At 36.8% G+C, this 72,089-nt stretch overlaps 1 protein-coding gene across 4 annotated transcripts; it reads right to left on the minus strand.

Moving 5' to 3' along the window:
* Window positions 1–378: 378 nt before the first annotated feature.
* Window positions 379–44,577, minus strand: cfap20dc (CFAP20 domain containing). Of its 4 annotated transcripts, XM_028447382.1 has the most exons (16): window positions 44,444–44,577; window positions 44,265–44,354; window positions 42,589–42,682; window positions 42,401–42,473; window positions 40,510–40,624; window positions 40,216–40,372; window positions 39,895–40,038; window positions 37,659–37,804; window positions 37,399–37,495; window positions 27,831–27,934; window positions 27,612–27,743; window positions 19,235–19,504; window positions 17,298–17,534; window positions 9,959–10,020; window positions 2,406–2,500; window positions 379–714 (listed from the first exon to the last, which is right to left on the minus strand). In XM_028447382.1, the coding sequence occupies exons 1-16, from the start codon at window positions 44,462–44,464 to the stop codon at window positions 590–592; spliced, it is 1,962 nt and encodes a 653-aa protein (XP_028303183.1). In that variant the 5' UTR covers window positions 44,465–44,577; the 3' UTR covers window positions 379–589. The 4 variants fall into 4 exon arrangements, with proteins under 4 accessions (XP_028303183.1, XP_028303182.1, XP_028303180.1 ...); XM_028447381.1 differs by having other exon boundaries at window positions 27,612–27,934; window positions 42,589–42,640; XM_028447379.1 differs by having other exon boundaries at window positions 380–714; window positions 27,612–27,934.
* Window positions 44,578–72,089: the final 27,512 nt, after the last annotated feature.

The following is a 72,089-nucleotide window of genomic DNA, read 5'->3' on the forward strand; positions in this document are numbered from 1 at the left end:
TAGTAAGTGATGTAGACCCCAGTATGAATAGCTACTGCTTTTGCAGTATAGCTAATGGGCATCTGAATAAAATAAAGTGCATGCAACATACAGAAAACTGGAAAGTAGTATTGGTGTTAAATCCATTTATTTCAAGCACAAAAACCTAAATGTATTCCTCTTGTGTAAGCATACAGTATAACTATAAAGGAAATTATAATACAAAATGAATAAGAACTCTAAAGGCTGCAGAGTTTTAAAATCAAAAGTGCTTCATAAGGAGCACCAGGATGTTCCCTCAGAAAGCTTATGAATAATTTTTTGTAACTAAGGCTGTTTGAAAAGTCTTTCACCATCAAGTGTGACTGAATGAACAGCCAGAACTTGAAAGATATCAAGAATTTTATAGTCTTTTACACTCCAACAAAATACTGCAAAATGTAACACAAAGCTGCCTTCAGTAATAAAAAAACCCAACAAAACAAAAAGCAGTTCAACTTAATTGTTGTGATAAATGGCGGTGACACTGCTGATCAATAGGTTTGGTCTGAAAAAGAAATCTGAAGGTTTTTTTTGGTTCCCATGAATGATTCATTACTTTCATTTATAATCAGGCTCGTAGATAGTACTTTCCTGTCTTGGGATCAAAATAGCGGTTCAAGCTAGGATCATAAAGCAGACTGAGATACTCGTCCTCATCGTCTCTCTCGTCGTCATCCGTCCCATGTTCTCGTCCTGTAATAAAGCAGCAAAATCACTGTCAGCTGTTCAAAAGCATTCAGAAGCAAAAGGAATTTAAATCAAATTAAATAAATGCATTATTTCATTGTTCCTACGCGTGCGTGCACAGCCCTGCATCATGCCAGATATGAACAAAAGCTCACTCACTCACTCAGCTGTATCTGAAATTCAATGAGATACTGCTATGCTAAGGTGACCTTCAGACTCAGGTGGATTTAAAAAATCTTCTGCTACAGCCACTTTTTTTTTTTTCTTTCATCAATCAAGCCTTAAGATACCCAGAGCTGCACTTTATTATGGAAGCTGTAAAGATATGTCCTGTAATCCCCACTACATTAAAGCACAAGAATTAAGCTGTTAAACTGACAGGTAGGGTTTAATGTGGGAAAGGTTACGGGAGGTTCTGGAGTGAATATTTTATCTTATCAGAACCTGGGCAACAATAATGAAAACTGATTTAAAAAATACTGTACAAGGTCTGAAAATTATGTATACAATGGAAAGCTTACAGGAATTAACCTTTGTGGCTGTATCTAAGAGGCAATGTTAAATATTTGGACTAAAAATGTTCGGAATAGCTTTTGTCAACTACACTTATTAAAGTGACAATAACTAGACTATGACTGATTAAATAAATAAAAGTACACCCTAAAACCACTTTTTCTGCTGAATACATGTATGATTAGGTATGAAGTAATTTAGTTTATTGATCCTAGTCCCATTCTTCACATTTTAGTATTTAAATTTAGCGTTTCTCGTAGAACATTTAGTGACTGTCCTCTCTGGGTTGAACGCTGGCTATTGCAATTGGATTTTGCTATTGGCTGAGATTAGATCAGTGACCTGTTGGCCCCGCCCCTTATATAAAAGATGGGAGGAGGGACTAGGTTTCCTCCTCTCCCAGCCCTCAGTGAGCATTGATTGACAGCTCCATGTGGAACGGTGCAGCGCTGTGGGGGCGGGGCTGCTGTGACTGGGCGTGTCTTAACTACTCTAGGAGCCACACCCATAATCAAGGCATTTTTTTTAGATTACCCCCTAGTGGCAAGTTGGCACAATCCTGGGGGTGTCATCTCGTGGTTACCTTGTTATGCTTCCTAATAAATGAAAATATTGGTATTAATATTTGGTGTGGGCACTTGAGCCTTTTTTCTGTCAGTATACCCCTCAATTTCAAATTATTAAAAAAATAAAATGACACTCAAGAGAATTGAAATGTAGTGGGAAAACTTGATCTGAAACATATTTATATATAGAACTCCAACATGGTTCCCTAGTTTTACATTTTAATTAAATTGAAGTTTTTATAGAATTTCCATGCCGATTATAATTACAAAGTCAATTATCTGAACTCAATTACAATCTAATCTGATTACAACAGCAACATATATTTTAAATTGCAGTTACCAAAATCATTACACCATAATTGCAATTATAATTGACTCCAACTCTGGCATAGATAGTATAGTATAGATAGTATAGTTAGACTTGCATCCCGCTAGCTTGTGTGGTCTTTGGTGCAACGCTGACACTTGTGTATGCTCTGGCAGCAGTAGACGTTCCCATTAGTTATATGTATAGTATTTGCATAATCAGTGTTATTGCTAAAACACCAGATTGTTCGTCTTCTTGACATAAAATGCTAGTCTAGAGGGCGAAAAGGAATAAAATGAAGGTTATTGTACCTCTCACTTGGTCTCCCCAATTGATCAGCGTGTTGCCTGACCTTCTCTGCTGGCTAGGAGGCATAACAGGCGGGCTGAGCACGTCCATCCACTCCCTGTGGAAACGGCCATAAAGGCATAGAGTCATGACAACAGACGCCGTTAACCTCACCATCCTGCTACATGTCGTTTATACAATGAGCTTCCATCATCATATACGCTTACACAAACCCATCTTCGCTTCCATTGTCCTTTAGCCACTCTTGGTGCAGCCCTCTTACCTGAAGGATCACTTATTAGATTCTGAATCAAGCTGTGACTTCCAAGTATCTGCAATCTGGCACAGAGCATGGGGTCCTGCCCTTGCCTGTCTCTGAACCGGCAAAACTTAATTTTGTTCGAAATGAGTTTGTCTTCTTTGCCTCTGATGTGTGTAGGCTGAGCTATACATCAGTCATTTCCCAGTAAATGAAAACACCATAATTTTTTTTTTGTACAGTCTAAGAAAGTATAGCAAGACAAGAAAAAAAAAAACAAAAACAAACACAAGATGAATTGCTACTTGTCAGCGAAGCACAAGTCATTTGTTAAACAGCATTCCTAATCATTTTTGGCTATATATCAGCAGATAAATTAACCGTGAACATCTTTTGCCTCTGGATAAAACATCACATAAAAGAGCAGCATCTTTAATGTAAAAAATCAATCTGACAGCTTTCAGGATTCACATGTTGGAGTCTGCTTGGCTTGGTGAATCCCAATAATAACGTCTAACGGCTGATTATAGCATTAGCTTTGAAAGCAAAATGCACCCAAGGGGCAACATTTCTACATTTATGTACCACAATAATGAAATTAAAAAAAATGAGCGTAATGTCAGTTTACATCATTGCCATTAATAATCTTTATAATTTGACATTGTTCCTCAACTAATAAAGAAAATAATGAATGTATATGTTAATATTTACAGTTAAGGTGTATGATAAAATGGGTAGTATAGATGTCAGAAATGTATTTAAATGTAAACAAGATCACTCAAAACCGCAAACCTCCAACAAGCAGCAAATATCATCTTTGTCAGATATTCACAGTTACTGGATCACTGATTCTGATCATGGTTCAACGATTATTCACACTTGAAAGGCTTGTAAGAATTGTCTGTATCCATTAGTAATGATACAATAGGTTGAAACGTGAGGCCACCCCCTTTTAAAAAAAAAAAAAAAAAAAATTGTGATAAAATGCGCAATATGGATCTAATTCGGATTAAACTCAACTGATTCCTGCGTGGCGTAAGGCAGGGGTGCCAAACCTTCTATTTCTATCACAGACCGCTCTTCACAATCTACTTTTTTTTCTTTTTTTTTTGGGGGGGGGTTATAATTGACTATATTGACGACAACTATTACAATTGTTATTAAATATTTGTATATTATTAAAATACAATAATACGATTTAAGCAGTAACACTTAAAAACTGAGTTAGAGTGAAATCTTATTTAAATTCAATCAATATAAATATTTTAATGATAAAATTTGTAATTTATACATAGAAAAATGTAGCATTCCATTTCATCATGTCAGAACCAAAACTCTGTGAAAGTGTGATGGTTAATAGTCAAAGTATTTCTGACGTAATCCTGCTAAGAGACACAAAAAAGTAACGCTGGTCATAACATTACCTCCTTGGAGGAGGTAATAATGCTAATATATACACAATATACTGATGATACAGACCCACATTTTACACAACAAAGTCACATTAAAACCTGAATGAAAAATGTCATGGTGCTTGTTTGTAACTTGGATGTTTCAAGTTTTTTTTTCTTTTTAACACAATTCATTCATTCATTGTCTGGAGAAAACCAACGCAAGCCACGAGAACGGAACAGACCTCAGTGTACGACTCGGACTTGAACCCATAAAAATTGGCCTCAAAAGGCTTTACGATCATGTCAGAAGGGTTCATAATGAATTTTATTTTTTTTCAAAAGAGATACTTCAACAGCAAAAGCTTTGTATTTGAAACTGAACAATGAAATTATTTTAATAACAGGCTGGTTGATTCTTGTGTGATCCCTTTCGAGAGGCAAACCATGAACTCATTCCCCTCTACTTTCATTTCAAACCTTGAGCCTTTAAAGTGCTAAAGGACAAAAAGCTCTCGTTATTATTCTTGCTAGCAAAAGCATTTACCTCAGTCTAACACTCCTTTGACTGTGTGATAGGCGAGAACGAAAAAGTTAATGGAAGCAATTTTTAAGGACAAGGGTCTATGCAGCTGAACTGTAAATTGGATTTCAAATTAGCTAACTGGGACTTGGCATGAATGATTAAATCATTTGATGTTTAAGTCATTATATTCTAAACCTAGACCTGTGACAATAAAACATCACTGTATTTATTTTTTTTTCAATTAAGCCTTTGCACAGCATTAAATTATATTGAAAAAAAAAAATCTGCATATCAATCAGTGAAACAGGAGTGATATGCCTGAAACATAATGTCAATGAATACCTTCGTGATTGTAAAAAAGCTATATTGTAACAGATAATCTCTCTGACAGCCTTATTTGCGGTTTCACATTGGCATCGCTTGCCAAAGGCAGACACAATTATCACGCACTGAGGAACATGTTAAAATGCACAAAAAAAAGCCCTGGAAATATTAATGCACGCGAACAGAATCATTTTAGCTGTCATGAAAGCTGTAGCTCTCCAGAGTAAGGCAGCCTACAGCAGTGCTCAGTTAACGAAAAAATAAAAAAATAGTTATAGCTCTAAGGGTGTCTCTGGATGCAACGCCTCAAAGAAAAAAAAAGAAACCTACAACAAAAACCTCGTGCCGCTGCTGTTCAACATGTAAATGGAGGCATTGCTTCATAATTGAATCTCAGTGATACAGTTGTGGGTCTGTGACTCCACGCTGAGGAGTCTGTTTGACGTGTGTTTCAATAGTAATGTTCACTTCAGTAGACCTTGAATCAAACGGCATCACTTTACTTGACGTCTGAACTGCCAAGTTGTATAAGACGTACAAAGAAATTGTAAATCTGTCCTATTCTTTAACGGCTCTACATCGAATGTAGCACATGTTCAATCACTTAAATCGACACCGTGAATGCAAATACCTGAAATCACCAGTGTCTACACATGACCGCACCCAGGTGTGCAGATTTCCATCAATAAATTCACACACTGGGAAAGAAGGAAGGTTGCATAATTTGTGTAGTGGAGCTGTGATGCAATCCTTTTGTCTTCTCTTGTAACGCACTGCACAGTGTACACCCACAAAAGAGATGAAAAATGCAGAAACACAGCAGTGAATTGGCAGGCCACGGGGCAAAATATTGTATCCACAACCCTGCAAGGAGAACAGCTTATTCTTAAGGATGATATATAACATTTCAAAGACAACCACTGTTAAATTCATGGGGTTCTATTTCATAATATTTTGTGAGATGTCTCACTATGGGATGCATCCTCTATCTGCAGCCATCAGAAGCATTTATATCAATCTGCCAATCCTGATTGGCTGGTGAAACAGACACCCTCCATTCAAACACCTCTTCTCTCTCTCAGCATATCTCGCATTTAGGTTCTATCAGCTCAACTGTCCGCAGGTGGATCTTTGGCTTCCAGTCGACCACTGCTGGTAGGACTGCCACCTTTTTGCTTTAAGACCACACCTTGCCTCCGCTCGATCTAGTTCTGTCCTTGGTTCCTCACCACTCCAAGGTGTCGAACTGTCGAGCCCCAGCTCCGGCTGACGACCCCATGCCAAAAACGCTGTCCTCGACGTCCTTCAGCACTCCAGCACACGATGTCTCGCATCCCTGCTAGCCGCCACGTGGTAGCTTCAAAGCTAATCCACCTTCTCTCCCTGCTTGCGTCAGGGCAGAAATGGAGGCCAAGGCTCTTCCCACAGAGGAAACGGGATGCGCTGGGACTTGCCTCTTTCAATGCGGGAACAAAATCTCCAGCAAAGACAAGCACGAGGTCTGCTCGAACTGTCTGGGGCTGGAACATGCCCGTTTCGCTGTCGACTCCCCTGGCTCATGTCGGCACTGCATGGTGTTTAACACAAAAAGGCAAGCTATCAGGCAAGCTTCTATGGACAAGACTCCTTCCTTCCTCCCCGCCGCAGTGGTGGAAGAGGAAATAGCCCACATGGTCACTAGGGCTGCTTATGGTTCCAGCTGGGGTTCCCAGCTCGACCTGGCTGACATCTCCCCACACGAGGAGGATGTCCTCATGATAGACTGCGGAGAGGAGGACGGAGACTCCTCTGACCCTCTCCTATCCGGTGAGGATGAGAAAGATGAAGCTTTCATCAACCCAGCTCTTTTCCACTGTGAAAGTTTATTTGGAGGCGATCATAGCCTGTCATATAGGCTTGGGGAGAAACCAACGAGCAAGCACCCGCTGATCTGCCAGTTCATGAAGGGAGGGCGCAAGCTCCTCCCCGTATCCAGACCACTTGGTTCTGGAAGGACTTAAACGTTCTTCGTTTGAAACACTAAAGGAGGTGAACATGAAGTTTGCCCCCCTGAAAGCTGTTTTGTAAATGGCACTGGCATCAGCTAAGTGGCATCTATGCGCTCTTGGTGCACCCGTCATGCGCTCAGCTTTTTCCAGGCGATGTGAAGATCATTTTAAAGCTCAACCCGGCCTTTGTGCCAAAGGTGGTGGGCTCATGTTCTCCCATTGACCTTTTGGCCTTTTCTGCCTCACAAGATGAGCAGCGGCCTCATGTGTTGTGTCCAGTTTGTGCGGTGCAGACTTATATGGACATGACAAGGAGGCTCAGGAGGAGCGATCAGTTGTTCGTCTCCTGGGCTAATCCCTGTAAGGGAAATCCTGTTACTAAGCAACGCCTGTCACACTGGGTTCTGGAGGCTATTGCTTTAGCTTATACAATTCAGGGTCTGCGGTTGAGTGAGGGTCTGCGTGCACACTCGACTCATGGTCTTGCCACATCCTGGGCTTTGTTCAGGGGAGTGTCTGTACAGGACAATTGTGGGGCGGTGAGTGGGACCTCGCCCCTCATGTTTCTCTGCTTTTACATGCTGAACGTTTCCGCCCTGTGTGTGGCACGGGCGGTTTTACTGTCTTGATGCGTACAGATTTCTGCTGGTCTCCGCTCAATAAGCATGTCTGCAATAATGGGAGCTACCATATCTCATAGCTAGACATCTCATGAAATATTATGAAATAGAACTTATTTATTTATTATGTATTTATATAACCCTGGTTCTATGTGATTGTGAGTGAGATGTCTCACCAGACAACACTCCATGCTCGAACGAGTGAGAAGAGGTGCTTCTTTTGAATCTGTCCACCTCTTCCTTTCATAGGAGGTGGGAGTGTCCCTAGTGGACGGACACTTTTCACCAGCCATTTAGGATTGGCAGATTGATTCAAATGCTTCTGAGGGCTGCAGGTGGAGGATGCATCCCATAGTGAGACATCTCACTCATATTACTCGTACAACCGGGGTTATGTAAATAAAGTTTTTGTGTGCTTTTCAGAATTGACCAAAGTTAGACTTTTAAAGCTTTATGGACTGGTGGATGGTCTTTAAACCAATGTATGAAATATTTTTAAAGAACTGTTTACTCGTAGTGAGTGTCTCTTTTTTAATGCTGGCAAGTTAACGCGGTATTGCGATAACACAGCAATTAATTAACGCCAACAATTATTTTATCACGCATTAATGCAGTTTTTTAATTATTATTTTATTTTGAAAGTTTGTTGCTCAACAGAAAAGAACTTGCGGGACAGAAGCAAGGAGAAAGGTCCCGAGCTCTTACATTTGAATTTTAAATCACTTTGAAACGGCAAATTGGATGAAACCATTGTTATTTGTTGTCACCGGAGTACGTCAAGTCCTAAGTATCACTTAAACGCAATACACACCGTTGACTCTACCAAATCACCCACTCAAACAAACACCGAACGGAGGCTTCGGCAGTCTTTATTAGATACATCGTGTGAACAAAGCCTTGATAAGCCAAAGCAAGACAAGCTAACAAATGCTATGGCGAAGTGGATAGCTACAAACTGGAGGCCAATAATTATCATTGAAGATGTTAGTCTGAGGAACGTTCTTAGGATTGCAACGAATGACGGCAGGTATGAGCCTCCCTCAAGGCACACCATCAGAAGAAGAATACACTAGTTGTATGAAAAAGAGTCGACTATAAAAGCAACGGTGTTACAACGTGCACCAACGGTTGCTCTCACTGGAGACTACTGGTGCAGAAGAGTAAGAAAATGTAACGTTGGAGAAATGGATGAATGCAGTTAATTCTGTCAGAGAATAATGCACATAATCGCGATTAAAAAATGTCAATCGTTGCCCAGCAATACTCTCTTTCAAAATAATGCACCTCACCAGGAAGGTATTATTCACCGCAACTGTCTGTAATGTTTAACACAGGGGTGTCAAACTCATTTTAGTTCAGGGGTCAAATAAAGACCAGTTTGATCTCAAGAGGGCCACAGATTTTAGCAGGAAATAGAGCAATTTCAACATTAATGTGCCGTTTGCACTTCCAGGTATGAATTACATTGAAAGTACCGGTATATGGCTGACATTATCCAAGCATTAAATTACCTTAAACTTAAATTTCCTTGATATTATGAACAATTACTATTTAATTTAGTAGAATCATTTGAGGATATTTGGAGGATTTTGAAAAAAACTAGATTTTTTCATCAATTTGAGATTTAAAAATGAGTGTCATCATGTTGATATAAGCTTTGGAAATTTGTACAGTTGTATCCATGTGTATTTGGAGGGGCTGAGATAATTACAACTGAATTGTTTTGTAATTTACACAATGATACATGTTTTTTTTTTGTCATTTTTAGTTTCTCCTGAAGGCCGAATTAGATGCTCAAAAGGGCCAAATTTGGCCCCCGGGCCTTGAGTTTGACACGTGGTTTAACAGATGAAGCGTTATAATAAAGAAATTTTCATGTTTGATCAAATCTTTAGTATGTCAACCTCTTAATCATTTTGGGAATTGCTGCATAAGATGTGGTGTGTGCAGCGAAGCCTATTTCTGAAGTCGGATGCAACACTTTAATTTATTATTTTACCTCCAGCAATGTGAGCCCAGTTGCCAATATATCTCCTCTCTGAGCTGAAAAGTCACCCGCAGGTAAGCAAACCAAAACCCAAGTGAACGCACCCGGTGGTGATTTTGAATTATGAACTAATAAAGTTGTCCTTGTGCTGAAATATTAAAGCTCAAACATGTAATGTTGAAATCAAATTACATGGCACGATGGCAAACACAAACTTTTTGGTTTTTTGTGGAGAAAGTGAGGGGTAAGATTATGAAAAACTATAAATTATGTAGAAATTGAAGCAACCCAAGTCAGTTGGCTTTGTCAACAAACATGAGATCTAATAATGTATGTAAGCAAGACAACAATGTCTGTGATAACTACTATAACTATAGGTGCGATATTCTTAGTATGGTAAAAGGCTTCACTTCTCACACTAGAGCTAAGTTAAATTATTGCTTTCCATTGAAATAAATCAATACTACAACCCTGTCCGTACCTGGGATTTGATTGGTGAAGGGGGCTCATCTCCTTCTGGTAGTGTTCTCCCTGATTAGCTGGCTGCCAAAAAAAAAAACATATACTTTTGCTTTATTTCAAACATGCACAAGTAAAACAAGGAAGTAAACTGCAAAAAACCAAACAAACAAAAAAAAACACACACACAAAAAAAACCTGAAACCAATGAGAATAGTGAAAACAACGATAATATCAACCCAACATGTCCGAAAAGGAGTAGGATGAGCTAATTCAGACCAACCCCTTCTCCACTACTCAATTATCAGTCTCCTCAAACATACATATTTTAAAAATATAGAAAATAAATAGAATAAATAAACACATTTTCATTCAGGGGCCAAATACAGAGGAGTTTGATTTTAGTTGTTATTGTTCCACGTATATATGATACATGCAGTTTATTACACCTACAATATCTAAGCAACAAACGACACATCAGTCCTTGTATAGGATCTTCAATTCAAAAGTCTTGGATTTGGCAACCAAGTTTTGTGTAAATTACAGGATTTCCGAAGTTCTTCAACATTCTTTCCACAATTTGTGATAAAATATGACTGCAGTCGTGGGATGTAGGCACAGGAACAAGGCCAGCCCCTGCAAATATTGTGATCATTAAATGTGTGAATTTGGAGAGTCTGACATATCTACAACTGAACTAGAGGGTAATTTACACACTGATTCATGTTTTCTCTGTCATTTCTACTTTCCCCTGCCTGGTAAAATAGATGCTCTAAAGCAGTGGTTCTATAACTTTTTTTGGCTTAAGTACCTTCTTTCTCTTATTTGTGAATCCAAGTACCCCCTTTGTTCGACTATAACATTTTGCTTAATAAACTATAAAAATTTTGATATCAATCATTTCTGGCGACCCCTAATACTTTTTTGTAGAATTAGTTTTTTTTTTATCATGTTTGAGCTCAGATTTTTTAAATATTTTTTCTAACCGCATTTTAGTTGCACTAGAAATACGAGTGTAGCAATAAATTTGTTTAAAATTGTGTGTTGGTTTAAATTAAAAAAAAGGAATGATTTCAAAAATTTCAGACAATCTCATTTAAACTCCAGGTGACCACACATGCGTTCACAACCCCAAGATTGAAAAACCCTGATTTAGGGGCTCCTGAATAGATTAATTTCTATAGTTTTTATCATTTCCGGGACCAAGACTGACAGTTTATTTGTTAATTTCCCGTTGTCTCTCTCTCAAGAAAGTGAGAGAGAAAAATAGAAATAGAAAATTAACAAATGAAAGCATTAAAAAAATGGGGTTTTATTTTGTTTATTTTTAGTTAAAATTGATATTCATAATAATAATGATGGGAAAAATCTTGATTAAAACATGAACTGAAAATAAAAGAGTCAGACTTGGTATAAAAACTGTAGAAATAAATCTATTCAGGAAGCAGTAAATCAGAGTTTTTTCAACTTCAAGGTCGTGACACCATGCCTGAAATGGTTGGATATAAAAATGTGGTCGATAATCCAAAAAACACTGGGAACCACTGCATTAAACACTGTTTCATTCGACTTATTATTGACAATGTGACTTATCACTTACTCATTCCATCATAATGCTCTATAGTTGTTTTTTTCCCAGTATTCTGGGCAAAATGTTGTAGTCGGACAAAGGCGGGACTTAGATTCAGGAATAAGAGAAAGGGGGTAATTGAGTCAAAAAAGTTTGAAAACCAAGGGCCGGATTTGGCCCTCGAGCCTTGAGTTTGACATGTGGTCTAGAGCTACAAATAGCTGAACCAACCTTAGCATGTACCGGTAGTCTCTGACTATTTATAGCATCTATAGCTATGTATAACCAAAGCCAAAGATATACATTATACAAAGGTCGGTCAGACAGCTATTTACCGAAAGGAACAGATTCCATACAGTCAATTTATAATTCAATTATGCAAGAACAACTTTTGTATTTACAAAACAATACACTAACTATTTAGTAGCTACAGTATCAGGTGACTTATAAATTCTGAGTCACTTTGTTCCGTGGCAATAGAGAGCTACTTTCTGTATATTATTATGAGGAAAGATCAAGTTATGGTAATTGATTTCAAGATTAAATCTTAAATATCATTAAAATATAATACTGCACCTGAAAGAAATGCATGTACAATGAATGATAATTGACTCTCACCAAAGGCAAACAAAGAAGGGAGGGAGTGCACATTCACTGATGTATGAAGAACATTTTTGTGGTATATATACAATGCTAAATAACAAATTAAGAATGGAAGATGTGGTTTGGGGGGAAACCACAAAAATGCAGCAGATGAACAATGAAAGAAGAAAAACAGTGCAGGGATAAACAAAACAAGATAAAAGGGTGAAGATAATCTAATTTTCTATTTTAAGACTATCAATGTGCCCTAACCACTTTAATAAAATAACTGACTAGAACTGTGTGAGATCACTGTAGCCTTTTAAAGTGGTAACAATACATCCTCTTAGAGAAAGGTACATGTTTAACTTTAGACACTATACATTCCATTTCCCATGTAAGAATCACTAGTTTATTACCCACTCCATCTTGTCAATGTTAAAGACCATATCATTGCCTGGGGAGGCTTCATATACACAGTGCATTTTAAAGAATGCATTACTTGACTGTAAAAGAAAAAAGCCAATGTGTTTAAGCTGTTTATTGCTTAAATTTATACTAGCCATCCAAATACCCTAGAGACAACCCCATGTGCTTTATGTTTTCTCCTTCAATAAGACAATAACTAATATTCCACATTAATGTTGAGCAGTGGTAAAACCGTACCTGCTCAGCAATGTTCATTTCAAGGACTTAACATCAAATGCAAAAACTAGACTATAGCATTAAATGCTCGCGAAGGCATCCTGACACTATGATGTAATTGATTTACATGTTTGTAATAATCAGGAAAAACTATTGAAAAGACAAAAAAAAAAAATCATCAAATTATTATTATTATTATTTTTCTTGTGGACATGTAGTGATGAAAGCTAATGTGATTTTAATGACAAGCAGCTGTGTTTCTGCTGTTATGGCGCAAAGGAAGCTGCCAACGCCTTGTAAAAAATTAGTCCTGACTGACACCTTTAAACTGGAAGGATGGTGCTTCATCGTCTGTAACAGCTTGTAACTCATCAAATTAAACCTAAATACATTTTTTTAAAAACTAGACTAAAACTGTACATGTCCAAAAAATCTGCTACAAAAGGTTTGGGGACCGTCAGTTAGCTACTCAGCTTGTTTAAGTGACTAAATCCATTCAAAACGGCCATTACCAACTCGCTCTTGGAGCTGCCACTTAAAACGCAAAGCACTACATCTCTCAAGGAGTGTGTGAGATTACTGTGTACAGATGGTATGCTCACACTCAGCTAAGCATAACTATGCACGGTCAGACTAAGATTTAAGCTCCACCCATTTTTTTAATCCTCCGCTATCCCTCTGTATACAGTCTATTCTGTTTCTTTTCTCAGTGTGTGAAAAACCCAAGCAAGCAGAGCTACAGTATATTAGTAAAACCTCAGCTGCAGAAAGAATGGTTTCATTTACTTCCCCATGTTTTCTAGAAACACCCGGTACACCCAAATACCACAAGATTTGCTCTAAAACTGCATGAGTAAGTAGAGAAACTAATTTTATATCAGTCACTGGTAGACTCACTTAGACATGACGGGAAAAATAGAAGTAGAAGTGATTCAAAATCAAATTAATCTGAAGCTAATGAGAGTGTCATCTGCATAAATATTAATAATTCAGCCTTCTTTTTCATTGTAGCAAGGAATTGTTTGTATGTTTTCCTTTGGTAATGTCTATTTTCCAATATTGATATCAGTCCGACATCAGCCAGAAAACAAAGATCAGATTTTATCGGACTGCATCTAAGATCACCGATAAAATTTTCCGCCCCAGCACCTCTATCCACCTAACCTACTGTTACTGACTATTGATCTGTGTTTGAGTAACAACACGTGATCAAGCCTTTTCCAACATTCCACATCCAAAATAAGTCATACAAGTATGTATGATTCGTGCTCATATCTTATCGGATCAATATCGGTCTCAGCCGATACGAAAGGCTGCAATATCGGTATCATATTAGAAGTGAAAAAGTTGTATCGGGACATCCCTAGATTTTACTTTAAAAATGAAGAGATAGCGACAATAGACATAAGTATTCCTTAAATACAATTGCTTGACCAGGGATATCTAAACCCTGTCCCAGTGGGCACCATTTCTATTTCTGCTCCAACTGAGCTAAAATGTTTGTTACCAGGCTTTCTGCAGAGCTGCATGATGATAGATAGATAGATAGATAGATAGATAGATAGATAGATAGATACTTTATTGATCCCGAAGGAATCAATAAAGATTCATGTCTTCTTTACAAAGGAGACATCAGTAATCTGCTGGATTTGCAGCCTTTCAGGGAAGGCTTTAGACACCCCTGTACTTAAAAAAAAATCTAGTTTATCCCGTTCCAAATGGTTAACACAAGCAATGTATTTGAGGCAGATTCATTCGATAAGTAGGACCAAAAACCATCTCAAAATGTCACAGCCTGGACGCTCCCTTCATGTAGAAGGACTTGTGTTTGAATGTTAATTTCAGCGCTGAGCAGTTGATGATAGAGAACAAGCTTGATTTTAATTGTTTTTGCAGACACAAAAGTTGTTTAGGATCCCTGGGGACCTCTGTCTGAACACGCGTGCTCTGTAGAGCGCGACAATTCCAAAGTACTATAGGCACTTCAAAGCTATTTTTAAAAAAAAAGAAATCCTCCACTTCCCCCCCAAAAAAAATACCATATAGCATACACAATAAACCAAAAGTTAATAATTGTCTACTACTTTTACTTTTAAGATTGAACACATTGTATCTTAAAGAAAAAATGTATAGTCTTTAACTCAACTTTTATGATTAAATAAATTAGAAAATGTGCTTGTTTTAAATGTAAATAAGGTATTCTGATTAGCATTTTGACACACCACAAGTTTATATATATATATATATATATATATATATATTATAGTTACGTTCCTCATTACGTTAAAACAACTTATTGCCTTAAAACTCACTGTAATCAATCTTTACTTACCAGCTAAATATTATCAAATTGTGAATTTTAATTTTATTTTTGTAATTTAAACTGAAAGCTTTTATTAACAATTTTGTTGTGTGAACGAGATGTAGAAGTGAACTTTGTGGGCTCTTTAATAGCCGCACATTGATGTGGGTGAAGTTCTTTCTGTGCTTCAGCAGCTCCTAATGAAGAAAAAAAAAAAAAAACAGCAACCAAACCGTAGCTGACAGCAGGGGGTGGGGAGGCACTTGAATTCTGCCAAACCGAGACAAGAAAAGGCTTGTCATTTCTAGTTAAGGAACATGCTCAAGGGGTATATTTTGTTAGGTCTCAAAAGCACCCCTTTATTATGTGTGTGACAGAAAGGTTTTAAAATCCTTCATGATCTATTGGTTACAATGTAGCAGAGACCATATCTGCATTTGTAATTGCTTTTAAATGTGATGTTGCTTCTCTTGTTTGTTTGCTGTTGTTGTTTTTATATATAGGCTCATGTTAAAATGTACTTTTTTTATCCTGCTCTTGCTGAAAACAGAATTTAATAATCCGTTTTCAACAGATACATGTTTTTATTGTCTCCCACATCATTGGCTTCACACAAGAAAGCATTCCAGATGAGAACCCCCTGCGGTAACAACAAAAAAAAATCATTATGTGCGTTTTAAATATTAGCACATAAATGAATACCTATGTGTCCCACTTCAGCATGTGTGATGATGGTATTCATCGAAAATCCCTCTGCGGACCCAGCAGACTCAGACAGGGTAATGCTTTTCTTTTATAAATGTTTCGTGCTTATGCTAATGGTCCATAGATCTAAATGACCTTCAGTAGCCAAGAGCAAGCTATAGCCTACTATCTTTGCATTCTAAAAAGACATCTGGTAATGATTCGAATCCTATAAAAAATGTGTCACTTAGAGGATGGTTGATATCAAGCAAGAATACTTTTAAATAGTGGAAAGAGGCCAATTAATGTGTTTTTTTTATACTAAAGAAAACACACTGGAGGATTCAGTGCATTCACTTCTCATGGTGGTACAAGTTTGGGTTTGAAATGGAAATCTGCAGTTGGAAGGATCAGCAGGGGTCAGTTTTTTTTCCTTTGTGGACAAATGCAGATAATCCTCTTGATGATAGTATATTGACCACGGTTCCATGATGTTTTTAATGCAGAATTATTTATTTCCGAATTAAATCATTCCGAATTAAAGTGTTCAGCTTCGTGTTTACATGGAAATAGTAATTCCCGAACGAGGTTTACATGGAAAACTGGTTTATTCGGCTTTAGATAATTCCGCTTTAGGTCTGGGGGTTGGGAAGGCTCTGATTGGACAGGGGGAGAACGTGACGTATCACGTCTATCAGGAAAGACACACAACAAACCTTTTATTGTCGGCTATAACACAGACGACCACACACGAGAACTGTTTTCACCTTTAATTTGATTGTAGTTTTGAAGCAGCAGCTCGACAATAACACACGGTTTCAGTTTGGACAACGGAGCGAAAGGAGATAGGAATGAATCATAGGTAAAAAGCCCAGTAAAACTCCGGAAAACAATCACCAGGAATAAATGGTTTCTTCCTGGTTAAGACAGTAGCTCTAACAACAGGTAAAATGATAAACTGGTGATATTACAGCCTGTGAATGCAGTACAGGGACGCATTTACTCCGCCTCCGGGTCCTAGTGCCAGCCAGCCAGTAAAGCCTGTTCCATTTACCATGTTTACCAAGGTCTGTGTTTAATAAGTCTGTGTGTGTTCATGTGAAAGTCTGCATGTTTATGCCTCCGTCCATTCACTCTTTTCATTATATCAATGTGTTTTAAGGCTTTTGTTAAATAGTCTAGCCTGGAGTCCGGGCCGCCGCCATCTTGGATTATCTCAGGACCAGCGTGTCATCGCGCAATCGCAAAACAATCCAAATTAACTTAAAGCGGAATTACCCAAGTTAAGTGTTTACAAGAAAAAGGAATCATCTAATTCGGAATTAAAAACAGAATAAAACAGCCACATAATTCGGACTTAACTTTAATTTGGAATAAAATTAGCATCAGGAATGATGTATTTACAAGGTCAGGTTAAAGAGGAATTAACTTTTATAAATTAATAAAATATTAAATGAATATTAAATATTTATATTAAATAATTAAAGCTCCCATGTGCCATGATCAATGACAACTAGGTGCTCTCACAAAGAGAAAATACATAAAAGATGAAGAATAGGAGAACATAGTGCTACGAACCATGGAAGTGTGAGTGCATCCTGAGGTGTCATCACTGCTCACGCTCTTGCTGACATTGCACTTGCGAATCAGAGATTGACTGAGAAGTGAGAGTCCGCACACATCTTCGTCCTGCTCCCTTTTCAGGCTTGCCAACATTCGAAGCTCCTCCTCGTCATCATCATTCCTCTGACTCGGTAGACTGCCAGGCTGGTGTAAGTCAAAATGACTTGAATCATAAAGCTCACCCTCTTCTTCCTGCAGATTTATCACCAATAAAACACAAGATATCATCGTTGGATTTTTACAGAAATCCAAAAGACAGTAGTCACCGGCGGAAATATGCAATATCAATGCAGTCTATATCAAGATGTAGGCAACGAGCAATGTTGAGAATAAAAAAAAAAGGGTAGCCAGACATCGCTTAAGGCAGTGCTGGACATATGCCATTGTTTTGACCTTTTAAGGAAATGTCTTACCGGTGGATCTATTGATTTAGGAGACTGTGGTAAGTTGATTTGTGTGACAAGTGCAAAAAAGGCTAGTGTTGCCCTACTGACAAATCAATGGCAGTCAATAAACTAAGGCTGCAGGGAGGGAAACAAACTTCTTGTCATATTTCCCTGACAGCCTTTCAGTCAAAACCTTCACTGCAGGCCACACACTCGAGCTTGCAAAAATCAGCGGCTCCACTGATGAAGGGTGCTGGGATATCACACAATCACAGAACTGTGTAAATACTCAAATATAACAAGTACAGGACAGTTCCATCTACTGGCCTTGTGATTCTTGCAGTTCTAGGCTATATTTTCTCCTTTAAAAAGAAGTCTACAAATATAATAGTAATCCTTCCAAAATACATTTTTACCCACCGTCTGTGACTATCAAAATCATCAGTGATCACACGGCATCAACTGCAGAGACACATCTTGGCGTTCTCCTATCAGAATCTTTAATGAGCTGCTGATTTGCCTCTTGTGGCAAATCATCAGCAGAGTCCATGGTTTCTATCATTTTTGGTTGTTGTCCACCAACATCTGACAAACATACCTGGATTTGTTATCCAGCTCGCAAAGGATCAAGGTATTGTTTTTGTCAGCTGACAACTTTATTTGTCTGATGCTTGGTGAGAGATGGAGAAAATGCACCGTGGATTTGTCGAAAGTTTTCCAGTCGAAATAGTTGCCTTCGTGGAAGGTTAAAAGAGGTACGGATTCAGCCAATGGCTGCAATGAAAATTAGCATAATAGCATAAAATCTTAAACATTCGCTGAAGGGTATTTAAAAGTGTTAAATAATACATCTATGTTGTTTGGAAAAAGAGCTCACCTTTGATTTATTTGAAAGGCCTATTTCATTAAAATGTCCAAAATCTAAAGAGGATTAAAGAGGAAAAAATGTGGATGTAGCCAGGGTTGGCTGATAATTCATTACAATTAGGATGTAATTATAATAGTAATTGTAATTGAAAAAAACTGTTGCTGTTTTAATCGTAATTGAATTCTATTTGACTTCAGAAAATTTACTTTGTAATTGTAATTGGCATGGGAATTCTATAACAATTGCCGATTGTAATTTCAGAACCTTGGAGAACCATGGTACAGTCTTGCACATACGTAGTAAACTATCATTAAAATATGTTATATACAGAATATATATAACTAGGAGTAAACTGACACAAAAAGGCTCAAACGCCCACACAAAAAATATGAATACCAATATTCTCAATGATTAGGAAGCCTAACAAGGCAACCAAGTGAGGAGAAACTAATTAGATGATAGATAATATTTTGTAGTGTATATTAAAGCTGATTTAAGACATGGGTCAAACTGACCCGTTATCATTAAAAATGCTAACAGAAAGCTAATTCAAGAGCAAGGTTACTATTAATAAGGCTTATTTAGTAAATGCTCAGGAATTGTGATTAATTGTAATTGTGCGTGCACGTGTGTGTTACCTCGAGTATTTTTTCCAGATTCTGGTTCACATTTTCAGACCTTTCAGGAAACGGGCCAGAGGTAAGGCCGCAAGTAGAGATCAACTCTGCTGTATCAGACACAGCACTGGACCAAGCTGTGATAGTGGTGTTTGATGGTCTTTTTTGTGACTTTTGTTTCTCCTTAAAAGAATTGAGATCCACATCTTGTTGCGATTCCAAACCTCCGTCATGATTTCTTGTAGTTGACGAGTCAGATATGCCCGTCATGAACCATTTGTGGCTGCTATCCTGTGAGAAAATCAAAGAGCGGCATGCAAAAGATTCAGAATTCAAGCCATACAACCTACAACAAAACCACTAAGACATCATTCTTATTAGATTGATGTGCAGCAGCAAAAGTGAATGAAAGTAACCAGTTAGTTGCTGGTTACCCAGATTCAGCTCCAAGTCTAAGTGAACTTATATAAGCTGCTTTCTGTTCCACAAACAGTACAAGGCTGCTTGAACATTAACAAAACACCATTGAAAATGGATACTTTGATTGTTATACAATAAAGAAAACGGCATGAATCTGGAAAGTTTGTAGCTTGTTTCTTTAGAGACGATGGCACCTTTTTTGCAACAGTCAAGAATAATTCAAATTGTGACCCACTTTTTAGTACAAGAGTATAAAAACAAAACATAAAAAAAAAAAAAAACATGCCAGTGATGCGCTGAGAAGAATTTGTTGCGGCTGTCGCAGCCACTTTGTTTCTGGAGACACACAATAACTACCTGAGCCTCACCTCAAGTAGAGGAGGAGAATTAAAAAAACTATGAAATCCACCTAATGCACAAATAAAAGACTGTTATACACTATTATTAGTACATGATGGTAATTTCCTTTCAAAACATTGGGTAATGAACATGTTCTTTTGAATCAGACATTTAGATAATAGTTGTTGGTTCACACTTTTGAAAAAGTTTCTTGTTAAGATTCCTGCTTTAAGCTTTAGGGAGTACATTATACTTTCTGCTGTCTTTTGTTGAAATGTTTTCTTTTTTTCATCTAAGAGCTTTATTTATGGGTGAAGGGTTATCATAAACCCCTGAGGGTTTTAGCACAGCCATTCCATGTTATTACCCTAGATAGTTTTTCTGTTCTATCTCATATTTATAAATTGCAAGTGCAAAACAGAGGGTCGACAGTCGGTTGTATTCCCCTGATTTAGGGGTGGTTGTGAATAAGACGTGTTTGGGTTTTTCGTTTTAATTATCACTGAAATGGAGTGATTTTGGTTTAAGGTCAAAATGGTTTAAATGTTGCACGCTCATTTCTTTGTTTTAACTTTTAATGTTTAAGAACAATCGCTCACCTAAAAGAATGAACCGAACCTGATGCAACACATTGTAAGATTATAATGTTCGAGGTTGAACAATGGGGGCATTCCTTCTGACTGTTCTTAATGTGCCCCTGTGAATATGTTATTGATCATTTTGTGTATAGCATTTACCCAGCGAGCGTGATCAACAAGTTGACATTTAATTGAGGTAAAGGGGTGTTTTTAGGAATTCAATATTCATTTATTTGTTTTTATTCTAATACCAGTCCTTCACTCATTCAAAACTAGTATGCAAATACTCCTCCATTAATGTTTTAAATTCATTTTTTTTTTTTCTCTTGTCTGCACATGCTGTCAAAGGTCAACACTACAAGAAGTGCAACATTATGAGACAGCAATGCATGTTTTGTTATTGCAATAAAATACATTGATTTATTGTATTGCTTAATTGTGACCATCACCAGCCCTCCCTAAGGAAGGGTAAGAAATATTTTATTATAGGGAGGATATAAAAAGGGAGAGCAGTGTTACACCTAAGTGGAGAGGGAGGTGGAGGGGAAAGGGAGCAGGGAGGAGAGAGTCAAGGTAGGAAATAGAAAGTGTGGGGAAGAATAGATTGTTTTACAGTGAGGGTGAGATGTGAAGTAGTAGAATATATTGTGCTTATTATGTTGTGTAATCAAGTCAGTGTAGTGACAAGTGTGAAGCTTAGCTATAATGGTGGTGGCTGAGGACAGGGGGAATGAGTGAGTGGTAGTACCTAAAGCAGGTATTTGGGGTAAACGTGTCTAAAGTTAAGCCCAGTATGAGGTTTATCCCACATCCCAAGGCGTTTTCAATTCAAACAGTTAACAAACAACTTAATGTTTGTATAACCACAATATTATACAGAGTCCAATTATTCTAAACATTTAAAAATTACGTATGACTCTCCTTATCGGAAAAATAAAAACACACAACATTCAAGCAAAATGTTACAAAAAATTTCTTTTTTAAAGCTTAAGGGAGCTCAGGGCTGTTCTTTAAATAAAAAAAAAAGATTTATAAAATACCGTTTCTTTTTTCCCACCTTACAAAATGAACAAAACAGAGTGAAGCATAGATAATGTGAAGCATACTTTCATTTTAATTGACAACGATTATAAACCCTACAAATGAATGTTGATCAGCTGTTTACATTGTTTGGACAACTTTCTGGGGCTCTCTGCGAAACGCATGCTTATCAAAAGATGGATGACTGAGGTTTTTGAGAACCTGATTTTGTTTGTCAGAGTGGGACTTTCACAGCATTATTTAGCACATCTCTGTGGGACACAGCTGACTTTCTGAAGAAATGTATGTTCATGCTCAGTCTGACTTTTATTTGGAGGTGGAAACACCAAAGTCATGCTTGATAGAGCTTCTTTGACATTTCGATGGAAGTTTTGGCGAACAATGACTCATACTCTAAACTACAGTCGAGATGAGAATTTCAGCTTCCTATTAAAAGCAGGCTCTTTTAGCTCCCATGCGGCTCCTGAGATTTTGTATAGATAGATTACCAAAAAACATGGATTATAATAAGTATCTATTCATTAGATTTTATATACCTAACGTCAAAACAGAGTTCAGAATTCAAAAGGTCCAGTTAAGATCACTGATGGATGGACTGCTCTCATATGTCTGTGCAAATTGTTTGTGGAGCCTGTGAGATATACGACATGTTTAGATGGTTCAGTCTACACTCCACTCCGGAACTGTCCAATACAAAAAAAAATGTTTCAGTGTTTTCTTCTCTCACCACTTCACTGAGTGTTCTCTGTCTGAATAACTGCTCTTCTCCTGTGACTGTCTCACCCTCCTGTTTATCGTGTGCTGTGCACTATGCTCTGGATATCTGGAGCCACGCAAATCTCCTCTGCTCAGTTTTTTTACAACACAGCTGGACCTACACTGTTTGACTAACTACATAAGTATGAAAAAAAAAAAAAAAAAAATAATAATAATAATAATAATAATAAAAATAATAATAAAAATAATAAGAATAATAATAATAATAATAATAATAAAAATCTCCCAATCAGAGATTGACTCCGGTCATTCACTTCTACTTATCCCCAAATTCTAGGTGATAAAAACATTTGATCTTGTGTGCAATAGTTATTTTTTGTGCAGAGGAGCACATGTGCACCGCTTATGTGCATTAATCAGGAAAAACCAACAAACATGTTCTCTTTTGAAAACTTCGAGACTTTTGAATTTCCCTGTGCACTGCATATGCCATGGTGCATGGTGAACTATTTACTTACTAATAATGGAAGGCCTGGTGCACCCATCTGACATTTTTAACAAATGTCAATGCCAGTGCAAGCTGTTCTTTAAAGAAATGTATGACTCATTGTCCTTTAAACAAAAAACAAAAAAACTCATTCCTGCATGTTTAAAGTAAGATTTAAAAAAACACAAACAAAACTGCATGTGTTAATAATCATTAGGTATGGAGTTGTTTTGTTTTCTAAACAACATGGGAAATTATTATTACATTTTTGTTACCACACTGGTATCTCAATTATTTAGTATTTCAATAAATCTATGCATAGTATAAAAATGCCTCATGCAGTCATACATTCCTCACATTGAACACTAAATGTTTTAAATGCACTGTGTGCCACATTTCATTTATACGTTTTCAAACAACTATAGGGCTGAGTGACGTTGAATGGATCCTGTCATGTTCAGTGTATATTGCTCCTTGCTTCTACCATGGTTTCTTTTTATTTATGTAACAGTTGGTGAAAAACCATCATTCTCAGCCTATTGTGTTCTGTTGGTATTGGTTGTATTCAATCAGCAGCAGTTGGGACATTTTTTTTGGAATTTACATTTAATATGGTTGCACTGACTGCATGAATCATCCTTTAGCACAGCAAAATTTCTGTGAGTGTGGGGCAATTGATTTGATGCTTTGTACTCAACAGCACATCACTTTCTTCCATCAGGCATCATCAAAGTCAATCACAGGAGAACATTTCACCCACTCCGAGAGAGCTGCAGTGTACACTTTTCCAGTAAAAATTATGCCTGTCCAGTACGTAATATATTTTTTGACACCTGAGGGGATAGCTGTGTCTTTCTGAAAAAAGCATTTTCAGAGTAGACAGTGCAGCTGTCTTTATCTTCTGAAGAAAAAGAAATGCTTAAAATGACTGGAAAACTAAGTGACTGCCAGGAGAAATTAGCTCATTGAAGGTCGCATTCACACAAACATCACCACAGTGAGTTTGTTCAAATCTGAGTTTGAGTTTTGTATCTCTACACTCTAGATATATTTGAGTGCCATCATTCTATGACTGTAAATGCATTGACTTCTTTACATATTGGTATTATACCTGATAAAAATAAATAAAAAATAATACTACGAACAACAACAATAGTATCATGTCTTCACTACCATATGAAGATTTAAATCAAGGTTCACATTCCTTTCCATAACTTATGTCAAGTACTAAAACACAGGAAACAAAACGTTCTCAGCTGGTGGATCAGGACCCAAAATTGGGTTGCGAACCTGCCTGTTTTTCTTTAGTCGTGATAATTTGCAATGACTTCATTTTTGAATGAATGAATTCATTTTGAAGAAGATTTGCTAATACTTCATACATAAGGCTGACATTAGCATTAATAAGTTGTCATGAAGGCTGTTATTAAGTGTCAGCCACTAATTTATGACACCTTTCTCTAAACCAGAGGTTCTCAACTGGTCTCACCCTGGGACCCACATTTTGCCACAGACATTAAATCGCGACCCACTTTTTTCAACCGACAAAATTTTTTTTTTCAAAAATAGCTGTTGAAAACACACATATAAAACTCAAGAATGTTTGACCAGAGAGACATGTAAAACCATGTAAATTTGCGATGGTAAAACAGGGGACGGGACCCGGATAAGCAAACTGCTTCTCTCGTCTCCTTTTTCGGCATGTACAAAAAAGAAAAAAAAAAATGTAAAAAAAAAAAAAAAAAAAAAGTGAATGTAACCATGTCGGAAATAAACTGAATAAATAAAAAAAATAAAAAAAATAAAAATCTTTTTTTAAACATAAATCTATATATTTTCCTGTTCAACATGCATTTCACAGCATGTGTGTCAAAAGAAAAGTTTCTTTCAAAATAAATTACAAGTCCAACATGAGAGACATTAAGCATTTATTTATTTTTGACCAGCTGTCCGCGACCCACCCAGTTCAGGTTCGCGACCCACTTTTGGGTCCCGACCCACCAGTTGAGAACCACTGCTCTAAACTATGACATCTTTGGAGTGATGTTGGCATTATTTGTGGTAGGGTTAAGGTTTGAAGTTAAGCCTGATTTAAGGTTCCGCGTGAAATCCCTTGCCGTAGACGCATGCAGGTGCACGTAGGCGTAGACCCCCTTTCCTGTAACCTTACGTGAGCCTCGCAAAAATCCTGACTACCTGTCGAGTCGACACCTTGACGCGTAGTCAGCTAGGGCTCCAAAACTCAGGCCCGGTCACTGCCTTTTCCAGTCAACACCACCATGTTTCAACTTTTTGTGGAGCGATATGAGAGTTGTTTCTACAGCGGATTGAGTCAAAGAGAGAACAGAGACAGACTAACAGTGCCAGAGTTTTATTATTTCCTTTCATTGCTGCAGCTCGTGAAGCATCGCCAAACAGAGTCAATCGCAGACATAAGGTGTGTGTTTACTGCAATTATCGCTACTTTGCCTCGTCTTTGTACCTACAGTGTGTGTGTTTCATTAACAGTAAACAATGACCAACATGCTGTGGAGGCTGCCAGAGGAGCAGACATGGCGTTATGTTTAAAGCGCTGTCCTGCTCCCACTCCCCACTTCCTGGGGCCGTGGACCCAGTTACCTCGCTGCTCTCTCTCCGCTCTACAGCGGGTTCTGGGTCTCCTCACCTTCGGCATGACTGTTGACCAGAGCAGTCGACAGTCCGCTCGATACACTTTTATACTTTGTTCACAAGTTACCAATGTTTATAATAGAAAATAAAGTGCACGTTTTGAAACCGTTGTTTTAATGTTTGTGTTCAACAAAACACACATGATTTGGTACAGTAGGTAAGTAATAATCCAGAAATAAATTACACTTTAAGATGCTTAAAAAACATAAAACATATTTTTCTGTGACCGGAAGATAAACAAGGTCTTTTTACTGCTCATTTGTAACAACAACAACACAGCCACAACCCCCGAGCGGCAGGGCGGCCAATCGCATAGCTCGGCGTTCCCTTCACGCAGAAGTAAAAGGGCCAACCTCCTCATCACATTGACGGCATGCCCCCGGCGTAGGTCCTGACACTGAACCTTAAACCAGACTTTAGGGTTAAAGTTAAGGTTCGGGGTTAGGGTAACGAAGGGTTAGGTTTAGGGCAACAACAGCCTTTATGTATTAAAGCTTCAAGTAAAGTGTTACCGAAGATTTATCTATGTGGTACCTTTTATTCTTACTTAATAAGAATAGTAAATTGGTACTTTTTCTCGGTTCTTTTGTCCACCGATCAAGGTTGTGGGGGCAAGATCTTCAGCAGAGAGGCCCAGACGTTCCTCAACTCAATTACTAATTAGCTGGGGTAAAGTGAAGAATTACTCAAACTAATTTCAGCCTCTTGCACTAGTGATCTCGTTTATTCAACCATTAATCAAAGCCCGCGACCATAGATAACCAGTCAACAGAGAGCTTCGCCTTCTGGCTTAGCTCTCTCTTCACCACAGCGGACTGATTACGCATCTGCATAACTACAAACTGGTCTGCCAGTGTATATGTGGATCTCCCACTCCATCCTACCCTTACTCGTGAACAATGCAGAAATTCTTGAGTTACAAGACCTCTAGCATGACCTGGGGTTGGCAATTCACCCGTTTCTGAACCCAGCGCCCCTCACCCACCATCACCCAGGGAGACTTTGCAGTGAACTCTGTGGAGTCCTTCTCCTTCCTTTGGACCATCATCACCCTGGAGCTCAAGTGGGAGCAGAACATCAGCTCCATGATCAAAAAAGTTCAGCAGAGGATGTACTTCCTGTGGTAGCTGAAGAAGTTCAGTCTGCCAAAAAAGATGATGGTGAACTTCTACAGCTCCATCATCCAGTCCATCACCATCTGGTACGCTGCAACTACGGCCAAGGACAAGGTCAGACTGCAGCGTTACATCCACTCTGCAGAGATGATCATCGACTGCAAGCTGCCCTCCCTCTAGGACCTGTAAGCCTCAAAGATTCTAAGGGGGGCCGGAAGATTGTGGCCGACCCCTCCCACCCCGGAGACAAACTATTCCAAACTCTCCCCTCTGGCAGGAGGTTTTAGTCCATCAGGACCAGAACCTCCAGACACAAAAACAGTTTCTTTCCGTCTTCTACTAGCCTCATGTACTCAGCCCTGGACCCCCACTGACCTTATATGCACCATTCACCAAGTCACATATCTTGTATTGTTTTTAACTGCACTTGGCCAATAAAACTTTTCTGATTCTGATTCTGTACTAGGCTGTACTTGGCTGTGCTCTGGGACAAAGTTGTAAGCCTTTTACAAATTCATAAAACACATATGGACTGGCAATGTGGCACAAATGCATCAGAAACAAACCAATCCCTCAAGAATGAACACTGAACAAAGCTCTGTATGCAAATGAATATTCATGAATATTACTAGATCAACTGGGGTCATGACATTCAAGAAGGAATAAAAAGTCAATAAAATTGTAATAATTGGAATGTAAATGCACAATTTCAAACTTCCTGTATATTTAAGTTTGAGCACAAACACATTAAAAACTGATGTTGAAAAACTTTCCCTTAAAGACAACTAATCAATTGCAGAGCACAATGACCTTTAACACAAAATGATCGCACATTAGCAAGAACCATTAACATTTTTCGAGAACGTTTTTTTTTTTTTCAATCATCCTACATCAAATGTTTCAGTTTGACCTCTCAACATAAAACATTCTGTTCTTCATTACCAGTTCAAGAGTAATTTGTTTGAGGATATGCATGAATTCACTATTTCCAAAGATCACAGCATGCATGTAAATCTTTTGTGAAAACATACCTCATCACTTTCACTGCCAATAAAGTCATCTTCAAGCTGAGCCTCAGTCCGCCTCAGACTCTCCTTGTGAGCGTGATCATCGCCTGTCTCCATCTTCTCCTGCTCACCTTGGCTTTGGCCTCGTTTGGGTGACTGAGGGTAGGATGAGAAAGTGAACATGTCCTCTTGCATACTGAGCTGGGGCTCGGTCTCCTCATTACTCTCCAAGCTACTGCGGACCTCTAGGTCAGAAGACAAACCCGGGCGTATCGAGCGGCACTGAGACTCCGCCGGAGTAGATGTGACTCCTGAACTTTCTTTGGCAGCTCTGTACCCATTCTCAACTAAAAATCAAAAATATAAAGACAGAGCAGCATGAGAGCAGAATACAAGTAGACACAAAGCAGAAACTCTCCTTAAAAATGGCACTTCAATGTCAAAAAGAAAACCAAACCATGAACAATTACGAAGTTGTAATTTTGTCCAAGTGTGTGTTATTAGATTTAACTTTTTTATTGTTATTATTTCCATACCAACCTTTAATTCAAATGACAGATAATATTTTTAAAAGAATTTTAGAAAAAAAAGCACTATTGGAAATGGGACAGAATTGATTAAAAGAAACAGGAGAAGATAAGAACATGAAAAATAACTGAAACCATTAAATCAATATAACATTTTTGACTAGAAACCATGTCATTTATTAAAAATGGGTAAAGAGTACCTGTAGTAGAAATGTATATAAAGTAAAATGTGTTTAATGCATTTTCAATAAGCAAAATATTTGGACGTTTATTCGGAAAAAGACATTTAATAAAAAGACATTTTTTGAATAATTTTATACCTGAAAATACCTGAAAAGTCATTGATTCCGGTGCAGGGTTTACATGGGTCATTCTCATGGAACCAATACAATTCTATGTCCATAATGATTGTAAATATAAAATGTGAAATTTAGTTATATAACTAAATATCATAATAAAGACAACAATTTTCTCTATCTTGCAAAATGATTAATTTCCAAATAAGAATAAATTATTTGTGTATGTTATTGCATTTTCTGCTTAAATTCTCATTACCGCAACTAGTCCAGTTCTGACTGAATGTATGTTATGTTGTAATTTAAACAATTATTTATAGAAAATGTAAGTGTGTCTGACTGATGTTCTCATCCTCCGCAACATTTTTGAAGGAGTGTTTACAAACACACAAATAATTTCAATAAAGTTTGATTTTGAATGAAGCAACACATCTTCTAGTACGTTCAAGATGGCTACCAGGTAAATAAAACTCTTTATATGTCTCCAGTTAAAAGTTAAACATTCTGTTAGACTGCAATTACCACAGTATTGATTCTCATTACCGACACTGTTGTTTTCTACAATAAGAAATTTAAAATTTTCTTTGAAAATATACTTAGTTAGTTGTCTAATTATGTTCACTGACAAAAAAATTGTATAGTCATTGTGGCTTTGGTATTGTTAGCAAAACATGCTGTGGCTCCACATCCTCCGAAACACAATTCTCACTTACCGCTACAATTTAAGTTCAGTTGTGGTAGAAAGAACTTATGTTTCGGTAATGAGAATTTAACCATACCAACTATATTTTTGACTAACCTAACTATTAACTTTAATATTGTAAACTAACTTGGTAATTTCCTTAATGTCCTGTTTCATTGCAGACATTGCAAGAGACAGACAGAAAGTTTTAGCAAAGACCAGGCTGAAAAACTTCAGAAAGAAGATTTACACCAACCCACAACTACTGGAAGAGTACAGAAGGAAAGTGAGAGAGAAGTTAGGGGTTTTAGAGGTCACAGCAAGAGTAATTAGCTCAACACACACAGGCGCATATTCATATGATTTATTTACTCTAACCCTAAAAGGCCATTTCACAAGTGCTTAAAACATCAATTAATATACTCAAAATGAAACATGAAAACAGAAATTGCTTTTTTCATGAACAAAATGTATTATTAGGGTCCGAAGGCCAGAAGGACCCTATGGTAATTGCTTTTATTATTATTATTATTATGGTCATGTATGATGTGCTCCTACCTTGTTTCTGTGATTTTTATTTCTGATTAGATTTTTGTTGTGTTTTTCTCAATGTTTTTTTTTTGTTTTTTTGATTGAATTTAATTTATTACAACGGACAACACAAGGATGTGTGTTTGAACTGCTTTTGATGCATATGAAGCTGCTATTGGGAGACTTTGCGGCACATTAGAGCAGCCACAGCCAGCAATCAGCTGTTTACATTCGAGATGAGACAGAGAGCAAGCTGCGTGACATGAGAGATTAGGAGAGAGAGCGGACTTACTGGGAAACTAGTCTGGGAGGACATTGAAACTGGATAGAGGAGGAATATCCGCAAGAGAAGTACCGGCGTCTAAGGTGAGCGTAGTGGCGGCCGCGATCGGTGAAGGACGAGCAAGTTTTTTCCCGTTAGGGCCGCTCAAATTTTAATGAAAAAAAACCCGAATAAACCTCTCATTTAATCGGGTTTTAAACTAGAGGTTTAATGGAACCTACAATTAACATTTACATCAGGTACCAAATCCAATATACTAAGCAGGTTGAGCAGGTCTGACTGTATTATCTATTTTCAGGGCTTCAAACTTCACCTTCTTTTTACTAATGAATAGTCTTCTCCCCATGGTCAGAGCAAAGAAAAAAGCCTATATACATATACATTATATATATATATATATATATATATATATATATATTAAAACATCTGAGGTGATTCTTGTAAATATTTAGCCAACAGGAAAAGAGCAACTCTGAAGCATACCTAATTCTAATTCTCAGAGATAAGCTTGAGATCAAAATAAGGGGCACCGAAATCTGAATGAGTGAGCACATCTGAACCCTACAACAGTATAATTACTTTCCCTAATTGCCCAATGTGTGGCAAACCGTGGGCCCAAGAGATGTCCCTCTGACTTTTATTTAATGTGCCACATTACCATTAATGAACCAACTCAAACCTGTGTGTGCACGCTGGGCTGCAGCAGACTGGCTTACAGCTGCAGAGAAACATCCATAATTGAGCTTTCAGAATATATATATGTTAAGTATTTGAGGGCAGTGCATGAGTAGGTATGTGCACATATGCATGCGGGGGATAGTTCAAGGGTTGAGCCAGGGCGGGGGTGGTGAGAATTTTCTAAGTAGCTTTAGTGTGGGTTTAAAATAAATAAATGTAAAACGAAGGTTTGATGCATAATAGAAAGAGGTGTTTTTCTTGTGCTTTTACAACGCAGTCAATGTTATTCAAAATACATGATTCTAACAAAACAACATAGTAACATTTAATTTCTCAGCTGCTCCCTAAAATCACAGTACAAATCCTTTCCAAAAGATTATAATATCATGGAATTGTTTCATTGTTTAATTTCCATAATTCCATTCATAAAGTTCAACTTTCGTAGATTATTGATTCAGGGCCCACAATTTAAACAATTTCAAGTATTTATTTGTTTATTTTTACATAATTTGGGCTTCCAGCTCATAAAAAACACTTCTCAGTTTTTGCAGCAAAAAAGAGGAGAAGAAGGACTGGACTGTTGGCCAGTGGTCCAAGGTCCTCTTTTCTGATGAAAATAAAATGTGCCTTTTATTCGGGAATCAAGGTCCAAGGGTTTGGAGAAAGACGGATGAGGAACCCAAGCTGCTTGAGGTCCAGTGTGAAATATCCACAGTCAGTCATGATTTGGGGTGCAATGTTCTGTTCTGTTACAAATCATGTAAAAATAAACAAATAAATACTTGCAATCTTTTAAATTGTGGGCCCTGAACCTATAATCTATGAAAGTTTAACTTTTTGAATGGAATTATAGAGATTAAACAACGTTTCCATTATATTCACATTTTTTGGAAAGGGTCTATGTGAGGAAGAAATGATGAATATTATTTGATTTAGTCTTGTGTGAAAATACATGTCTTCCTGTTGTCCCTGACTTGTAAATCCTCTTCATTTTCAACTCATGTGGACCTCATCCAAGGTTTAGCGATATGGTTTTCCTGTTAGTCAAAGGTTGCTGCCTGTCTTCCACAGGACAAAAATTTGTTCTTGTGGTGCTTTTTGGCCTCCCACTTCTTACATCATCTAGTGCAGTGGTTCCCAAACTTTTTGTGCTTAAGGCACGCCAAAGGGCAAGTAAAAATGTGAAGGCACACCTATTGCGCAAAATAGGCTTTATAACACGTGTTATCACTCATATCATGTACAATATCACGGGCGACCAAACAAGAAAGCGCTAGATTTTCCCTCTTGCTGTTTCTCTGTTTTAATGTAGTCCTACAGCCTTTGTCACAGTCTTATAATTCCCGCCTGCGCAACCACGGGAACAGCAAAAGATTGAGTTCTCTTCATTTTTTTTTTTTTTTAAGAGTTGTTTTTAGGTATAGAGTTTGTCACTGTATTATGAAATGAGTGCATACAAAGTAATAAAATAAAATATAATTTTTTTTGTGTAGTTGTATATTGCAATAATAATGTATGTGTCAAGTATCTTTATGTCATGGCTTCCCACACTTGAAAAGGAAGGATTTAACCAGACTCAGGATTTTACTTGTTCTTACTTTTATTCTTTCCAGTGACAAGAAAGGTGTAAAACCTCTGAACATAAAACACAATGCAAATAAGTTCACCATTTTTCATCAAACAAGGTAAGTACAAATAAACACAATTTCAGGAAAGTACATTTAATTTGGTAAAAGTATAGTTTAAACGTTTTTTTTTTTTTTACTAAATCAGTGCAAGTAGTAATAAGGTATTAACCAAACAGAAAACTAGATCTACTTTTATAACCTGAAACCATTTTCCTTATGTTTATATCAATTATAGATATACATTTTTTTTTTTTAATTTAACAATTTCTCAACAGAAATACTTTTATATTATACTATTTTCATACATAAATTCAATATTTTAACTCTGAATTTTATTAAAAAGAAATTTGCTATATTTGAAATACTAACTTAATTTAGCCCTTAAATACATAAACAATGTTTTAAGCAAATTTTAAACTATTTTCTTCATCTCATATTGACAACTCAATTAACTCAACAAATTAATTATACAATGTTGAGTTCACATTTTAACATTCTGGTCATTATGAGCTCACCAGTAACCCTTTTCCTATGCGTATTGTGCAGTGCACGTTTCTGGTGTTCTCAGCTCCTTTGCGCACATCCAAAGGCTGGCGCACTGCTGTTCCCTTCCGCTCATAGGGTGACTTTCTCATCAGTACGATTGCGCCGCGGAGAATCGTGCGCGCACACAGAGCAGTATGAGCGTGCGCCAGTATGCGCTTGGAGCGGCACATGCACCCGGCATTACGCACTCGAAGCACTCAGGCAGATCGCCGCAACAGTATGGTTGTCACAAAATCTCAAGGCAAACCCAGATTTGCCTCGCGGCACACTTGGGAAGCACTAATCTAGTGAGACCAGAATTAGACATATTATTGCAGGTTGATGATGCACAAAGAAGAACCTTGAGACATCTGCTCCATAGAACCCTATAGATAAATGACAACAGCAGCAAAATGTATCAGCCAAGATCAATATAAAGGCGATACTGGAAAGGCTAAAGATGAGCTCCATGGGGAGAAGTAGTAAATGCACGAAAGCTGACTTGGAAAAAAGGAATTGTAGATATAGCCAGTCACACACAATTAAGGAAAGAGAGAGGGAGGAATCGGCTCGAGAAAGAGAAAGCTGAGACTGATTTGGGCACAAAACCTTGTGAAAAGAATGTTCACACCGGCTCGGAAGCAACAGATTTTTCAGGCAAACGAATCCTAGAGAGCGGTAAACAAAGCTTCAGGAATTGACAGTGTGAACTCATACTTTGAAGATAGATAGATAGATAGATAGATAGATAGATAGATAGATAGATAGATAGATAGATAGATAGATAGATAGATAGATAGATAGATAGCTTTATCAGTCCCACAGTGGGGAAATTTCCCGGCTGAGACGCAACAATAAAGTGAATCTACCAAGTACTACAAAGTAGTGAGGGTGGGAAACACGAAAGATTTTGTAAAATAACTCCTGTGCAACACACTTTAAGCCTTTAAGAGCACATAGAGCCCTGACAGCTAAACCGAGCTAGACAAACACCTCCGGGCTTTATAATGATTGACTTTCCAGCCTTTCTCGTTAAAGAAGAAGTGGTGGCACTCACGTTTGAACAACAGTTATTTTTAAAGGTCACAACAAAACCCTGTATCTGCAAAATAAGAGATGACAAGCGTGCCAAGTGATCACATAATTAAAGCTAAAGTGTACACGGGCTAAATGCCAATATCCAGCCAAGCTCAGGATGGCAATGGATCCATCAGAGAAGATGTTTGAATCTTTGCTGGAGGCGATTCCCACACTGAAGGAATTTAGGATTGAAGTCTTCATCGATGTGAGGGGAAAAACCTTTGGAAGGGTTGACGAAAGAAATGTGGCAAGCTTAACTAAGAGTGAGAAACCAAGGCAAGAATCTATGATAAAATGGCTTTTCATAGGACAGCAGATCACTTCACCACACCCACCTCAAAGTCATAGATGAGTAAATGTATACTGAAATGAGTCAGTAGTTAAGCATATCAAGTTAAGGCATACTCCATCAAATTTGTTGAGGAAAAGGAATTACTTTGCAGTAATTTTCTAAATGTAAAGCTAATTTATTTTACTAATTCTAATGGCAATTTAAAATACTGTATAAATTCTATGTTTGAACGCATTAGGTTCTGTAGTCTGAGTTTAAACCATAAAAGGTGCATCACTAAATACCTACTAGTTTTTGGCTTGCTAACCTGTAAACAAAAATTAGATGAGTTGCTAACACATAACGTAGACATGGCTTTCAGATTTATTGGAAAAAACGCCCTATAAAATGGGTAACAGGGCCAGCGAATTACTGGCATAGTAGCAAATGCTACACGGTCGAGCCGAATAGATCTGAAAATTCCACATCCGTCTTCTAATTCTATGCTGACTCCACCACAAGATATTGCTGATGCCTTCGTTACATATTTTATATAAAACTCATGACTAAGAGAAAAAGAGAAAAAATAATAACATCTTGCTTCCAAATCATAAAGCATCCAAAGATAGCTGAACAGGAAGCCAACGATATGTCGTCCCAAATCACCGAAAAAGAGAAAACAGACTCTTTCCAGTTACTTAAAAATAATAATTTACCTGGAACAGAAAGGAATCTATGCGAGTTCTATAAATGTTTCAAAATAATGTCACACAAATGATTCAATGTTTAGAACTATGCCCTGTCTAACAATAACCCATCTGAACTGGTCTATAGCTATTGTCTCAGGGATATATAAAGAAGGGAAAAACCTCACACGATGCAGTGCATTGACCTATTAGTCTGCTCTGCAATGACCTAAAGATCCTGACAAGCATAATTAAAGCTGCTACCTATAATTACTGTACCTCCTTCAAGGAGGTAATGTTTATCCGTTATTCGTACATCTATCTGTTAATGTGGATGTTTGTTAACAAGTTCTGAAGGAATTTCAATGAAATTTTCTGAGCTGAATGTCAAAAGGAAGAACGAGTTCCAGAACAATTTTTGGAGCATATGGTGATCTTAAGCTAATTCTACAGCACCTGCTAGTGACTTCTGCACCTCTAAACTTGTCGAAGGTTTGCGGTCTCTGAGTGCTCTAGTTTTCAATTGCACTAATTGTGAAGCGGGCCCCGGAATTAACCAGAAATAAAAGCTGCTACCACCAATATTTTTTTATTAGATAAAATCATAATGTATGCCTCATAAATCAATGAATAGAACATTATACTCTAAAAAGACAGAACAAAGGTCAAAATGTCCACTTTAAAATTGGTTTTCATCTCTAATGTAAACACTTAGTTGCTAATTTTGGCTCATTGCATTGTGGGATGTGGAGTCCTATGAACGGATGCACATACGTTGTTCTTCTACTTCATTGGTACTGTGATGTTTTGTGTTCTTCGCCATACAAGGATGACAGTGATTAGCTTGAGACCATTTTTATTCTAGTTTGATTACGTTAATCCTCATGATATTGGCTACTATGCAATAGTCTCTGCAACTCCACATCCCGCAATGCAATGTCCAAAAATGTCACCAAATGGGGCTAATTTCAGCATTTTTTCCTTTCTTTTTGGAGTTAATGATGTTCGATTCATTGATCGATGAGGCATACATATAATTTTACCTAATAAAGAATTATTTTGTGTCGCAGCTTTAACAAAAGAATACAAAAATATATCGGGAAACTTATACATCCGGATCAGACCATGTTCATTCTTGTGTCGGCAAGGTACAAATAATATCAGAATGACAATAAACCTATAATTAATTGCTATGACTAGAAAAGTACTGTTAACGCTCATTGGCTTCGATGCTGAGTTGATTGGTTTTATCTGGAACTTACAATGAAACATATGGGATTTAACAAGATATCCATTAACTGGTTTAAAACTTAATACAGAAACATTAAATCTAAAGTAAGAGTAATGGCTGCTGTTCTGACTTTTATCCCGATTACTATTTACAATAAGCATGGAGCCCTGTGCAGAATGAATCTGATCCAAACGTCTTATACAAGGGTTAGCAGATGAAAAAGGTACCACACACAAAATATCCTTATTTTTCCAAAAACTTGGACAGTAAATACCTGGTTTAAAGTGCACCTTCAAATCCTATGGTGAGCTATCTGGATATAAGGCTAACATAAAAAAAAAACAACATTGCACCATTTCACTGGACTGATGATAGTTTCACATATAAAGGAATTCATTTAACTAAAAGGACTGATCAGTTGTATAATGCAAACTACGCTAAATTAATCTCACAAATGAAAGTAGGCCTGAATCGATGGGAGATTTTAGCCTCTTTCACTAATAAGGAGAGTGAATTTTATTTGAATAAATGTGTTTACAAGATTCCCTTCCTGTTTTTATTCTTACATATACCAGTATCCGCTAATCTGTTCAAACCCCAAAAATAAACTATTATCTAAATACATTTGGAAGAAGAAGCGACCAAGAATTACACTCAAAACTCACCTATGTTTGCGAAATTGAACAATGTATTGTTGGGTGGGTTAGTTGCAGCCTTTGGTGGATTAAAAATGATCTAAAAGTAGACTGGGTACAAATTGAACAAAACCCAGTGCATGGAATCCCCCTCTTGGTTAAATCACTTTCATGTGGAAAAAAAAAATGAATAAGTAATTACATTAACCACCCTTAATTTGTGGGGAAAATGTGAGGAAAAGAGGAGGAGGGCCACAAGCAATATCAAGAGCCATGTAAATTATAGGGAACCCGCACATTTCAACCCATCAATAAGTGATGGAGTGTGGGTGTTCTTAACTTAATTGTTTTAAATTGGATCCTGGAGAAACGCTCTCTCATCTTGCCAGCACTTATGTACGGCTAAATTGAAAATAATAGATGTTTTGTTTATATTATGAACTCATCTTGAGATTTTAGCTAAATACTCAAGAGCATCTTCAAGCCACATAGGATTTCTCATTTTATACACTTACCGTAACATATTAACAAATATTTGTTAGAATTTTTTGTTAATGTAAGTGTATGAGATGAGTTCATAATATAAACAATGATTTTGATTGTCACAAGCAGCCATCAGTAAAAGAGTGTAATCCTATTTTACAGTAAGTGAGCATACAAACTTGTTGCAGTAAAAATTAGAAATAAAAAAAACAACGAGGAGAGTGCTTTTGTGTCTGCTACATGTTGACGTGTATGAACTCATCTAACTAACATACCTCCTTGCTGAATACAGTCGGCTCCTCCAGGTGATAAATTCCCACTCAAGTCACTCTTTGTTGTAACCTTTTTATTCATGCTGCTGGATGGAGTTCCCTATAGAACACAACCAAAGAAGAAATGCAAGTTCAAATAAATACATTCTGTTTTCCACGGACTATAATTTATGGTAGGAGTGTTCAAATCTCTTGGAGAATCACTTTTATTCCCTTGGGAATCATTTCATTACCATGGTGGGAACGAAAAGCACATTTCTCACCACTCTGCCAGAAGTTGTGTTGCTTTTTCTTCCAGTTTCTTGACGTGGTCCTGAAGCAAGAGATCCCATGGCTGTGCGTGAAACGACCTGGGACCCAGTCCTTCCATAACTGATTGGTCTGGCAGTAATTGTAGATGGGTTTAAAGCTGCAGAGAGATGTTAATGCACACATACTGATAAAGGGTTGAACATACATTTATATCAAGAGCTTAACTGATGAAGAAGATGTTGCTTTTGAATGTCTGTTCTTTTTTATCGTGAGTTAGTGGCTGCACTGGGAGTTGGGATGGATTGACTTCTTGACCCCACAGTTTCTGTGTCAGGTGCATTAGGGCCAGCTCTGCTATAGTAGTAACAACACACCTCGGTCTAAATCCTCAGTATAGCAGAAAGCAAACACCGCACGACTCCACAGAATACACACAGATGGAGCTGAGCTGCATGTTCCGATGCGCATACCAGAGAAAGTAACACATGCTTCAAACATCAAGACAACGGATAAAGAAGATAATGCTCAAAACTGGGTCTAGACCAGGGGTCTGCAACCTGCGGCTCTGGAGCCTCATGTGGCTCTTTAACTCTTTTGCAGTGGCTCCCTGTATCTTTAAAAAAAAACATCAAAATAATGAATTATTTCTTACAAAGGGTATTGATGATTAATGACATTAACTTCAAATACATTTATGATAAATCAATTGGTTGACCTAAAACTAAATCACATTGTACTGCAATGTCTACAGACCATCAACTTTCAAAGTTTACAAAGACTATTCTCAATTTTATTTGTGTGGAGAAAGATATATTTAATTGCCAACATGCCAGCTTAATGTGCATGCTTGATATGTTGCAAGAAATTAGCAATTAGCATGCATTGACCAACATGATCATGTGTTGTCAAATTCAAGTTATTTTTTGTAGCTCTTCAAAAACATTAACTTGTAAAATGATTTGATATTATTTTAACTATATAGAATTTTATACACTGTATTGTTTTCATTGAAAAGGTATTTTTTCGGGTCCGGAAGGACTTTAATCCAGACGAGATTAGGCAAAATGGCTCCTTTGAGAGTTGCATACCTCCGGTCTAGACACAGAACAATATATTTTGGGTTTGAAATGCTTTCTCTGAAATTTTAAGGGGAAAAAAAGCCATTTACATAATCACTGTTTGTTTGTTTTTTTGTTTGTTTCTGAATTAGGCAAAAAAAAAAAAATGTCCATCAGATACTTAGTTTTAATGGTATGCGGCAGGTTGGCCACTGAAGCTACATCATTCTCCATGCAATTCTGTCACTGTTAAATTGGATGCCTACTCCAATAGCAGTCATTCTAATTATGATTAAAACCGTTATGCTAATAATGCAGATGCTAATTATGAATAAATAGTATTTCTCATGTGTGGCTATTGCTCTGTTCTATTGGAGTTGCTGGTTGACTCTGGATGCCTAACACAGCTGTCAGAACAAATAAACATTGATTAAAAAAAAGGTCACAAAGGCTCCACAACTGGATTAGCGGTGCATCTATTTTCAGATGAGAAGATAATTGGGGTGCTTTGTATACAGGTGAGGCTTAAATGAAAACCAAAAACAAGACCGAAAGAGTTTGATAACTCGAAAACCAAGTGATTATTATTTACTTTGTTATTTATATCTTCTTATTTGCAACATGTTCTGTTTTGGATGGATGTTATGCACTTGTACTAAACCCACATGCAGTCATTTCATAATAATTTTATGTCCAAAGAAGAGTTATTGAGGTTATGAAGAGATTTTTTACCAATCATTTCTCTTCTAAAATGTGTTTTCATTCACCTTTTTTCTAATCCGCCTAAAGGGATTTTATGTGGTCGGACATTAAGGCTCCTGCCGATAAAGCTTCTATTTTATCCCAAAATTTCTATAAAAGTTTGACATTGTTGTACTTAGGCTTTGCGCTGCAGGAATAAGGCTTCCAGCACAACAAATCCAAAAAAAAGGGGATTTCTTTACAAATCGTATTTTGTACATGGAGGCACAATCATGCTGAGAGATAAAGGAGGCCTTCTCAAACTGCGGAGGAAAGCTGATAATATACTAGTGTATTTTATCAATGCCTGAAGAGAGCCGCCTGAATCTACTAGAAACCTTCTTAATAAATAGCACAAAGACTGTTGTTACGACTATTGATTGCAACAATATTCTCATATTATTACTACATGAAACCCATTCCAAGTCCATTGGTTTCCTCCACTTACCACATTCAGAGCTATTAATCCAAGCCATATTATCTTTCTGCAAAGTCTTCCAGTCCAACACGTGAATCACTTGGTTCAGATCTGCTGGGTACTTGCAATTGCGGGGGATCAATTCCATGAGATCAGCCGCACTGGAAATCACATCTAGGTTTAAACAATGAATAAACATGTTCAGAGTTTAGAATATAAGACAACCAGTGTCATGAAAACGCGCAAACATTAATTTAACACATGATAAAACCATGAATTAGCTTAATTACTAGCATCCATAACAAATGCACGATTTATAACAAACAAATTAAGAAAAGCTTAAATAATTACATGAATTACCATCATCCGACATCTGTGTTTGCTGAGTTTTCATTGTGAAGATTCTTCTGACTTTGCACGTAGCAAACAAAGCGATTCCATCCAGAGACACAAATCCCTTGAACAGTTCGCTCGTCAATGACACAAGGTCGATGCACAAAGTGCACCACTGAGAGAACAATAAGGTTATGCCATTAAAAGGAGCTCATTGTGATAGACTTTAGTGTCTATACTGTGAGCTACACAGAACAAAAGTAAAAGGTACATAATAGAAGAAGATGTGTCAAGGAGGAATAGCTCACTCACACTATTGCGTTTTAATCCTCCTAAAGGAATCCTAGCGTGCAGGATTGTAGCAGACAATCCCTTATGCACTGTTGATAGGTGAAGTCTCTTCTTTAGGTGCTCGGAATCAGTTATTCTTTAAAAAAAAAAAAGAGGCAAAATTAAAGCTTTAAAAGCATTGAGACTGTTAATAAAAAACAAGTTTTATTCTTGATCTTCTTTATATTCCAAAATTACTGATGGTGGTATGATAAATAGCAAGTAATCCTACAGCAATTAATAGCGTTACCGACACAGATACAGTACATGATGTTTCTGATCTACGTTGCCAGAGTGGTTTGTAAACAAGCCCACTTACATGTTTTTCATTACAATATTAAATGTGAATTTCACTGTTGTGCTGTCATGGGAAGTGTGATCAGTTATGGGATGAAGTTTGGCTAAAGGTGAAGGTTGTCGAGGCAGGATTTTAAAGAAATGCTAAAATGGGCCATGACAGTGATTAATCTTTGAAAAAGATTGTTGTTAAGCAGCTCACAAAACATTTTGAATGACATATTTCATGTTATTTGAACAGAATATGAACTATTGCCCTCTGGAAGATACAGATACAAAAGTAGAGGTTGAACGTATCGGCCGGCCGATATATGGACTTTTTTCAAGATCGGCCATCAGCCAAAACAAAAAAAAGGTTTTTTTTTGTACCATCACTAGCCCTCTCTAAGGAAAGGTATCAAACACTTAATTATAGGGAGGATATAAAAAGAGAGGGCAGTGTTACACCTAAGTGAGGGAGAAGGGAACAGGAGGAGAGACTAAAGGTAGGAAAAGGAAAGGTGAGGGAAAAGTTGATCATTTCAAAGTGAGAGTGAGATGTGATGTTGTAGTTGTGCATATGATGACAAGTGTGAAGCTTGGGTATAATGGTGGTGGCTGTGAACAGAGGGAAGGAGTGAGTGGTTATACCTAAAACAGGTATTTATAGTTTAAACCCACAACTTACACATCGTATGTTGTTGTCGTGCTTTACTGCTACTTACCCGTCCTGTACTTTTTGTTTGACTTGGTTGTGTACGGGTATATTTAAAGTTCAATAAATGTTACGAGTTCTATTGGTGTATTTAATTTAATTTCTCATATACAGGTATACATTTATATCATATGAATGTTTTAATTGGCTTTCATAATCTTTTTTTTTTTTTTAATCGGTATCGGCATCGGCCTTTGAAAATCCCATATCAGTCAACCTCTATGCAAAACAAATGGCTATAAGCTGTCCTTTCTTCCTATTTCCATTATTCTACTTACTGTAACAAACAACACTAACATAATGTTCTAACAGGGGGATCGTTTTACCTTGCATGAATTTTAATGTGATTGTGTTTTTTTTTTGTTTTTTGTTTTTTGCCATATTGGTATTTTAACAGGTATGTTCTTTCATCATAGGTATTTTACTGACACATTGGTATGATATTTTAATTAGGATTTGACTGTACTCTACTGCCATAGAGGGACATAAGGAATATTTATTGTATTATAGGTATTTTACTGCCACATGAGTATTGTAACTGGTAATTGTGTTGTATTATCGATTTTGTGTTGCATCATTGGCATCTCTATCAGTGATGAATGTATTGACTCTTAGCAGCCCAATACATTTTATTTGATCTGATCTGATATAGCATACTGTACATATTGATAAAATGTTGCAATTTGTATCTGTTGTTAATATAACATTTAATGACACACTCACTGAATGATAAAATGTATGCAAGAATATAAAAAAATGGTCAATGGCTATGTAATAGTTTATTTAAAAAAAATATTTAATCATATTTCATAATATCTTATATTTATAGGAATGATAATATTATATAAGAGGTGATATTAAGGAAAAAGCAAATGCACTTACGCAAGCTCAGTGGAAAAGTCACAGCTTTGTGGAACATATACTTGTAGAACTAAAAATCTTTGAAGAAGTCCAACTACAAGAAAAAAAAAAAAAAACAACAAATTAGTTCAGTCAATAAATTGAAATACAATAAAAACCATTAGTAAATGATTATTTATAAAAATCATTGCACTGTGGTTTTGACTTACGAGGTGTTTTCCCATTTGCTGGCATTTGCATTTTCACTGTCTGGCTGCTTCCCTTTAGACAGTAAACAAAACCTTTGACTTCTTTATCATATTCCTACAGGTCAAAAATACATATTTTAATAACATGACCCATTTGCTTTCATTAACAGTAGATTGTTGGCCATTAGAAACATATGGTGTTTAAATCAAAGGGAGCAGAGAAACGTTCTCTAAATTTAAGGGGTGCCCGATTGGATTTTCAGCTGAATGTAAAAAATGTGCAAGGAACTAAAATACACAAAATGTACTCTATTAAAAGACACACAAGACAACTACAAAAAAACAAAAAAAATAACAGAAACATTTACAAAACAGCATGAAAAAATACACAAATTTAACATCCAAAACACAAAATGACAAAGAACACAAAATGACACCAAAAACACACAAAATGACTGAAAAAATACAACATATACTCTATTAAAACACACAAGACAACTACAAAAATGTAGAAAAATAACAGAAAAGTTTACCAAACAATATTAAAAAATACACAAATATGGCATCCAAAACACAACAACACAAAGAACACAAAATGACACCAAAAATGCACAAAATATTCAAATAAAAACACACAAAACAACTACAAAAACACCAAATTATAACAGAAAATTAAAAAAAAAAAACAATATAAAAAATACACAAAAATCTAAACACAAAATGACAAAGAACAACACAAAATGACACCAAAACACACAAAATATACTCTATTAAAGCACACTCAAGACAACTACAAAACCCACAAAACTAACAGAAAAATGTACTAAACAACATAAGAATTACACAAATATGGCATCCAAAACACAACATTACAAAGAACAGCACAAAATGACACCAAAAAACACACAAAATATACTTGAACACACACAAGACAACTACAAAAACAGAAAGATTATGGAAAATTTTACAAAACAACATTAAAAAAATACAAAAAAATGACATCAAAGCACACACAAAATTACACCAAAACACACACAAAATAGAGAGAATAATACACAAAAAATACTCAAATAAAAACACACAAGACAACTACAAAAACACAAAAAATAACAGAAAATTGTGGAAAACAATAACACCAAAAAAACACAGAATGACTGAAAAATACACAAAATACCCTCTATTAAAAGACACACAAGACAACTACAAAAACACAGGAAAAAAGACTGAAAAAATTACAAAACAATGTAAAAAAATACACAAATATGACATCCAAAACACAACATTACAAAGAATAACACAAAATGACACCAAAAACACACAAAATATACTAAAAACACACAACACAACTACAAAAAACACAGAAAAATAACAGAAAATTTTACAAATCAACATAAAAAATACACAAATATGACGTCCAAAACACAATATTACAAAGAGCAACATAAATTGACTCCAAAAACACACAAAATTAAATACAAAATATAAAATACAAAATATCACGAAATACTCAATATTCTAAATTGTGACATGAATGTTGACAATGTGATCATTAAATTAGACAATATTGCCCCTCACTGTGATAAAAGTCATCCATGTGTGGTCTAAGACACGTGAGAACCACCAATACAAATATTATACAGCCCTAAAATGTGTATTAAAACACATCAACAACCAAAGTAACAAGTGTAAAACCTTACTTTATGTATGGCTGATGAGCCTCCACAAAGTTTCCAGTTTGCTACTGGGTCATTCCCATGTCCTGTGAAGAGCTCAACCACAGCTCCACCCTACAACCAACCAACCATCCAACCAGCCATAATTACATTAAATACAGGATGACTGCTGATACTTAAACGAATATAAAAGATAAACTTACCTGATAATTACTTCTGAACATTTTCCCCTTCACTGCAATGCGTTGAAGCAGCAGGTTATCGAGGTTTACAAACGTGACCTTTAGCACCGCGACACGTTTCTATGGCTACCAACCACCGCCTCGACAACCGAGATCCTGTTTCAGCGCGAGCTTGGGTACAGTGGATTCTGGGAGATGTAGTTATTTTGTTAATTAAACGCCATTCAATACTCAAAACTTATTTTATTTATTCTTATTCATATAAAAATAAAGCTTGAACAGAAAGATACATTCCAAATCAATAGAAAAATAAAGAAAATAAATAAATAAACAAAAAATACACACACACACACACACACACACACATATATATATATATATATATATATATATATATATATATATATATATATATATATATATATATATATATATATATATTATAAATGTATAATATATTTATTATATCATATATTTATTGTACTCAAGTGCAAGTAAAAAGTAGCTAAATTAATTAGTTCTCAAAGTACAAGTTACGAGTTACTTTAATTTAATTTAAAAAAGGAAAAGACAAAATGCACAATTGAAACTTAATTTAATTTCCACAAATGCATCTGTATAAAATAAAAGTTTTGTGAAAATGTACAATTTTTTCTCTTTTTTTCTTTCTTTTTTTTTAAAATAAAATGACATCAATGAATTTAATTCAAAAATTAAATTAAAAATAGAATAGAAAAAAAAATCATTTTCATTTTAAAACCAAAAATAATAATTTACTCAGTAACGGTTGGGTGTAGAAATGTAATTAATTACTTCACTCCTTTTAAAGTGTACCTGATTTAGACTTTTATACTCAAAAACGTACACGCACACGCAACTCTAATACAGCAACATGAGTAATCTGTTAATTTCACCTCTGATTACGAGAAATGTTGAGAGGGATACCCTGGCATCATACCTTATCTCAACAATACATTTAAAAGCAATAATATACAAAGTGTTAAAAATGGAAATGTGGTTAAAATTTAATTTATAAAAGAGCATAAGAGTAAAGAACACAGAATTGAACACATTCAAATGTCTACCCTGTAAGACATTTAGATATGATCAGGTTTTGAAAATGAAACATTTTTTACTTGAAAATACAAATAGAATACCCATCATTTTTACTCATTAGTCATTGGCATTAGTCGGCAAATAAAATGCATACTGTATATAATCTTACATATATATTTTCCATTCTTAAAGAAGATGTATCTTCTCTGGGGAAGCTGATGAACTCATAACAAATGAGTAAACTGGATTCTGCACTACTACAACCATATTACTGGTATACTAACACGAATGTGGCAGGACTTACTGTTCATTAGTAGATGAAAACCTTGGCTTGAAATCTCATAGAAGCCAGCCATCTCTTATTGACTACTGTGTAAAAAAATGTCTATGTAGATCATTTATAGTAGGCTGCATATGACAGAAATAGCACAAAAAAAAAAAAAAAAAAAAAAAAAAAAACTATGGCACTTTGAAAAGGTTGTGACTGACTTTTTTTTTCTTCTTCAGAGAGTTGACTTTCTGTTGACTGGGACAAGACAGCATCATTAAAATAAATCCTGCCTTGCAGTGAGCACTGACAAAGCTTGTGTAGAGAAAGCAGTTAATAAATCACTTCTTGTTAGCAGAATTAATTATGACTAATTATTCACTCATTATTGTGAAAAGAATGATTGCATTTGCATCAGTCAAAGCATTTCAACTTGTGGTGACAATGTTAGTTCTGGAAGGCTGTTGTAGAGAATTAGTGATCAGGGTTTTCTTTGTTTTTTTCTATAGTTGAAGTAGATACAGTATTGTGGTAAATACTTTTTTTTAAATTACAATTTAGAGAATTTAGTCTGTAAGGAAACATGTTGACAGTAGCCAAAAAGAAGTGAAGACCTTTCTTGAGCAAAGACTCAAAAATGCATATCTAAGACCAGTTTTTTTTTTTTTTTTTAAATGGGGGTACGTGTACGGCTAGGGGTACGCAATGACACTTCAGGGGGTACTTGAGAGAAAGACAGAAAGTGGAAAATTCACAAAAAAAGTGTCAGTCTTGGTCCCACCCCATGTGTGAGATGACCTGAAATGATAAAAGCTATAGAATTAATTCTATTCAGGAGCCACTAAAATAGAGTTTTTCAACCTTGGCGTTGGGACCCCATGTGGCGTCACCTGGAGTTTAAATGGGGTCGCCTGAGATTTTTGAAAAATTAAAATAGAATTTTTAAAGTTTCTTTCTTTTTTTTAATTAAAACAATACACAATCTTAAACAACTGTATTTCTATACTTTCCATTTGTGAAAAATAAATCTAGTTCAACTAAAATGCAGTGAAAAAAAACCCAGTTTTTGGGGTCGCCAGAAATTCTTGATATTTAAATGGGGTCACAATCCACTGCACTAAATACTGTTTCTTTACACTTATTTACAAAATGAGAATGTTTCAAATGTGCGTTATCACTCATTCATACCATCATTATGCTCTATCGTTGTTTTTGAATAATTTTCTAAGCAAAATGTTGTTGTTGGAAGAAAGGGGGGACTTGGATTCAGAAATAAGAAAAAGGGGGTCCAAAAAAGTTTGAGAACCACTATATTAGACAACAAGAGGTTAGATTAGCATTATATTCCAATTGAGAAACATCCTAAAGCCAAGTTCAAATCAAAGCTCCAACCTAGGGAGCAGAACCATTGATGCATATCCAATCCAAAGTGGTTGATGGAACAGAGTAAGCAGGGATGTAACAGGGCCAAAAGACCAGTAGAGCACATAACTGGGAGTGATGACCCCACCCCCCCAACACCCGTTGACTATAGGCTCCCTAATGGTACTTCCTCTCTGCTCCTGCTACTGCCAAGGAGGGAGAAAAAGATCTTGTTTGCCTTTACTGTGAAACACTTTGTGTTACATTGATTAGTACAAAAAGTGCCCTATTTATAAAGATGAATGGCTTGATTAGTGGATTGCATCACAGTGTATAAGCCTCTATTCAGAGTAGAATGTCAATTAGAAATGTAATTATATAATACATTATCATTTTTGTAGGGAAAAATATATGCCCTTGAGTAAAATCATTACATTAATCAAATACACTTTTACATGCACATTTTAAAAGAACAAAAAAAATATAAACATTGGTAATTAACACTGCCTCAATATTAAGGTATAGCATTTGTACCCATTTTTTTCATATACTTCAAATGCTGTGCATGTGTATGCAGATTTTCACTTTTTACCCAAATTTTCTCCAACAATCTAAAAAAGGTTGTGCTACAGTTGTGTATGAACTGTACCAGTGACGTGCAGTCAGGGAAGGCAAGGTAGGCACTGCCTACCCAAGGGTCAATTGATATTTTGATTGTTTGTTTTAATTATAATATAATTATAAATTGTTCATTTTTCAATTTTCAATAGCCTACCGTACAAATAAGTTTGAAAGTGTCAGCATTTTGTGCTTTTCATAACCCAAACCGCTAAACATCGCTATTTTCTAACCGCTGCAAAGCAGGAGGAGGCCACACCCCTTCTCAAAGGCCCGTTGCTGCTCTGCAATATTGGAAATTGTTTATGTTTCTTTAATGATGTTTTAAGATGTTGATTTTGTTTGATGGCTAAATGCTTGTTCATGTGGATCTTGTTGGGTTTTTTCTTTATTATGAATTTTATATTATGATAAGAGCATTGATATGACTTTGCTGTAAATTGTGCTATACAAATAAAGTTGTACTTGACAGCAGAAACATATGAAATTGTCATTGGTGTTGACATTGGTGGTCTCGATTTGGAACGCCCTGCCTTCCCAACCCCAGTGCTCACGGCACGTCACTGAACTGTACCTATCAGTATAAATAGGTTATTGTGATTCTTGTAGATTGTCTGCTACTGTGTATCAGATTTAAAGGTATAGCCCACTTAAATAAAAAATAATTATAAGAACATCAAAAAAAAAAACTGTAGAAGTCATCCACCAACTTCCCACAGGCGTGTGAGAAGTTCAAAAAGGCAAACTAATCACTCTGAGTAATTAGGATCAAAACTTCCTTCCTTCTTGCACCTCTTCTTCTTTGCTTGATGTAAGTGGGACAAATTCTTACCCACTGTGACTTATTAGGTTTCCCAAAGCAATTTTAACCTCAGATAAAATGTTATTGGGAAATCAAGTTTGCCAAACATTGCGTAAGCTCCAATTCCCCAACATTTCTTTAAGGACAAAAACGAAATCATGGGTCTGAAACTCTGTTCCTGGAGGGCCAGTGTCCTGCATGTTTTCGATATCTCTCTGTTGCAACAGATCTAAATCTAATGAGCTATGGCTAACACTTACAAACTGCTGGATAATAAGACACTGAAAAAATCTGATGTTTTAAAACAGGCAGCAGGGAAGTTGAAAGAAAAGGGATCACAGTCAATCCAATAGTATTACCTTGGAGACCATTTCTTCTTTTTTAACTCACAGCATATTTAGGTCACCCTGTTCTCAGTTGTATTCTTCATAGGGATTTATTTATGTATTATAATATAACATCACACATGGGTTGATTCCATTCTGTCTATTAGAGAGAGACACACTAACAGACACTTAAAATGCAACATTGTTTGTTTGTTTGTCTTGAAAATATCAATTTGAGAGGGCTGTAAAATATCTCCCTGTCAAATTGCAACTTCCCTGCATTAAATAGCTCTATGTGGACTGCAATCGTAGGGGATTAGTGCAAAATCCTGAAAGTGGAGATTAGGGTATTATGATAAGCAAGATCAATTCTGCCAAGAGGGATTGTTTGCACACTGTCAGGATTCAAAACATCATTAATCCATGGATGATATGGCAACACGAGAAGGTGCTGATGTCTCTCACTGACACCCGTGAGAAAGGCAAGCAAGTGTTCCTCAGTGCCAGGAAGGTCATCTCTTTGATCAAGGAGAGAACATGGCCTCTCATCCACTACATCAGAACCTAAATCTGCCAAGGCCTGAAGGCTGGAGAGTGGAGGAGGCTGCAGTTTACAGGTTGTGTTTATCATTCATATTACATTTGCATTGTGGTTAACTGGGGATGGAGAAACAATTCTGTTTGAACTAACAACACCTCGGGAGAAAGGAGGAGAAGAATCAAAGGAAATGAAGACCAGTCATTGTTTTATGGAATGTGAGCACAAAGAATGACAGGCTTGGTTGTACCTTGTGAAAGTTGGCTGTTGAGGATTTGCAAAAAAATGTAAATGAGTCTGGCGGCTGTTTTTAGCTTCGAGCATAGAGAAGAAAGACAAGAATGAGACTGTGTTGGGTAGGGAAGGAAGCACAGCAAGCTTCCCGCTGGAAATGGAATAGGTGGGAAGAAAAAAGTTGGATGCCAGCAGTAGATAAGCAGTCAACTACCAAATGGAGAATTTTGAAGATAAAGTTTGAAACTAGGGATGTCCAGATATCCATACCGATATCGGTTATCAGAAGTGACGTGCCTTGACCACTAGGGTTGGGTAGGCACGTTGCAAATAGAGACCACCAATGTCGACAACAATTGCAATTTCATATGTTTCAGCTGGCAAGTGTTAATCAAACAATATCAACATCGTAAAACACCATTAAAGAAACATAAACAGTTATTTAATACAGCCTCCATACTCTCCCAACAACATATATCTCATGACACGGCAGCGCATCCATTGTTCGTGTTGGAAACACAGAAACACGAAGAAATGGACAACAACAACAACTCAAAACAGCCTCAGTGAGGAGCATCCACAAAGCCAATCCTTCCTTTTGTACCATTCACTGTGGAAAATACAAACAAATTTCTGACGCTACCTTTGCTGAAGGTCTGGTAGCTCAGGTGTTGGTCTCCCACCTTTTAAAAACTGTCATTTTTCCTCAAAAGAAAGCTACTCTATCGTCTCTATCGCTGTCATCCTGCCTGTAGTGTTATCCCGCCCACTAGCTAGAGAACGTAGCCACAGCGGCCACGCTGGATCAATTCACTAATGCACTGTGAACTTACGTATAGCATTTAGCATAGCACGGTTACATCCAAAGGCAGCTTAGTGAGCTTCCTTTTTAAGCAATGGCGCAAATGCCTTACAGCGGAGTGAGACTGTGCAGCGTCTCTGACCGTACCAGAAACTAGCAACGTTTAGTCATTTGGACTATAAAAAGCACAATATGCTGACATTTTCAAACTTATAGGTTCTGTAGGCTATCGAAAATTGAAAAATAAATCATTTATAACTATATTAGAATTATATTAGAATTAAAACAAATGATCAAAATATCAATTCAACCTTGCCTACCTTGCCTACCCTGACTGCACGTCACTGGTTATCGGACACAATGCAGAGGTGTCTACTCGTACTTGTAGATCACGCTCCAATACCACAGTCCGATAGCTCTGATGCATTTGTTGCTTCACCCAATTTGATTTTTTGATTAGGCAGATTGGTTTTGAAAGAACAATGTTCATTATATTTCTATTGTACAATTAAGGCAAGGTTAAAACAATAAACAGTTGTAGAAATATAAACAACAAAAAGCCTGCAAATGGCAAAAAAAACTAAATCCAAGAGTCTTACAGTATATTTCGAGTCCTTGAATGCCGTGTTCTCTTGGCTAGCCACCCAGTCCCCATCTGGGAACTTTGGAATCTTTGGGCAATCTTCTGCCTTTGGGAGTATACCCAAAAACCTGACCTTTGAGCCAACAATATAACGCTTTTCCAGCAGCAAATGGAAACGATTTTATCATTATTCATGCCATACGGCTTGCATGCTGACTAGTGGTGTCCCAATCTGATATTGATAGTAGCTATTGCTCCCATATCAGCACAAAAAAGTGTTCAGATTATATTGGCCTGCATCTAAATTTTTTGACACAAGCAGTCAATTCCAGACTCCATCCGCTCCAGCAGCTTCATCCATTTTTTTTTTTTTTTTAATTAGATTTATTGAGTTTATTTTTTTTGGTTATTAAATTGTTGAATATTCATTTGCTTAAGGTTAAAATGTATATAACCCATTGGTTAATAATGAATGGGTAAGTTTTTCTCATACCTACTGTTGCTGACCATTGTTCTCTGTGTGAGTAACATTTCAAAAAAAATCCACAGAACAAAAAAAGTATAGCAAAAGTATGCATGGTTCATGCTGATATCGGATCAATCAATATCGGTATTGCATCAGAAGTAAAACAGTTGTATCAGGAGTCAGGACACCCCTAATGGTGACCATTCCATCTTTGGGATTGAGAAGATTAATACCAAAAGTTTGGTTGCCAAACTGGAAGTTCCATCCAGAAAAATTGGAGCTTACTGATTGGCTCTTTGAAATGCCTTTTAACATAAAAGGCATACTTAACAGTTTATACAATTTAAAATTTCTAATTTTATTATTTTATTTATTTTTTCTAAATATTTAGTATATATTAATGCAAAGTTATTTATTTATTATTTTAATAATGAAATACTTTTGATGCGGCTTTGGTGAATGAAAAATGAATCACTCTATACACTGTATTTACACAAATAACTTGAGATCAGCCATATATAAGTAATCAAACCTACATCAAGACAGTTACATCATTAACTGATTTAATTTACCACCATACAACCTCTGTATTTATATATGTACAGTATGTAAATAAAACACCTTACTTTAGACATTTTCCAATTGACAATGACAAAGTGTTAATCATAGCATTATTTACATGTACAGTAAATGTGACTATTTGAATTGTTGATTTATTTTTTAGTTTTTTGTAATGACATCCTAAACACTGTTATTTCTGATGGCCACCACAATCTTATTTAGGCTGCTAAACTGTGGCTGTGTAAGAAATTGCATACTAACGTGCGTGACCTTAAAATAAGTATGTAGCGCGTTCCAATTAGATAGTACTGAATGTATACTATAACAGGACAGTATGCACGGTGGGCACACTAGTCATACTCAACCACCCCCATGATGTATTGAGAGTGGAATGTAAAAACATCTTGGGACTGCGTTTAAAGGCGCAGTCTGCAACTCTTATAAAAGTGACTTTTTGTCATATTTGCTAAAGCTGTCACTATGTACGAACAGATTTACATGAAACTAGTAGTTTGTGTGAAAAAACAGACTCATTGAGTCCCTCCTGCTGCTCCTGCAGCCTTTGGCAGATTGAGAGAATGCACCAAGTCCGAGCAAAAACAACCAATCAATTGTTACACTAGAACTCTGTGGTGCATGTGTTGTTCATGTGTGCGCAGCAGCCTCCGTGTGGGCTGCTGTAAGTGACACCGCTGTTGTTGCTGCTGCTGCTGAGGTGTGTGCACATTGAAAGAGAGAAGCGCTGCAGTAATATGCTTTTAACAGAGCATGTTATATTACTGTGATGTTGCTGTCGGACTAACGTTAGCTTGTTAGCTCCTCTGAGGGAGGGACTTTGGGAAGTTTGGAGGCAGGGCAAGAGAGCAGCAGGGAGAGAGGGATCTGTGAGTTGCAGACTGCACCTTTAAGCTCAAAGGCAAACATGCCCATTTCAAAACAAAAGCATTTCTTCTTGTCTTCCATTAGTTTTTTTTACCCTTTGTTGTAAATAGGGCTCTTGTTTTGAAGTTAACAGGAAGTTTAGTCGGTCGCACAATGGCAGATCTCTAAGAATCTATTGTACTTGGACACATTCTTGCTTAAAAAGCTTTCAGAACTTTCAAAGGTGAAAAATTAACTTTGTATTTTTAGTCTAGAGTAGTGTGTAGTCTGAATTTAAACACAGTCTGTGTGCCCTTGCACATACTTTAACTTTCATTCGAGGTTGATACAGGGACTAAGGGAAATACGTAATTTCTATTTAAGCCAATACTATTTCTATTGAATGTATTTTATGACAAATTCTTTGTGCTCTCAGTGCAATTTGTCACCTGTTTTCAATCCACCCTGGAGACGTTTTATTCTACATAGACAGGAATAATACAATTGAGCCATGTTAGCAAGCAGCTGAGTAGAAGATTAGTGGAGTATTTCTGGATATGGAAGATGTGTCATATTTCAGAGATGTGGATGGTAGGGAAGCGATTCTACTCATGATGCACCCTCACATGTCTTGATTGTGTGTTCCAGAGGAAAACAGTATGCTGCAACTCCCCAGTGTTCTATTTGTAATAAATTAAAGCATTTTCAAAACTATTAATGTGCATTATATTGGTATTTTCACCATCATATGAGACAACTTCATTTGATTGTTACTCAATGAGAATTTTGCTGCTACTCTCAATCGTCCCACCTGGATTGATGCAAGCTGAAGATCATTTTCTGAGCTACTCATCCATGTATTGGCTCACATCCATCGCATGCTTTGTTTTAGGTCCCGGAGAGGGAAAAAAAAAAAAAAAGGATTCAAATCCCGGAGAATACAAATGGGAATGCTCACTACCTGGATGCCAAGATCCTGCTTTGAATCAGATTAAAGTGCATTATCGAATGCACAGAATGCACTGAAAATAAATCAAGCTTTATTGTGTGCTGGGGAGAACAGCCTGCATCCACAGGAATTTTGCATTTAGGGAAATTCTATGAAAATCTTGTTTTGAACAGCTATCAAAACCGAGTATTTCTCCGCACAGTAGTTTTGAGTTGCACTTTAAAACTTTGCCCAAAAAACAAAACTTTACCTAAATATGTGGGACGAGGGTGAAAACAGACACATATTTCTCCGGTTTTTGTTTCCTTTTATTGCAGAAATCCTTAGATTTCCTCTATACTCTGCTTCACTCACAACTGTCCGCTACACTGCAGATATATGATACAGGCCTGCATTCAGAACACAGACTCGATACAAATGCGAAGTGGCAGGCGTGACAGTTAAAAAAAAAAAGACAATGGACTCCCCGGCGTTCTCAAAGCCTTTGTTTTATCAACCAGCCTTCTTCTGTAGTCATTTTAATGTGTATAATAAAAATGCATCGGATGCATCCCCTTGTCCTCAGCAGAGCGTCACTCAGGGGACGACAGTATGTAGACCTCTATGAGAGCTAATGACCCACAGCTTTCAGAGTCTTGCAAACATCAGCATAATTAGGTTCAGTCTCTGCACTCAACCTTCCCTTTAAATGCCCTTGAAAGCAAAACACGGCAAGTGATATTGACAAACGCACAATAAAATAAAGCCCACATTTGAAGGAGCTTATTTTTCAAGGATATTATTTCAACTGCTTCCACTGCAATAAAAGAAAGAATTTTTCAAATTGCCCCGCTTACAAGATTTAGAGTGCTTTTTCTTTTTTTTTTGGTCTACTTTCTACACATTTTTCCCAATATGTGAAGAAGGTTAGGAGAGTTTGTGTCACAATTCGTTTGCACTTGAGTCATGAACATTTAAGTTATGTGCCCATGAGGCAATTATTATTTTGATAATATCAAATTTTTTTTCTGGCAAAATTGTGAAAAAAGTCAAAGTACATAATCGCAATTTAACATTGCTTGAGTAATTTTGAATGCATAGCGAGGCAGCACGCTTCTTGCCAGCTTGTCTGTTTGTGGGTAGAGCCCTGGGAACTCAATGTGTGAAGCCTCTATGTTAGGTTAATACAAGGTTTTTAATTACTGATAGGAGTGAACAAGCGTGTGAAAGGCTGTCTTTTTTCATGTGTGTGCACCTGCCTTGTTACCTTTTGGGAGCTTTAGGGTCGGATCAGCAAACGCTTAAAACCCTGTACTCAATAGACATAGAAAATAATTGATTTATTCAATGACTGGGAAGTATAGGTCCAAAACACTATATGTTTTTCATTACATTTGCCCATACTCTCACCCAATCTAAGCATAATGTAATGTAACCCTGGAATGGACTCGCAAAACTTAGAATGAGATGAGGTCCATTCTACTGCCTGAGTGGCAGGCACGCATGTAGAGATTGTTGATAGTCGAGTACTCATATATTTGCCCTTTTATCAGCACACAATATGGCATACATATAATATATGGTTTAATAAAAAAAAGAAAAAAAAAAAACACTTCATGGACCTATGTATTTGCTTTGTGTTTAAAATGCCTGATTTTTCAAATATAATGCACAGTGTGAGACATTTACTGAGACAGAACTACTGACATATGATACTCATATTGTTTCAGTTTATGTATTTGTTTCAGTTTAACAAAAAAATATTCAAACATACAGTAAATCACAATTTAAAAATATATATCAAGACTAAAACTGGCAGAAGCAAAAATGCATATATGACCAACATAAATAATAACATTCAAGTTAGCTTTCTTAATAATACACTTATACAATATACCATTTTTGGTTCCAAAAAACATAAGTTTATTTTTTGCAATATTAAATGATAATTTGTTCATATCAAACAAACTTTTAAGCACTGTGATTTGCTTTTTCTATTTTTTATTTTTTTTATTTTTTACCAAAAGTTCATTTTTTTTTTTTTTCTGGAACAAATGATGGATATATCATCTGCAAACATAACTAAAATTAAAGAGGTTTGATAAACCACAAAGATCATTAATGCAATTTGTAAATAATTTAGGACCAATCACAGAACCCTGTGGTATTCCTCAAACTATATTTTTACATCAGGATATTGTTGCCTATTTTCTAGATAGCTCATCAGTGAATACACACGACTATTCATTGTGTCTTGTAGAACTTGTGTTCCTTAAATGAGTTTTTTTTTTAAAAAATTTAATGTTATTAGCAATGTGTGTCTGCAGAATAGTAATTTCTCTGCTGATGTTCATGTGTTCTCAGAGGAAGCTGCTCCTGCTTTGTGAAACAAATTCAGCTAAAGTCATGAATTATTGATGCTGCCCTTCGCTCTGGTTCATACCTGCCTCTTCCAAACAACAATTAGCACATCATGCTTATATTTGTATATGCAACAATATGCATTAGTAACAAACGTCTTTTTGTTTCCCTTATCGCCTTGTTTTGTTGACATTTTGCTCAAATCGCATTATGTTGATTAAAAAGTACATATTTATGCCCCTGGAAAAACATTTTTATTCACACCTACCTAGTGTTATTCACACCAAGCTCACTAGCTAAGGTGGAATAACTCTCCTCGTTTGCCTTAATTAAAAATAGCTATGGCCGTTTAAAGAAATAACAGTACAATAACTGACTTTAATCCAAACAATTACAATGTCATATGAAATAGGGAAAATAGCAAAGTCTGGAGTAAAGAGAGAGAACAGCAACATGACATTCAGGAGGAAATTACAATCTGAATTGAAGTACACAAAGACAGATGTTAACAAGATGCACATGTTGAGGCACAGCAGTGAAAATTCATTTTAAAAGTAAATATCTATAATTTTCAAAGAAATCAACATTGACACAGTTTCAAGTAATTTAATGTTCAATAAAGTCTCAGTTCTCACTGGGTGCTGATTAGAAAACATGACTCTATTCATCTCAACCCCTCCATCAAGTCCATACACACCAGTGTTCGAGACATCATATGAAAGCCATCATCTCCACTGCAATGGTTGGAGATTGCTTGTATTTGCAGTTATTTTTTTTTCCATGTTTCCAAACATCTTCTCATTAGTTTAGAATTCTGATGATACGTGTTTACATCAATTTAATTGTAGAGCCTCTCCACTTAGTGCCGTTGAATTAATTCTGCAAGTTTGGTGGTGGTGACATCATTTTCAACACTTTCCAGTGAGTTCAAAGCCGGACTCAGACGCAGAGAGAAAGCCACGTTATGTGAAGCAGCCAAAACTAAATGACAGTTGCCCAAACAGTAATTGGAGGATTTCAAAAGGAAAATTTAGAATGCTGCATTCTTGTTGTTGGACAGGCGTTAAATCATGTTTGTAACTATTCAATGCCCCACGGTTCAGTTTTCATCTCCAAAACAATATTCCAGTACGCATCATAATAGCAATTATGTACACATTTAGACATAAAGACATGCAATATGAAATAACACAGTCTTTAACTTGCAATGTGGGGAACATGAGGTGGGGTTTGAAGGGGGCTTTTTTAGGCTGCGCAGCAGGCACAGCGCATTAGAGGACAATTTAGCAGGGAAAATATAGAGATAATTCATATATTATGGTGCCAGAAAAACAGTAGAGTCCTTGTATATGTGCTCTTATTTTGAAATGAACAACGTCCAGTCTCACCATAATGAAAAACAAGTGTTTTTTTTTTTTTTTTGTTTCTGTCCTCTGGTATTTCTGTTTTTTGGTTGTAGAAACAAACATTACAAATCTATCAATTATTAAACGATTGTGTATACCTTATTGACTCTGATATGAGGAAGAGAGAGAGAGAGAGAGAGAGAAATACAAAAAGACCAAATAGCACTGGATTTAATTAAAAATGAAGATTCTTGAATGATAAAACCACCATGAAAGATCCGTTACGCTTTTGTGTAGCTAGTATTTGTGTACATTAATGTAAGTGTAACTAGATGTTGTTAGAACAGTATAGAGTCTGTTAATTTAAAGTGTGCGTGTGCGTGTGTGTGTGTGTGTGTGTGTGTGAAAGAGAGAGAGAGAGAGTCCATCTGAGTATATCTATCTCCATCACTTTCCTTTTGATGAACATCCAATGCAATGACAATATCTCACTCTTCCTTCATGATGATTGTCAAAACAAACGTGATGGCCTTTCCCGAACTCCTTTAGGAAATCTCCTAAAACGTTTCCTTAACCCCGTGGTTGATGTCACAAGGTTAAGGAAAAGTGGTTAGGAAATGAGATAGGAGGGACTATTCGGACGCACCCAAAGACAAGAGACCACAATGGTTAAAGACACTAAAACCAAACAGAACCTGACAGAATTTAAGATTACATTCTGATCAGATGGTGAAAACAGCTCAATCAGATGGATTTAAGGTGAAAGATTCAGCTTGTCAGTGAAATATAACGCTTTGCTTTAGCAGTGTGCTTGGGTTACTTGTTCCACTGATGATAAAATGTGCTCGGATCCATTTTGAGGCCAATCCTGATCACACAGAATATACCTTTGCATTCATACAGTTGTCCCTGACAGCAGAGTATTAATCAATATATGTCATCAATCATAGCAGCAGATTTGAAACACAAGTTGGTGCACTTTAGATCATGTCCTCTTTTCTACCCTGTGTTTCCTCTTTCTTTCCTTTGGATGGAAGTTATTATCCATTACATCAGTTCAAAAAACTCTGTCTTACATCTCGTCTAGTTTTTATTTTTTTTATGTTTGTGCAACTTCCAAGCAGGCCGGGATGTTTTTGAAGCTTATCACAGTCTTGGATCTTGTAGAGATTCCTTTGAGTTCCCAATATTAAAGTTATATTTTAATCATTGATGACGAAGCCTGCATGTACACAACTATAATACCTATAGAATGCAATATTTTCTCTGTGTTTTCCTTTTTCGATCATACTGTATTTGAAATCATCCATATGGATTTGAAATGTGATTTGGCGAAATAATACAACACAAAAATGCAATTTCCTATTTTAGTTTGACAGGTTACAGCCTTGCACTTAAAGGTAGGTGCAGCTGGTGTCAACTTTCTGATTCTGAATCTTGAAAATACCGGTATGTAAAGGTTTGTGATTGAATTGAAAGGTCATATTTCTGACCAGCCTGTTTCAATAAAAGAATGGAAATGAAAGCGCTAGCCTGAGTCAGTTAAAATATCACAGCATCTTAAAATGGCTTGAGTCACGTGTGAGGCCTTGATTTTTATTGTGAATGTCTTCCAGCATGAGCAATTGCCAGTAAATCTTGCATTTAGCTTTGAGGGGGAAAAAATATTATGCAAAGGTGGTTCAAATTTAATCAAACCTGACACCACGTCACTACAAAAGTGGTAAGAAGTTTAAATTTCACTGTTTGTAAAGGACTTTTTGAAAAAAGTGGTTGTAGACCAAAACATTACACAAGCCTCAACTGCTGCTGCCAATGTCCCAGTAATCTCATTTCTTTCTCCAAATTCCCAAATTCCAACCCACCACTTATTCCTCGATCTGCAATAAATGAGTGAATACAAGGAGTGATGAGGAATGATAATGCTTTTTGATCTCTGTTTCGTCATTCCTGAGGAAGACATGCATCACTGTGTAACATTGCAACAAATGTCCTCGTCTTTTTATTTGTGTGTTCATCACAGAGATGCTGAAGTTAAGGCCTACCTCAGTATATGTACCTTCCATTACTTAGTGATGCACTTACAGAGTTAAATATGGGTACCACAGCTTCATTGGGTGCATTAGTTTGTTACAAGCTGTTTTATTCAGTGTAGTTTTCCATTGTTGGCTTGGAGTCAGACCTGTTTTTTTGTGTAAGTTAGCTTCCAGTCTCATTCTTTAATGCCCACTAGTTATCCAGTCTGGCTCCCTTCTGCCCACTGGCTCCCAGTCTAGGTTCTTAGTGCTCTCTGGAGCATGGCTATTGATTCAAATTTCCCAAATTAATCTGATTCGATTCACAAGTGTCTGATTTGATTTGCAATTTAATTTGATTCAATTCCATTTTTACTTCGCTAAAGGACATTTCTGTCACAATATTAATGTTACTTGAATATGGAAGAAATTTTCAGAAAACTAATACTGTAAATCAGTGGTTCCCAAACTTTTCACAGTCGTACCCCTTCAGACATTTAACCTGAAGCCATGTACTCCCTACTCCTGCACTTAAAAAATATTATAATATAATGACATACACAATGTAGCCCTACAATGAATTTTACCTGTCCTGTTGAGGAATAATAATAATAATAATAATAATAATAATAATAATAATAACTACAACATTTGCATTTTCGGAAGAAAATGCAAGTGAGGATGCAGGTGCTGGCCCGTGTCGCACTGCATAACATTTGCTAGCATTAGCAGTAAGTTAGCAATAGCATTAAAGGTGCAGTCTGCAACTCTTATAAAAGTGACTTTTTGTCATATTTGTTAAAGCTGTCACTATGTAAGGACAGTGACGAGCAAAAAGAACCAATCACAGCCAGGATTGTGTTTGATGGACTGTCTGACAGCTGTTGCTCACAGTCCCCGCCCCTTTCCCGATGCTAGTGCCGTCTTTTTTACAGTGTATGGTCTGGAGGAGTAGAAGATGGAATTGGTGACTTTTCTGCTTGAAAGGTAATTACTGCTGCTTGATTTACATTATGTTTGATTTGTAATTGTTACAATAGAACTCTGTAGTGCATGTGTTCATGTGCAACAGCTTCCGTGTGGGCTGCTGTAGGTGACACTATGTTGTTGCTGCTGCTGAGGTTTGTGCACCTTGAGAGAGAGAAGCTCTGCAGTAATATGCTTTTAACAGAGCATGTTATATTACTGTGATGTTGCTGTCAGGCTAACGTTAGCTTGTTAGCTCCTCTGAGGGAGGGACTTTGGAAAGTTTGGAGGCTGGGCAAGAGAGCAGCAGGGAGGTGGGGGGGAGAGGGATCCTGAGAGTTGTGGACTGCACCTTTAAACGAGCATCAGCATTAGGATATCAATAACATTAGCCTAACATTAACATTAGCTTAGCATTAATATTGACCTAGTATTAGCTTTAACCTAGTATTGTCATTAGCCTAGCAATAACATTAGCCTAGCATTAGCATTAGTCAACCATTAATATTGACCTAGTATTAGCTTAAACCTAGTATCATCATTAGCCAAACAATAGCATTAGCATGACCCTAGCAATAACAATATCGTAGCAAAAGCATTAACCTAGCATTGACATTAACATATCAATAGCATTATCCCAGCATTAACATTGACCTAGCACTACCTTTAACCTAGCATTAACATTAGCCTAGCGTCAGCATTAGCATTAATCGAGCATTAGCCTAGCATTAGCCTAACATTAACATTCACCTAGCATTAGCTTTAACTTATCATTAGCATTAACCTAGCAATATCATTAGCCTAACATTAGGGCATTAACCTAGCATTAACATCAACTGCTCTGCAATGTTGTTAGTGTTTTTAATTTTCATTTAAGTACCCCCATGACAATTTGCGTACCCCCGGGGTACCCGTACCCCACTTTTGGAACGTAGGCTGTAAATAATAGGAAGTAACTGAGCCTATAGCATTGCATTGCACAGGGTAGAAAATACATCAATTAATTGATTATAGGATTTTATGAATCAATATTAGGCCATTGAAAGTAAAATCTAAGAGCTATTTAGTGCCTACACTAGAGCCAGGCAGACATCATCACTGCCTTTACCTCCTGCATGTAATTGAGTTCTGCCACACCCTGTGACAGATTTTGAAAAGAAAAGAAACATACTATTTGTTAGGTGGAATCAAGTAAGCCCAAGTGGTCCTTTGTGAGTGCCTGAAATCTGTGAAAGCTATTCCACTGTTGATTATCCCCCGGTGAGGGCTGACAGCACTGAAAGCTGATCATTTGCAGTAGATTCCCATTAGATTGATGGTCCCCTCCTTTCATTGCATGTTTCATTTCCCTGTTTGCCACTCAAGCAACAAGACTTCCTCTTGGTGTAATTTTCCCATGGGTAGGTATAATTTTTGCAAGTCAAATTTCTGCCCTTGAACTGAAATACAAAAAAAAAAGTGGGCACAGCCTTACAAGGTATTTGCATTTGGGTCATCTAATATCCCTACCATCAATGATCATTAATCTTGCTCATGTTTCATATTAAAGTTGTGCATCCATAATGTGGAGAGATATGAACACGAAGATATCAAACATTGTAATGTTACTTTAATGATAAGTTATTACATACAATATTTTAATCAGGATGTGAAAACTATCATCCCTCTTTGTTGTAAAACATTCAGTGATGTCCTGAAAAAATAAAGTAGTAGGCTAAAAAGAAAAAGTAGAGTGTTAAAACTTGCGGCGAGAAATCACCACGGCAACGTTGGCGCACAACAACTAGGGGGGTCGGGCAATTTTGCAAAAATGATGCTATATGCTTGCTTTTGGTGCATTATATTAGTGTAATTGTGGCTTTTTGTCTATTGGTCTATTTTGTAGCACTTTTCTTAGCATAATGTATTTTCTCACCTAGTTTTGTAAATATGATGCATTTACAAGTTGAAATCTGGAATCCATGATAATGATGACAAAGAATTGAGCATCATTATCAGTTTACCTCTTTCCAGATGAAAATGTACCAACTTATAGTATACCAGTAGTATGCCAGATGCAAAATTTTTCCTGTGCGGCGGTGCGGTTCGATCCTCACGTCAAGAGCGTTGGCTGTGCGAGCGCGTTCCCGATTTTACGCATATCCGCACAGTCGCAAGAGTTGAAAATATTGAACTCCTGCGACTGTTTCGTATGACAAAAGCCAATCAGAGTCTTTTTTGACAATGACGTCAGGCCGACAACATGGACACCGGTCTGTTCACCCATTCAACCATGGAGTAGAAGCTGTGTGTGACCACCTGGAGCTGTATGACACGGCCTTTATAAACGGGACCAGACTAGCAGGGATTTGGCGTGGAGGAGAATCAGCGAGGAGGTGGTAGTAGCAGGTAAAAGTTCTCTCTGTAGTTTTCATCTTTGAGCTAGGATAGCATTAGCCGCTAATCACACAGGCTTCACTGGTGGTTTATATTTATGAGAGGAGAAAAAGCAGTACAGCTCCTCACTTCAGCAGGCAGTGAAACTCACCGAGTTGGATATGTCGCTGGTAGGCTGTGTTTCGCTTCAGACGTGCGTATTCACTAATGCACTGTGAACTTACGTATAGCATTTAGCATAGCGCGGTTACGTCCAAAGGCAGCGTAGAGAGCTGCCTTTGGACGTAAATGGTTTTCATCTAGGGGAATTGACTGCGCATGCGCAAACACATAAAAACATGCTATGGGAACAGAGGCAGAGCAGCCGTGTGCTTTTGGGAGGGGGTGTGGCCTCCTCCTGCCTTACAGCGGAGTGAGACGGCAGCCGTTCCAGGATATAGTGCTGTTTAGTCATTTGGGCTATGAAACACACAAAATGCAGACACTTTCAAACTTATAGGTATTGTAGGCTATTGGAAATGGAAAAATAAATAATGTTATTATAATTAAAACAAATAATCAAAATATCAATTCACCCTTGGGTAAGGCACTGCCTACCTTGCCTACCCTCTCTGCATGTCACTGCTCTCGACCCTGTCACCGGCTCAACACACACACACACACACACACACACACACACACACACACACACACACACACACACACACACACACACACACACACACACACACACACACACACACACACACACACACAGTTGCCCGGTGATTTTTTTGGAGTGACCAAAAAGCACCACTATGTGCAAACAACACATCAGGGGAGATGGAAGCTTCTGCAGCGTTCGGTGTGAACGCACCTTAACACTATCACCCCTAGTGGCCAATGTAAGGTATTGCAGCAGAAAGAAAGCAGGAAGCAGCCGCGGGCTGGATTTGATCATTTATTTACTAGATTAAACAACGCGCCAACGTTACAAAAAATGCGTTGATTTTTGTAGTCGACATTATCAATTATGTTGACTAATTCTTGCAACCTTTCAATTCCATAGAGAAGAATTGAAAACCCCTTCAAAATCAATTTTTTTCAAATTCGGTCTGTGAATTTTTCTTACCAGCGACTCTTTTCTTTGTTGAATCTTTCTTAAAGATAATGTTTATTTAATTTAGTTGAATTCAGTCATGTTGTGAATGTTCAGATTTATTATATTATTGGGGAAATGTTTAGAGACAATAATTGTTTTCCTTCGGTTGCAGCCGCCAGATATTTGTTTCGACCAGCAGAGGGCGGTGGTAACCCCGTGTTCGGTTGGGGTGCATCTATTCTGCGCTGTGAAGAAGAGATGCTATGCGCTAGCAGACAGAGCTAATAGAAAAACCTGACTTTTCACATAATATTACAGATATCTTTTGGTGCCCAAGGGGTAAGGAATCATTTATAAATATGTTTAAGAGTAGAAGACGCCCAGAAAGAAAGTAGTTGGCGATTCTGCCCGCCGCCTGCGCTTCTGGACATCCCTAAATACATTAAATGTTTAAACTCTGCAAATAACATTTTGAAGTAGGTTGGTTCAAAAGTAAGAACCAAACACCTTAATTGGTTACTCTCATACTTTCCACAAAGAAGACACTAAACAGACAGCAGCCTTAGATGAATCTGTCTCATTGAGCACTGTACAACACCCACAGCCTAATTAAATCTGTAAGTATCACTGGCACTCCGTAATGTCTTCACAGCATCTTTTGATGCCTGGCTGAAAGACACATTTTCCCTGTAATTTAGCTGGCTATTAATCTAATCATTGCTATATCTAGGGAGTGTTTTCTCACTTCAGCGGCCAGTTTGCTATGATGTGACGGCTCAAATTAAAACCCGTGCACTGACTGCACATTGCTAACTGGGTGATAGGTTTCAGGCACTAATTGTGACGATGATTAACGAGCAAAGCAATTTTATTCACGGAACAACTGCCCAAATCACAACAACGAAACCCTCATTGTCAAAGCATACAGATTCGACAAATGATGCAAAAATGATTCATAAGAGATAACTCTTTTAGCACTGGGAAGTGCAGAGATAGTAGGTTTGAGTCCTGCTGGCTGACACAAAACTAGTCTCAGTCAGGCCCTGTGATCCCCTGGTGTCCTTTCCAGGGGAGTTTGCTACATGATAAAGATACCAAGACAAGATGAGACTTTTAAAACTTTTTATGGTCAATCCCTTTGTCCAAAAAGCACAGAATTGGCAATACAACAAGTTTAAAGTTCCAGGATTATGTTATTTTTCACCCATCTCCAATTGTTCTAAGAACCCCAACAACATAGTATTTGAAGTTTTCTTTTCCCAAACTTGCCTGTTTTCCAGAGTTTCAGCCCTCTGAAAAGTCACTTTCAGACTGCTTCTAAAAACAGGCCGTTTTGGGGCCTTCATGTATGTGCATTAAAGGTCCCTTATCATGCTATTTTTCACCCATCTCCATTTGTTCTAAGAACCCCAAAAACATAGTATTTGAGGTTTATTTTCCCAAACTCGCCTGTTTTCCAGAGATTTATCCCTCTGAAAAGTCACTTTCTGAGCAACTCTACAAACAGACTGATTTGCAGCCAACTTATGTATATTCATGATTGGGCGTGTCTAAAGACGGGACATTGACTTCCTCATCCCTGCACGATGACACACAACGTAGCCGAGCTCATGCTGCTTTATAAACACGAGACAGAGCGTGGGGGCGGGGCGTTTGCCGGTACATACATAAACTGTAAAAAAATACTTACATAGCACTGCACGAAGGTCGCTGAAATGCTCACATTCGTGGGCGTGTCTGTTTACGTGTCAATTACAGCAGAGAGCTTCCTGGAGGTGCGGTTTCTCCAACTCAGTGCCATGTCAAATTTGTTATCAAAGTGGGAACACGTCATAAATTGGAGCAAGGTGTTTGGGCTCGCCCTGCAGTAAGAAAGGAGCAAATCACCCTCTAACTAACGATTGAGGGAATCAATGAAAAAAAATGTGTATTTAAGCCCAAATAGCACTTTTATGATGTTTAAAGCACAGAGAAGTTGATTTAGCTTAACATGGGCCCATTTAGTCATGTCTGTAGATGCAGAAGTCCTGCTTTGCTCTTGGAGAGGGCTTGGCTTGCACTAATTTTATACTGTGTCTGTGTTTGGTGTGTGGGATTCCAACAGTTTATTACCATAGCGGTTGTCTTTTGCTATCCACACACTGCACATTACAGTAAAACACATGGCTATTCAAGTGGCTATTGTGGTTGTGAGTCCGACAAAAGCTGCTTCAGAATGTGTGTGCGGCAGCAGCAGCTGAGTAAACTGTCATCTGAGTCAGCTGTTTCAAACACTCACCGGAGTGTTAAGATACGAAGTCACTTTCTTGTCATCCTCACCTCTTCTAACCACAGGAATAGTCCATTTAAGGTGATAGTCCTTTGTTTTGTCCTACTGCTGCGTTGCATTGGTTCGCAAACACATCAGATAAAACTGATTGTGAGCCCTCGTGCTGTGCTATGGATTATCTACATACTGGATAATCTATAACCCTAACCCATAAATATATTATCTGCAGTGGTGGCCTAGTGGTAAAGGGAGCAGGCGTGTAATCAGAGGGTTACTGGTTTGAATCTCCCTGGGCCATCACTGTGCGATGTTGAGCAAGGAGCTCACATTCTTATGTAGGGTAGGAGGAGCGAGGATTGTCAGGAGGAGGAGTATCAGCCTCATGAGTCATAAGGCATGAAAAATCCAACTCGGCCGTTTGGAGCTGACTTTTTGCAAAATGTGGAAGAGCAAGGGAAGGAGGAAACAGAACATTTTGAACTTTGGCCCTCTGAATGAGGCTAAAGGAATGTATATTACTGTAGCAAAACCATTATATAGTGATTTTTTTCATAATCCTGCCCCTGTTTCCCTGTGATCTTTTTATGTAAATAAACTGATTGGTTTGATGGCAAACACACACAGGTCTTCACTTCATTTCCTGCAGTTCTTCCCTTTCAAAGGCAATAATCTTCCCTCTGACATCAGTCTATTACAGGGGAAATCATTTATAAGCATGCAAGTGGGGTCAAATAACAAAAGCAATGTGAAATATATTTCTGATTATTTCTATATCTTTTTATACTGAAATCTATTTTCTCCAAATACTGCTACAGCTAAACTGTAAAGTGGAGTTTGGGGAGAACCAGTTTCCAGAAATGAAGCTCTCAAATCCAAGTCCATTTAATGCAAAAACAATGACCAAAATCCAACTTTATGAAGTAAAAAATTAAGCCATAATGGAAAACTACAAACACACAACTCAGTAGGACACATCAAATGGTAATTCCAAAACGTGTACACAGAGAAAACCCAACCAACATGACTGATTTATAAAAACAAAAATCAACAAAGCACAAAATAAAGAAGATACCATAAATTGGAGGCAGTCACGATAGCAGACTATGAAACGATAATCACAAAGTTTCAGCAATGTAGGAGAACTAATGAAGAAATGTCTGCATTGTGAACTTTAATTCCACAACAGGATTTAAAATTCTTTTGTCTAACAAACCTGAAAAGCCCTCGAGCTCAGTTTCAGTTTCCGGTTTTCAGTTCTTCTCCCCGCTCAGCTCCAGCAGAGAGAATGCCAGCGATTAAACAAAGTCAGGTTGGGTCTTAGACCACCTCTGATTTGACCAACTCTAATCAATTTCTATTTGAGCAACCTTTTATTTTGAAATTGATACTATATGTACAATGTCAGAATTAATGTTACTGTAAATGTATTTTCTGTAATTTGTATTTTCTATGTGCATTTGAAAAGCCTTTCTAGGGACTGACATTGCAAATTAGCCTTGGCTACAAATGTTGTAGTGTGGTACATGCTGATTGTTCACACTTGTCCATATCAAATAAATGAATAAATAAATAAATAATAAATACCCTAAGCATGCTTTTCATCTTTTTGAACTAGAACTCTTTTAGAATTTTGCAACCAGTAACTTTTGAGCAAAATGTTTGTGCGTGATCGAGAACATCGTTTGCATCTGCCGACGCTGCACAGCTTGATGGGAAGGAGGGTAAAAACGCATGCACAGCTATGACAAAGGTGGCGTCAAACCAAACTAAAACTCTTTTATCAATCCCCAAAAGTATAGTCAACCTAGTTTCATTTTTTCATTTATTGTTAATTTATTTCTATTATTTTATTTCTATTTTTCCCTTATCACCGTGCACACAAGCATAACAACCTACACACTTCATACATTTCACTCATAACATATACATATATTAAATCTGTGTACAAAACATGTATGTGTTATGCCAGTTTAGCCCTTTAGCAATCATTGTTGGAATTTGCTTCTGTCATTTTGCGTGTACATCAGTAATATTCTCATTTGTATAATAAATACAAGAATTATACTTGTTTTGCTATCAATATTATGACTTATAACAGTGATTCTCAACTGGTGGGTCGGGACCCAAAAGTGGTTCGCAGACCTGTACTGGGTGGGTCGCGGACAGCTGGTCCAAAATAATGAAATACTAAATGTCTCTGATGATGGACTTGTCCTTTATTTTGAAAGAAACGTTTCCTTTTACAGGCATGCTGTGAAATTCATGTTTAATTTATGTTTTTAAAAAAAGTTTATATATGTGTGTTTTCAACAGCTATTTTGGTTGGTTGAATTCTAAGAAAAAAAGTGGGTCGCGATTTATTGATCGTGGTCCTAGGGTGAGACTAGTTGAGAACCCCTGACTTATAAAACCACTAAACCGACGTCACGAACTCACCTGAAGGAAAAGGTATTAATTAGAGAAGATCATCAGGAAATGAGGCACACCTGAGTGCAAAACAGGATGGAGACTAATCACTCTCACAGCACACGCACACACAGACAATGAATAACAGGCAATAGAAATACAAGAGCTGACAAAGAAATCAAAAGAACTAAATCATCAAACACGAACGCGAGAAATTGATGGAGACACAACCTCCCACTTCCAGTCTTGTCAGTTTGTTTGTTTGTTAGACGAAGGAGTAGCGTAACCCCTTGTTACCACTCAGGTGTGCCCAATCTTCCTGATTACCTCCCTGTACTGTTTAAGGTTGGCACTAAACGCTTGCTGAGTCATTGTTTCCCTTCACTCCTCCAGTTCTTGTGAGGTTTGAGTTGTGTCTGTTTACTTTTTGGCCAGTCTAATCTAGATTTCTTATTTAATTGACTTTCTCAGCCTTGTCTACACGCTGAACTGAGTTTTCATTTTATTTTCTTCATTTCATTTTCATTTCGACTCTTATGAGTCCATGAGAGAAACAGAGGCAGACAGACAATGTGGTCAAGGTGTACACATTAACTCTGATTTAGAAGAAAAACTCTTATTTGTGACCCAAAATTTGTGACTATGTATATAATATTTGGGTAAAGATAAGAAAAAGTTCATTTGTGATTATATTCTGTCCTAATTCTGAAGGGGATTCTATTAGCCAGCACACTAAGCTATTCACACTAGGAAAATTAAGTACAATTTTTAACCCATACATTATATTCTGTACATAAATCACATCAATATTTATAATATATATATATGTAACCAACTTTTAATCATTCTGGTTTCATCTATAAACTGTGTTGCAGTATGATTATCATTGGTTAAATGCACCTAAATTCTGAAAAAATCTCCCATATTTGAAAAGTGCCTCAAAATGAAAGGGTGATAGTAGGTTCTAAGCCCAGACCATCTAATATTCAATACTATATCTTCCCTTTGTTTAATGCTATGAAATTTGGAACAATATTTAAATACACAGGTATTATTACCCTTTTAGATCATGTTCTACTATATCATAAAATAACAGATCCTGTAAACTCAGAAACAAATAGTGTTGGCTGCATAAGCAGTTTTCCTCGGAATAATCATCATACATTTTGACGACACGTGTATCTTTAGCTTTTATGTGCTCAGGTAATCCTTCTATAATCTGTTCAGTGCTGTCACAGTCTAAGAATTCCTTTGTATGTGCTACAGGGCAGATTTGCTTTTCTGTTTATTTGTTATATGCTAATAATGCATTGTATTTTCTCTCTGCACTATATCATCCATACTGGAAACATTCCCAGCCTCATTAGCTGGTTGAGATAAATCTTCCCAACCACGCTTTGGTATTAATGTGATTCTCGATAGCTTTATCTCACATCAAAGCCGGGGAGTTGGCCTGGTGATGAAAAGTAAGAAATGTGTTCCATGAAAGTGTTGTACTCCTAAACATCATTGATTTTTATTTTTTTATTTTTTTTTAACCATAATTAGTGCTCAAGCCAATCACAGAGCTATGGTTAAGGTTTGGTTTGTATCCATTAACTAAGTATCAACAATATGGGAATATGTTCAGAACAATGTGCTCATATTTACTGTAGTAAAATGAAAAGGAGATTTAAGGCTATTCTGTGATAGCTGACATAATCAAAATCTAAAAGTACACAAAAATGAGAAGTGTTTCATTTTATTTTTACCTAATGGGTGTCTTCAAATCATTTTGTACGCATTCTAATGAGCTAAAGCAGAATATTAAATATATGTTTATCTTCACATAATGCACAGATATAGACATCAGAAGAACTGCAGTTTGATCCAACTCTGCACATACTGTACATGGTTGTGTTCCTCCACATCAAATTGTATTATATTTTGTAATAACTGACAAAGTGTGATACATTTTGTAAAGATGTATGTAATTACCAATAAAATATTTGGACGCAATGTGTTAATAAGTTATTTACAAATTGTGGTTGTCGTTGCAAAATAGTGTTTGCTTAAAAAAACTGACAATGTATTAATACGTTTCATTAATATTTAATAATTCTCATTAATACCTACGGAAATGTTGTGCATTCACTTGAATTAAAAAAACAAAAAAAAAAAATTCTGACTCTTTTTTTAATTTAAATTGTTTGGTTTGTTTTTTCAGACAAATTTTTATCATCATTATTATTATTTCTATTTATTTTTTACATCTTCCATCATGGATATAAAATGATGCATTTAAAGTGCCCTCAGGCTGGCTATGTGGTCATTTAATTTATGATCAGGTGACTGCTGAAAATACCCGGAATGGGTAGAGAGTTGAAGCGTATGCAAGGAGTCGCCATAGGACGGATGTTCTTGCAGGATTTTTCAATAATTAAGAAAAAACTATTTGCATGAACAACAGAAAAAAAGTATTTGGAAAAACAGCAAATATGTATATAAAATAGCCCCAAAAAACAAAACAAAAAAGGAATTATTCTGAAAAAACAGATTTTTTTTTTTCAAGTGAATGCAATAAGCTTCTGTAAATACCCTCAGCAATTTGAAATAATGTATCACAAAATGCATCAAATGTGCCCAGTTATTACAAAATGTGGGTGTAGTGTATTACATTTTATAGTTACATGAAGCAGCTTTACTTCATAATGTGGTGTTACGAGTACCTCTACCATAGGTTTGCATGGGACACTGACTGTAGGTTAGGTGCTGGCCACGAAAGTGACAAAGGATCAGGTTTGATTATTATCCTAAACATTTGTATTCACACCACATAATCTGCTCACTTAGCCCTTGATAATAATAATAGTAATAATGTATTTCATTTAGTGTCACCTTTCAAGTCACCGTACAAGCTACAGAATAAGCACGTCACTTGTTGGTAATCACAGCGTTACAGAACAAGGTTTTCTTAATAAATGCTGATACTTTCATCGTGTTTGTAACAATTTACAGCATTTTTTGCATTACCTGAAAACTGTTAACTATTTGCATGTTAAAATAAATTGAAACACATTACTATTATTTTCTTTTGAGAGGTAGATTTATTCCAAACATATGCATTGCAAACTCGTGTTTCACCACAACATCTGCATGCTGATTCAAAAACACATTTACAGCGGTTATCAAAAAGAAGAAAAAAAATGTATATGCGTCCTCCAGAAGATAATGGTTTGGATTTCAGATTCGCCACAACGTGTATTCGTGCAAACCATAATGCATGTATTCTTCCACGGGCAAAGAAAAAGATGTCACATGGCTCTAAAGTAAGGCAGCGGTACATGCATATCTCTCCAGGTCTTAATGGGTTTATACACACAGTGATCCATTTCTGCAGCCTCGTTTCAAATGGTGCCTTACCTGGCATGAATATATTTTCCGGCTCTTCTGTGCTGCAAAT

The sequence above is a fragment of the Gouania willdenowi genome, chromosome 5 (assembly GCF_900634775.1).
Source record: "Gouania willdenowi chromosome 5, fGouWil2.1, whole genome shotgun sequence".
Classification (NCBI taxonomy): domain Eukaryota; kingdom Metazoa; phylum Chordata; class Actinopteri; order Blenniiformes; family Gobiesocidae; genus Gouania; species Gouania willdenowi.

Bases quoted from the DNA above. Each gene is read 5' to 3' on its own strand.
- cfap20dc (XM_028447379.1), bottom strand. From the start codon at position 44,464: ATGTTCAGAAGTAATTATCAG. The intron at 40,373-40,509 runs GTGAGTGAGCTA...TTGTTCTCTCAG, and splicing joins GAGGATTAAAACGCAATAGT to TGGTGCACTTTGTGCATCGA. The intron at 2,501-9,958 runs GTACGGACAGGG...CCGTTTCCACAG, and splicing joins CTTCACCAATCAAATCCCAG to GGAGTGGATGGACGTGCTCA.